Here is a 72089-nt window from a genome sequence, read left to right as displayed (position 1 = left end):
AAAAAAGGAAGGTCGAACTTCAAACGATCAGTTTGATCAATTCCTCCATGAAAATTTAGAGTTCTTGGTGTCGTTGGAAAGCTTTAAGAGTCTAAGGTGACACTACCAGAAGAAGTCCTTATCGGATTACAGCCGGAGAAGGAGAAAAAGGACCAGAGGTTCTGTTCTCGAGTGAATTTAGGCCATCGTTAAAGAATTGAGCTCTAGGTCAAAGCACGAGAAGTCTGAAGCTAAAATTTTGAGGTAAGCTTTCGGAGAAAATTCTTAACAAGTTTGTGAAGGAAATTTCTTTAGATGAGCTCTAGAATTAGAGTTATTAATTCCGTAAGATGAATCTGAAATTTCAAGAACAAGCAGGTAGTTGCTTGAGTTGAATAAGTTGACAACTCGAGGAGAAACGCTTGGACAGACCAAGGGCTGAGCTTTTTCATGCGTTAGACCTGCTGTGTAGGCCGAGGAGAGCTGGCAGTGGAGTCTTGGATGCATAAGCGGCCTTGAGGATGACCATAAGCAGTTGTAAGAACACTTAAAGAGAAAAGTGTTGGTTGCATAAGTGGTGTTGCATTTGAGAAGAGCAGTTGAAAGTTTTGCATGAGCCAAATCTCAAAGAAATTCTTAAGTGTCTAAACCTACAGCAAGGTGTGTTGTTGTGAAAGTCTTCCATAGGAAGGCTAAACGCAAAGCTAACTTAAGGGTTAGTCTCAAAAGGGTGACTTATGCTAGTAGCTAATATATTCTTTTGTGTCCACAGGATTGACACCAGTGATAGAGGCATATTGATGCGTGTTATTATGCGATGAAATAATGGTAAGGAATGCGATGGTGGAAGATGCATTGTGCAAGCAAGTTTTCTTAGAAAGACCCAAGTATAAATCCTACTGAGTTGCCTAGTAAGCTCAGGGTCGAACACTGGGACTAAGGAAACCAGTATGCGAGGACAATTTTAGATCACTTTGCAGTAACAAATAAATCAAAGTGTTGGTTGGTTTGTTGTTTAAGGTATAAAGTGTATATGACGAATTTGAGGAAAGAGTAATTATGCGACAGATACAATGAGTATGCGGAGGAATGGGTTGAGAAGGTCTTTAGCTAGCGTTTCCCGGGAATGCGTTCAAGCTATGCGATCATGCTACACTCATGCGAAAGCAATTCATTTTGCAATGCAAATGCGATGGCTCCTAATTTTAGGACGCATGTGATGAATGCGATAATGTTTATAGAGCTTATTCCTAAGTCTCTATTTCTTGCCTATGCGATGATGCAAAATGCACACAAGGACAAGGTGACCGCATACAATCAAATCCTATCTCTAGGGTGCATGCGATGCGTTAATAGCAAACAGAACTTATTTCTAAGTTTCTATCTCTTGATTATGCATTTCTAATCTGGTTCTCCCGAGCCTAGATTCTAATCTGACTTTTTCAAGCCTAGATTCTATCCTTAGATTACCCTCCTGAGTATCTCTAATGGATGAATGATGCATACATAATACAAGATGACCGCATAAAATGAAGATCCCATGTTATGCTAGCTAAGTGCTTCTCAACCCATTCGATAGATTTAGCTACTCGTGCGTAATGTAAAGAGAGTGGACAGATATAAAGATGCAATTTCCATTTTATAAATAGGTTCTGAGTACAAAATGACAACGGAAATAAGGGTAGAAAGCCTAGTAGCAATATCTTGCTTCCCAAGGCTATTACACTGTGTTATCTCTATTTTGCCTAAAAGATGTTCTTGCTTCCGCAAGATTTGGCCCTCTCTCTGGTCTCGACGCTTTCCGGCACTCTTTCGAGTTCACCGGGACGATCTCTTGGTGTAATCTCCCTTCACTCGCTTCCGCCTTCTAAGTAAAAGAAAAACTGTGAACAAGGCTAACTTCTATCTATATGGTGAACTCTATGAATTGAGCAAACTCCTTCAATGAAGGTGGCCTTCGGTATTTATAGAGCTTCAGGGTGAAAAACTTTTTCTCTCTTATGATTACACTGATGGGTTGGCATTAATTCTCTGTCTGATGTACCGAATAATTGTCACCGAAAAGTTGAGTGTACTTGCTGTAGTATGTCATCAACGGCTTGTCAACTTAATTCGAAATCGACCGTCATCAGCTTTCTGTCTCATCGTGATTTATTAAGCTTTCACCCAGATGCGCCCACCTTGATGCGTTGACTCTATGCGGCTACCTTCTTGAGTAAATTTTCGAGCGCAAATGATCGCATAACCTTGCGGCCGCAATCTCTTAAAGCACTCAAACGTTAATTTCTTCGGATCGCATTTCTGCCTTACGTCAACAGATTTTCCTGCATAAAATACATAAGTTAGCTGTTTTAATGTGATGGGCACATGCTATCGCAATGTTGTGAACTTAATGCTTTTAAACGCAATATTGTATATTTTTACTATCGCAATCCTACATTGTTTTATAACTTTGCACTGTAATAACGTGCATTTTTGCCCGTTATCACACCCCCAAATTTAAAACAATGCTTGTCCTCAAACATAAACTAAAGATTTTCTTTAGAAGTCGATCGCCTTCTCTTTCCTAGATTTCTCAAGGATGACTTATTCAAATCCTATGCACCAAAATCTCCTTAATTTTTATCCCATCTCTTAAAATATTTCTAAAATTTAGGGACCGCAAGTTTAACCTTCAAGAAGACTTTACTTGATTTCAGGGCATTGCATGATTTATTTCATAAAAAAAAAAAACTTTTCCAACTGGGGTGATTTCAAATGATTTTTATCCTTGCGTATTTTAGACATATATTATTATTATTTTTATGACCTTGCGCTGATCCAAGTGCCTAGCCTTCGTTTTGGCTTGCCCCTATAGGTGTCATGCAGACATCCAACTATGAGCAAGGCGCTTTTTCTTAGTCTCAACTCATACCCATTTGGTAGCTGAGTTGCGATCATTCATTTATGCATTGATCACGATTCCTACCTTCGTTTTGGCTTGCCCCCACGGGTTTCATGCGAACATCCAACTACGAGTAGGATCTGATCACAACGTTCTTTTTTTTTTTGTAGAGCCTAAAAAAATAGCAAGGTTGAAAATGAATACCGCACCCCCAAATTTAAATTCAACAATGTCCCCATTGCTGAAAGATTGAAAGAAGTCATGCGATGCTCTTAGAAAGTTTCGTAAAAAGTCAGTTTGAAAGAAAGCTAGTAGATCACTAACTTCTAGAAATATTTGATGAGTTGACTGTCCTAAAATTAAGTTGACTCTAGTATATACGAAAAAAATAGAGGCATGCATTTCATCATTGAAATCATAATTGGCAAGGAGAAATAATGCGGTGACTTACTAAATTAATCAATGTTAAATGATTGCGCCGACTAAAGAGGATGTGATGATAAGATTTTTAAAGTTAAAATGCGATGTGATAGTGCAAAATTTGGAATAGACAAAGTCAAGGAGAGATACAACCCCCAAATTTGCATTGTCACCCACATTATTTGTGAACGCATCCTTCTTTGCGGCAAACTGCTCTGTTTGATTACGGTGGCAGAATAAGCTAGTTGCGTCTTTCGTGTAGTGCCTCCACAATCGTTCACCACAATCGTTGCAAAGAAAACATTGAAAAGGTCAAATAAAAACGGAGTTAGCAAAATCGTTTACCACGGTCGCTCTTTTTTTTTATATAAAGACAAATATACGATAACAGATAAAAGCAAGGTAACGAAAGTTCATGAAGCATGGATAGGAAGAAGGATATTCCAAAAGGATTCCATGTAAGACCCTAATTCTAAATCCAGGGTAGTGGGTTACTAAGAAAAGGAAAAGTCCTAGGTAGTAAAATGTATTGGAGCAAGACAAAATTGTGAATGCATTAGTGCTAAGTTTCTTGAGGTTGTATGGAAATGGAGAGGATAAAAAGGTGGCTAAGTAAAATAAATATTTTGACTATGGACAGCGCATGTGAGGGCCTAAGTTACGCTAAACGCAAGGGATGTGTGGATGGCTGGCCCTAAGGATGCGATGGGGCTGACTTTATGTTGCGTTGATCGTTGGACGCAAGAGATGTGTGGGCAACGTGTTAGCAATTGACACAAGGGGCGTGTACGGACGCAAAGGCACGCAGGCATGCGAGGGTGTATGAGGCAAGCTAGAACGCGGGGCAAGGCAGCATGCGTCGATGCCCAGCGTCTATGCCAAGCGCCTATGCGTCGACGCCAACGCCTATGCATCGGTGTGACCATGGTAAGTCGATGCGGCCAAGCGCTTATACGTCAATACGACCTAAGGCGTGCGGCGAAGGGCTTGCGGCGCCATTGGTCGAAGGCATGCGTCTATGATGCATGACAAAGCTATGGCATATGACAAGGCTATGCGTCGATGGCATGGATCTATTGCTTGACATTGGATGGCCAAGAATATGCGATGGTTATGGCCACACTATGCGATAGTTAGTAGATGTGTGGACGCATGGACAAGAGGAAGGCTAATCGATGGAGGCTATGGATACGATGTTTTGAATCATAACTCAAAGGTTGCATTGATAAGAACCTCAAGAGAAGGTGGCACTATCCAAAAGATGTGTCCATAGGAATACTAAATTATATGGATAAACATCCTTAGGCACTAAGTAAATGAGGTGGTGGAAGGATGTTTCAATGACTCTTATCACTTTAAGTAGGAGGTGGAAGAAGGAGGTTACATGCAAAATAAGTAATTTTGCTGGCAAATTAAGGTTAATACAACTCATAGCATTGCTGGAAGGGGTTTAGTGTTGAAAGTCTTAAAAAGAGACATTTGTAGGTTGAGTTGTCACAAGGGGGTGAACTCAGGGTAGCTATAAATAGAGGGGTTGGGCGAAAATAGTTCATTCGTGCCATTTCCAAAATCTCAGTGTTAAGAGTCTATTTAAAGTATTAAGTTTAGGTACTGAGGCTGCTAAAATAATTAGGGTTCGAAGGAGTCAAAGTTGCATTGATGAACTTGGAGGCTCGCACAGACGCATAAGCTCGCCCAGCCAACGCATCCATCACAACACAACGTGCGCCTCGCACCAACCAATGCGTCGACCATGGCACTGCACCCATCCGTACAACACAGCGCGCGCCAGCCCAACACTGCGGCCAATCGTGCGACGCAGCACGCGTGCTACCTGCACAAGGCTGGACGTCTCAACTGCCTGTCAACATCCTTGCGCGCATCATGGTTAAAATAACCTCTTAAGGTCTTATTTTGAGGTTTTGATTAAATTTTGAGTAGGGTAAGCTGGTGCTTTTAAAGGTATTTGACCATTTTCGCATTATTTAGTGATATAATAGTATTAATTGGAAATTTTCATTGAAATGGAGGAAATCTCAAGGAAATACTCTCAAAGTAAGTGCCAGTAAGAAATCTTGTAAAAGGTGAGTGGTTATTAAGATTTATGCATTACTGTATGAAAAAATAGGTATGTACAGGATGCATGATTGTAATGTTATTATGCTTGCCATGATATTGTCTGTATAATTACCATGGAAACTAAGATTATGCCCGAAATATATAGTTAGCATGCTTAAAAGGGTACTTGGCGGGAAAACATAGTCGGCTTCGGTCGGCGGAAAATGATAGTCGGGGACGACCGACGGGAAATATAGTCAAGTTACCTAAGCATAGCTAGCGGGAAATAGTTTTTGATGTGCACATTGGCGGGAAAACGGGATATAGGAAAGTTTCCATGAAAAGTTAATATTATTGTTATTATATTCATAATATGAACATGCCAAGTATAGAATGTGGTTGGAGGAAAATGATTGATTAGGATTACATGTGAGCATGCATAAGTTATAATGAAATTGTTGATTATGTGATTGATTTCTCAAAAAGATGTTTTTGTAATTAAAGCTATTGTTATTTTAAAAGGCACCACTCACTAGGCATATTAGCTCACACTTTTCCAAATGTTTTTCTTTTATTCCCCCCCCCCCCCCTTCCAGTTGTGAAGCGGAGCGTTTAGGGAAGAGTCTTTCAACCACCAAACACCAAGACTTAGTAATCTTTCAAGGCACTACTCGGATTGTGTAATAGAAGAGTATAGGAAAATTTGACTACATGTATAAAATTTGTGTGGTTATTGTAGACATGTTAAGGTTTCTAATAGATAAAAGGTTAATGTCAATTTAAAAATATCGTTTTAAAGTTATATTGATATGTCTTCATGCTCTCTTATGAGTCTTGGGTTAAGGCTAGGGAGGGGGTGTGACATTGTGTCCCTGATGAGTTTGAGTTGCATAGTTACGCAGGGACTGCTCATTTCAACCTGGGTTTTTTACTTCCAAGGCGGCTTTCTCTTCTTTTCTTGGTCTTCTGGGATCTTGATTGCTTTAATCCGGAGCTTCTCCCCATTGACGTTCATTACAATCTCCCCCTTGTGCACATCAATTTGAGCGCGACCAGTTGAGAGGAATGGTTGTCCCAAAATGATGGGCGCATCTTCGTTCGCTTTATAGTCCAGAATGATGAAGTCTTCCGGCAAGAGGAATTTGTCAATTGAGATTGCGACATCTTTCAACTCTCCCTTGGGATGTATTCGGGATCTGTCCACAAGAAGAAGAGTCTTCGTTGTGGGCGTTAGTTTGCCCATATTCAATTTTTTGAAAATGGATAGCGACATTAAGTTTATAATCGCCCCAAGATCGCATAGTGCTTGACCAATATAGACCCCTCTAATTGAGCAGCGTATCGTAAGTGGGTTGCACATTTATAGTGGAACCATAGTATTTTGTGTTACTGCCACTGTAGCGATCTCTCCTTCATCATTCTGTTTCTTTTTCAATCATTGCGGAATGGTGGTAGTTGTACTTCTTCTATCTCGTGATTTCGGGCTCTTCTGAATCATATGTCAACGGTTCCTCAGTTGTCACCGCTTTCGAGTTGGCCGTGATGGATTCTTCTCCTACTTCCACTGTCGTTTGTTCGCTTAACAAGGAGACTGCTTGGCATTGTTCCTTTCCTGTACCCTGATGACGGGAAATTAGAAGTCAATTTTACTCGACAACTAAAATCCCTTGGACGCGGTATGCGAAGCATGTTCTTAAGATATGCGTTGATAGTCATGGGTCGATGGTCATGCGTTGGAATGAATATGCGTTAATAAATGTATGCGATGACCATGCGTCTTGTCATAAGTTTTCTTGCGTTCACACCAAGTATAACACGAACGCAAGTTTCTCGGGTAATCCGAGGTTGAATACAGGGACTTGTAGCAGAATGAATGCAGTGATGTGCATGGGCGGTTAAATAAAAGAATGTTGGAGGGGTTGCTACGTTAATCCTACTCCTACTCCTATCTAACAGACAACGCAATGAGAATATGCATGAGAGGTAGAGATATGACAACACTTGACATGAAATAAATGAATGGAAAAATAGATAAAACGCGAAGATGCTTTCGTTGCAACCCTGGAGAATGACCGCAAGGACAACCTTAGTCAACACAAACCATGCAATCATGCTACATGCATGTGAACCTAACTCTAAGACGTATGTGGTGTATCTGCGATATTGCCGAGAAGCTATGCCTACCTAGACCTTCATAACCAGCTCACTAGCTTTCGCCGCATGAGCGTGGCTGCCGCATAACCCCTTGTCCTACTTCCTGGATGCATGCAAATCCAATCTGTAGGGTGCATACGCTATGTGAAGCAAACAGAGCTTATCTTTAAGATCCACATTCTTGCCCATGCATTCCAATCTGCTCTCTCGAGTCTTAGATTTGGGTTTTAGACTACTCTCTCAAGTATGCCTAAATGATGAATGATGCACTCATAGAACAAGGTAATCGCATAAACTTGGCTAACCTAAGCTTATTCCTATCTCTAGTGAACAATGCATACATTGCTTAATGAGACCAACCACTTACCCTTTTGAGCAGTTGGTTATTGCTGACTTTACTCATGGATAAACAATGCGTTAGCCTATAGACAGATGTTGCCGCAGCTTCACACTAAGCAAATAAGATTACTCGCACACTCATGCAATGCACACCTCTCAATAGGTTGCTACATTCTTCATATCCCTAATCCACATGACTAAGTATGCAATACCCAAGCAATCCCACTAAGTGTTGCAATGAAAGTAAAGATGCTAAGCAAAGAAGATGGAGATGGAGTCAAAGGAAATAGAGAAATGCATTGAAAAACAAATTGTATTAATTTCATAATCACAAAATGTCATACAATATAATATAAGAAAAGAAAGGAAATGAAATGACCGTCTGGAAACAAAGTCTTGCTTCCAGCGGATGTGCGTCAAGGCTGCCGGTGGTGCCATGGATGGGTGGAGGAGCTGACTCTATCGAGATCGAGCTCGGTCGAAGGCTCCAGTCGTCACTTGGAATGGATGAAGGAGGTGAAGAACTCTCAGAGTCTTCTCACACATTTTGTCTGGATCACAAGGATCCGCCCTAGGCGAACCTCAGGCGAAAACCATGGATTCCTTGAATTTCTGCTCATCAGCTTCTATTTATAAAGCTTGGTTTGTCGACGGCATTAATTGGACTGCTCTGAGTCTGACATTCAACGCGTTAGTCCTTTCTGAACTGCCACTAACGGCATGGTCGGTGAAATGTCAACATCATCTTTTGGTTTTTATCGAGGTAGATACGTTGATGTGTTCATTCCACCAACCTTGCATTGATCCCATTAGTATGCGTTGGCGCATAGCCGAAATCATTTAATGATCGCATTCACTTAATACCGTAACTCTACACGATGACCGCAATCACTAGGCGAGCGCAACTTCCATGCGATGGACGCATACGGCTGATTACCGCAACATCCATGCATTGATCGATGCGTTCGGCCTTGCGATGGAGTGTTTCTCCACATGCAATCGTCTATGCAGTGATCCAATTTTCGCGTTTGCATCCATTTCCTATTTTAGCTACAAAAATAAAACATTGAACGCATAATAACGCAAAATAACGGTTTAGCTGAGATTTAACATGCTGATCAATGCAAGCTCATTTTCTCGTGAATTCCTAACATGATTGACGCATATTCTGCCTAACAACCTTCATAATTCTAAGTAAAAGGTCTAAGATGACATGCATTTCTGCATGTCATCACACCCCTAAACTTAAAATCATGCTTGTCCTCAAGCATGCGTTATACTCAAGAAATTCTAACTCACCTTCATGCTTTCCTTTGCAACGACCAGCTTCTCAGAATATAATTTACGCACCTTTGACCATCATTGCAATGCTCTCCTCCACTTTAGCTGCTTCTTCAAAAAGATATTTTCTAAGTTTATATCCAGCAAGCCTTTGCTCAAAAAACTTTTTATTCATTTACCGCAATTTTGTGTTTAGCTTTTAAGAATGCGTTCGTCAAAATAATTCAACAATTTGCGATGGCTTATTCAAATGCGGCGTTGAACCTGGTTATGCCCTTCGTTTTGGTTTACCTCCACATGAGTCATGTGGACATCCAACTTCGGTCACGTTCCATATTCAACTCAACTCTTGTCTCATTTGATTTGGCTTGCGCCGGACAGAGGAGTTGTGCTAATGCGCTGATCCTGGCGACTTGCCTTCGTTTTGGCTTCCCCCACGTGTGTCATGTGAACATCAAACTTCGAGCAAATGCCTTTCATAGCTTAACTCTTATCAACATGAGTTTCCCCATTGCGTTGACAGTGGAGTTATTATTCTCAAAAGCTCGCTTCACTTTTGTTTTTTTTTCAAATGATCGCAATGCAATGAATGAAATTCTTCGAGACCACTGCCACCGCTAAACTTAAAGGTTGGCAGCGTTCTCACTGAAAAGCTAAAAACAAAATTACAAGAATGCGATAATAAATGTTTAAACAAAGGTTTGCACAAAATAAAACTTAATACTTTCAAAATTTGAAGAAGCTAATAAAAGTAAAGAATGCCTTGCGTTGATTTGTTAGAAGATGCGGTGAACTATACGTACCATCGTAGAAACATCGCAAAACAAAGCAATCGGGAAAGAAAGAATTTCAAAAGGATAAGACATACGAGATAACAGGAAAAGACCTTAGGCAGAACAACGCAAGCAATCATGCGTTGGAATTCACGCGATCGAAGCCGTGCATTGGAGGATGAAAGGAATTCTTCCATTTGTTTTACGAATCGAGGAGACTTATTGTTACACCTGCAAGAGCAAACGTACCACAACAAAGAAGCAGCCATATATCCAAAATAACAATGAAAATAAAATAAATAACCTATACTAAGAAAGCAAAGTAAAGATAGAATAGAAGACGTCCCTAGAAAAATAAGAGTGTTGTCACTGCAAGGAGTCTTCCATGCAAGAGATAGTTTTCAACTGCTTGGGTCAAGTTACCCTGACCATTGGAACTTCTGGCAATTGTTGGGCGCATGCGACCGTTATGCGTTTAGAACTGCCTTCAGCTCTTTTGCGACTGATTTCCCTTCTACCTTGAGGTCAACATTGGCTTTCAGCATATCGCCTACACTTCAATATTGTTTGCAACCTGGTCGCACAAGCTGCAATACTCCCAATATAAAAAGTTTACTTGCAGACACACAAAACTTAACAAACATTTAGCTGCCAAGTTCCTAGCAACAGTGCCAAAAACATGATGACGGGAAATTAGAAGTCAATTTTACTCGACAACTAAAATCCCTTGGACGCTGTATGTGATGCATGTTCTTAAGATATGCATTGATAGTCATGCGTCGATGGTCATGCGTTGGAATGAATATGCGTTAATAAATGTATGCGATGACCATGCATCCTGTCACAAGTTTTCTTGCGCTCACGCCAAGTATAACGCAAACGCAAGTTTCTCGGGTAATCTGAGGTTGAACACAAGGACTTGTAGCAGAATGAATGCAGTGATGTGCATGCGATGGTTAAATAAAAGAATGTTGGAGGGGTTGCTACATTAATCCTACTCCTACTCCTATCTAACAGACAATGCAATGAGAATATGCGTGAGAAGTAGAGATACAACAACACTTGACATGAAATAAATGAATGGAAAAATAGATAAAATGCGGAGATGCTTTCGTTGCAACCTTTGAGAATGACCGCAAAGACAACCTTAGTCAACGCAAACCATGCAATCATGCTACACACATGTGAACCTAACTCTAGAACGTATGCGGTGTATCTGCGATATTGTCGAGAAGCCTATGCCTGCATAGACCTCCATAACCAACTCACTAGCTCTCGCTGCATGCGCGTGGCTGCTGCATAACCCCTTGTCCTACTTCCTGGACGCATGCAAATCCAATTTGTAGGGTGCATACGCTGTGTGAAGGAAACTGAGCTTATCTCTAAGATCCCCATTCTTGCCCATGCGTTCGAATCCGCTCTCTCGAGTCTTAGATTTGGGTTTTAGACTACTCTCTCAAGTATGCCTAAATGATGAATGATGTGCTCATAGAATAAGGTAATCGCATGAACTTCGCTGACTTAAACTTATTCCTATCTCTAGTGAATAATGCATACATTGCTTAATGCAACCAAACACTAACCCTCTGGGGCAGTTGGTTATTGCTGACATTACTCATGGACAAGCAATGTGTTAGCCTATAGATAGGCGTTGCCGCAGCTTCACACTAAGCAAATAAGGTTACTCACATACTCACGCAACGCACACCTCTCGGTAGGTTGTTACATGCTTCATATTCCTAATCCACATGACTAAGTATGCAATACCCAAGCAATCCCACTAAGTGTTGCAATGAAAATAAAGATGCTAAGCAAAGAAGATGGAGATGAAGTCGAAGGAAATAGAGAAATGCATTGAAAAACAAATTATATTAATTCCTTAATCACAAAATGTTATACATTACAATATAAGAAAAGAAAGGAAATGAAATGATCGGCTGGAAGCAAAGTCTTGCTTCCAGCGAATGTGCGTCAAGGCTACCGATCGTGCCATGGATGGGCGGAGGAGTTCTTTCGAGATCTAGCTCTGGTCGAAGGCTCCGATCATCACTCGAAATGGATGAAGGAGATGAAGAACTCTCAGCGCCTTCTCACGCATTTTGTCTGGATCACAAGGATCCACCCTAGGTAAACCTCAGGCGAAAACCTTGGATTTCTTGAATTTCTACTCATCGGCTTCTATTTATAGAGCTTGTGTCGCCAACAGAATTAATTGGTATGCTCTGAGTCTGACGTTCGATGCGTTAGTCCTTTCTGAACCTCTGCCACTAATGGCATAGTAGGTGAAATGTCAGCATCATCTTTTGGTTTTTATCGAGGTAGATGCGTTGATGCGATCATTCCACCAACCTTGCGTTGATCCCATTAGTATGCGTTGTCACATAGCTGTAATCATTTAATGACCACATTCGCTTAATACTGCAACTCTACACGATGACCGCAATCACTAGGCGAGCGCAACTCCCTTGCGATGGACGCATAAGGCTGATTACCGCAACATCCATGCATTGATCAATGCGTTCGACCTTGTGATGGAGTGTTTCTCCGCATGTAGTCGTCTATGCGGTGGTTCGGTTTCCACATTTGCATCCATTTCCTGTTTTAACTACAAAAATAAAACATTGAACGCATAATAACACAAAATAACGGGTTAGCTTAGATTCAACATGTTGATCGACGCAAGCTCATTTTCTCGTAAATTTCTAACATGATTGACGCATATTCTACCTAACAACCTTCATAATTCTAAGTAAAAGGCCTAAGATGACATTCATTTTTTTATGTCATCACACCCCAAAACTTAAAATCATGCTTGTCCTCAAGCATGCGTTATACTCAAGAAATTCTAACTCACCTTCATGCTTTCCTTTGCGACGACCAGCTTCTCATAATATAATTTACACACACCTTTGACCATCAGCGCAATGCTCTCCTCCACTTTGGCTGCTTCTTCAAAAAGATCTTTTCTATGTTTATATTCGGCAAGCCTTTGCTCAAAAACTTTTTATTCATTCACCGCAATTTTGTGTTTAGATTTTGAGAATGCGTTCGTCAATATAATTCAACAATTTGCAATGGCTTATTCAAATGTGGCGTTGAACCTGGTTACGCCCTTCGTTTTGGTTTACCCCCACGTGTGTTATATGGGCATCCACTTCGGTTGCGTTCCATATTCAACTCAACTTTTGTCTTGTTTGATTTTGCTTGTGCCGGACAGAGGAGTTGTGCTAATGCGCTGATCCTGGCGACTTGCCTTCGTTTTTGCTTGCCCCCACGTGTATCATACGAACATCCAACTTCGAGCAAATGCCTTTCACAGCTTAACTCTTATCAACATGAGTTTCCCCATTGCGTTGACAGTGGAGTTATTATTCTCAAAAGCTTGCTTCACTTTTTTTTTTTTCAAATGATCGCAATGCAATGAACGCAATTCTCTGAGACCGCTACCACCCCCAAACTTAGAGGTTGGCAGCATTCTCACCGCAAAGCTAAAAAAAAATTACAAAAATGCGATAATAAATGTTTGAACAAAGGTTTGCACAAAATAAAACTTAAGACTTTCAAATTTTGAAGAAGCTAATAAAAGTAAAGGATGCCTTGCGTAAAAGGCCTAACAACCTTCCTAATTCTAAGTTAAAAGGCCTAAGATGACATGCATTTTTGCATGTCATCATACCCCTAGAGCATCAAGGGAGCTCATTTGAGCTCGACAATGCTTCTTGCGGTCTATTTGTGAGTTCGACCGCGATCTATTCTAGCTGAATTTCAAGATTTCGGATGGACATTGCTTGATTCTGGAGCACTGATTCATTCTTCTCAATATACTGCTTTAGCAAGCTCTCTAGGGATGAAGATTGTGGTACTTGCGGACTGCTGGCTTTGTTATGCGTTTGACCGTTTGCTCGCGGGAAAAATCCTGATGGCCCTTCTTTTTGCGCCACTGGTTGAAAATTGTGTTGTTGATTTTTTCACGCGAAGTTAGAGTGGTTTCTCCACCCGGGGTTGTACGTATCAGAGAAAGGGTTATTCTTTATGAAGCATACTGACTGCGGATTCCTTAGGCATTCTTCCATCGTATGTGATTCTCCATAGATGACACAACTCGTGGTTATTTGAGCAATTACATTGACCTGCCCTTTTTGCGTTCCCGTGCTATTAATTGTAATGCCTTGTATCAAGTTCATCATCTCAGTCATTTGGTTCTGAAGGGATGCGATGGCCCCGTTGTTCGTGTCACTGTCTTTAATTCTTAATCTTTGATCGTTTTCTTGCCAATCCTCATGATTTTTGGAAATGCGATCAAGTATATTTTTCGCCTCATCATATGTTTTATCCAGCAGACCTCCAGATGCTGCCGCATTGGCAGCCGTCTACGATACGGGGTTTAGTCCGTGGTAGAAAATCTCAATCTGTAAGCAATCTGGTAAGTCGTTACGCGGGCAATCTCTTACCAGCCTCTTAAACCTCGCCCAGGCATCACTAAGCGATTCATCAATTTCCTGTTCAAAATTCGTAATTAACATCCTCCTTCTTGCTTTCTCTGTTAGAGGGAAGTATTTCTTCATGAACTTTTCCACTACTTTTTCCCATGATGTTATCTCCCCTGGTTCGAGAGAATAAGCTCATTTCCTTGCTTGGTTGCATAAGGAAAATGGGAACAACGTTAGTCGAACCTCCTCGATAGAGATATTTGGGAACACAAAAGTGTTGCAGATTTCAATAAAACTCCGGAGATGGATGTGCAGATCCTCGCCACGCCTTCCACCAAACTGTCCGGCCGTTTAAATCATCTACAACATAATCGATTTCATTTCAAACCTCAATCCGTCCAAAGCTGGCCTCATGATTCCTGGGGAGAAATCATATAGTTTGGGCGATGCATAGTCTCGAACGGGTCTATTGCGGTCATTCACCAGAAGAATGGGGTTGGCCATTATATTATTTGCGTTTGCAGCCCTCTCTTTCGGTTGTTCCTCCATTCTTGGAGTTATGTCTTCTTATTGTTGGCAGTTGGTTCTCAATCTTCGTCGAAACGTTCTTTCAATCACGGGTCGTAATTCGCCAGAGATTGAAAGCTGCAAAGAAAATCAGAAAAATTATCGTTAACACAATGTATCGCCGAAGTCCCCAGCAACGGCGCCAAAAACTTGATGCATGTTGTTATGCGATTAAATAATGGTAAGGAAATGCAATGATGGAAGATGCGTTGTGTAAGCAAGTTTTCTCAGCAAGACCCAAGTATAAATCCTACTAAGTTGCCTGGTAAGCCTAGGGTCGAACACAGGGACTAACAAAAACAGTATGTGATGGTAATTTTAGATCACTTTGCAGTAACAAATAAATCAAAGTGTTGGTTGGTTTGTTGTTTAAGGTATAAGGTGTATGCGGTGGATTTGAGGAAAGAGTAATTATGCGACAGATACAATGAGTATGTGGAGGAACGGGTTGAGAAGGTCTTTTGCTAGCGTTTCCCGGAATGCGTTCAAGCTATGCGATCATGCTACACTCATGCGACAGCAATTCATTTTCCAATGCAAATGTGATGGCTCCTAATTTTAGGACGCATGCGATGAATGCGATAATGTCTATAGAGCTTATTCCTAAGTCTCTACTTCTTGCCTATGCGATGATGCAAGATGCACACAAGGACAAGGTGACCGCATATAATCAAATCCTATCTCTAGGGTGCATGCGATGCGTTAATAGCAAACAGAACTTATTTCTAAGCTTCTATCTCTTGATTATGCATTTCTAATCTGACTCTCCCGAGCCTAGATTCTAATCTGACTTTTTCAAGCTTAGATTATATCCTTACACTACCCTCCCGAGTATCTCTAATGGACGAATGATGCATACATAATACAAGATGACCGCATAAAGTGAAGATCCCAGGTTATGCTAGCTAAGTGCTTCTCAACCCATTCGACAGATTTAGCTACTCATGCGTAATGTAAAGAGAGTGGACAGATATAAAGATGCAACTTCCATTTTATAAATAGGTTCATAGTACAAACTGACAATGGAAATAAGGGTAGAGAGCCTGGTAGCAATATCTTTCTTCCCAAGGCTTTTACACTGCGTTATCTCTAATTTGCCCAAAAGATGTTCTTTCTTCCACAAGAGTTGGCCCTCTCTCTGGTCTCGATGCTTCCCAGCACTCTTCCGAGTTCATCGGGACGATCTCTCAGTATAATCTCCCTTCACTCGCTTTTTCCTTCTAAGTAAAAGAAAAACTATGAACAAGGCTAACTTCTACCTATATGGTGAACTCTGTGAATTGAGCAAACTTCTTCAATGAAGGTGGCCTTCGGTATTTATAGAGCTTCAGGGTGAAAAGCTTTTTCTCTCTTATGATTGCACTGATGGATGACATTAATTCTCTGTCTGATGCGCCGAATAATTGTCACCGAAAAGTTGAGTGTACTTTCTACAGTATGTCGTTAACGACTTGTCAATTTAATTCGGAATCGACCGTCATCAGCTTTCTGTCCCATCATGATTTATTAAGCTTTCACCCAGATGCGCCCACCTTGATGCGTCGGCTCTATGCAGCCACCTTCTTGAGTTGATATTCGAGCGCAAATGATCGCATAGCCTTGCGGTTGCAATCTCTTAATGCACTCGAAAGTTAATTTCTTCTGATCGCATTTTCGCCTTGCGTCAATGCATTTTCCTGCATAAAATACATAAGTTAGTTGTTTTAATGCGATTGACGCATGCGATCGCAATGTTGTGAACTTAATTCTTTTGGACGCAATATTGTATATTTTTACCATCGCAATCCTACATTGTTTTATAACTTTGCACTATAATAACGTGCATTTTTGCCCGTTTTCACATATCGACCCTTGAGGAATAGTTCTAAAAGTTGTTAGTGACTAAATATTTACAAGTTTTAAAGAAACCATGTTTTAAAGAAAGATTATTCTCATGCTAGCTAGTTTTACAAAGTAATTTCTAAGAAAACCATGAGTTATGTGTTATATGCATACTATGTAAGAAAGTTTATTGAAAAACTATTTATATGTGTTTAATTACACCAAGCATGCATTAGTATCTTTAAAGACATGTTTTCTATGTGTTATGCTTTATATGCTTTAAAGAGAAAGTCATTGTATGACTAGTTTTACTCGAAACTCGATACCAAGGGACATTTGAGAAGGTATCCGAGCAGCTCGATACTGAGGGACATTTTGAGAAGGTATTTGAGCAAAATACCTACGGTATGACGGTACTTAGTTATGGCCATGTGCACGTAGGTAGTTTAAAGTCAGAGATTGAGCAAAAGGGTTCTCTCTTGACTAAGCAATTGACATTGGGATTAAACCACAGCAAGGTTATTCTCAACTAAGGAACAGTTTAATGTTTTATGATGAAAACGGCTTTATATACTTTATGCTTGGAAAATGTTTATATTGCAGTACAAGGTTACTGTAGACATTTATATTTCAGTTTGATCTCTTTATTGAGATTTTTGCATGAGAATCAGTTTTCTTTCTTAAGTCACTCACTGGGCTAGCAAGTTCACCCCGTATTCAAATGTTTTCCTTTCCCCCAGGTAGCGGTCAAATCCTCAAAACGTAGCTCTACATTTACTCTGCCACTCAAGGACAAAGTTATTGTAACCCGTCTATTAGGTGCTTACTATAAATATTGTACACATGTTACAGTTGTTCAAATAGGGACTAAGTTTTGGGAATCGAGACTTGTGAAACTAGTAATGTAATCTCTCTAGATATTTTGTGTGTAAACTTAATGTCTTTAGCCATAGAGGCATCAACTGTGTATAAGATTGCATGTTGGTATCAGAGTTATTTCTGCTAGAATTTTTAAGCAGTAAGTGTCAGCAAAAAGGTTGATAGCTGCTGCAATCATGTCCTTTCCTAAACTCATAGAGTAGTCTGGGAAAGAGTGTAACACCACGTCTCTAGTAACTCCCCTACGTGGGGAGTTACATTTTTACTTAAGTAAAATTAAATAAAACCATTTATTTAATTTAACTAAATAAATAAAAACCAATAACCATCTAAATCATATTTAAATGGTTCCTTCTCACATAACTTATACTTTTAATGTGCACCTAATGTGCATTAATTTTAACCTATAGTTTTCATTATGAATCTTATTCATATTAAATTGATATTTGAACTCCTTTTAAATATTTCGTTCTCTCATTTATTAATTTTGAATCATATCCAAAATTAATAATAAAGTCAAAAATTAAACTTTATATTAAAATGCATCAACATACATTAAAAAATCTCAATTTTGAATTTGAACATTTCAAATTCAATTTAATGACAAATTATCTCAATACCCTTTAAAAGTTAGGAAGGGGACCTAATGGGCCTATAGATCAGAAACTTCAACGATGTGGGATTAATTGGCTAAACTCATTAACCAAATTAATCAATATTCGTTAACTGTAGGTACACTCCACTAAAGACCCACAGCTGCACTCTTCTCGCTACAGATATGTTTCTGTGTCCACGGATATAGACCAATAATAGCAAGTTAGTCCTTCACGAGTGTTCGTAACACCAACTAGATCAAATTATCATTTTACCTCTGGATTACCTCTACATCCTTATGTATCAGTGCTCCTCTAATGAACAACCTGTTTATGGTCCAACCATTAAACAAAAACCCTCTCGGGCTAGTGAGAGGGTAGGGCTCTTTGTTCAAGTCCCAGAGACATCATTTAAGGGAACACTCATCTACTTACCCTGAAGTCAGGAATGAGTGAAATCCATCTTGTATGATTATGTTCCCAACTACCTACTCAATCTTATCCCCAAAATGGTAGGCATATTGAGTCGGCGAACTTGCCACTCTCACCCATACGAATCGAAGGACAATCCCTCAGATAAGACTAAGTTGTCTAGGTCATCCTATTGAATAGAAACATAACTAGTCAACGGAGTTACATCTAGTGGTTACTATTTCGCTGTCTAATCTTATGCAAACTCATTGCCCAAGATACCTCCACTCGCATGTCTTCTACATGAACACGTTGGATCACTGCATTTGTATCAAATACAAAGTGTGTCATATCCATAATGTTACCAAGGTACCTTATCCATATACTATAGACCCTTTAGGATGTTGAACATTGATCCCTATATGTCTCTACATACAGTTCAAGACTCATAAGACAGCCTAGAATATTAGTTTATTGGATTTTAGGGTTAATAAGACAAAATTAAACAAAACATCAATAATACTTATTGAGAAAAACATTAATTATTTGTTAATGACGGTCATTTAATTACATTCATTATCTATGAGTTTTAGGACATAAAATCCAACATGCTCAACTTGGAGTGATGCAATCACCCTTTCTTCAACACTGGGCAAAATGACAACCTTTCGCTTCTCTTGTTGAGAATGTTCTAAAGAAGTTTGAGCTTGTTGGGATTGCTACTTCGTTGGCTGCTTTAGCTGATTTTTGACTTGATGCATTGGTAATCTGATAAGGCAACGGAGAGAATGACTTGTGAGTATTCTTCGCACCTTCACTTCTTCTTCTTCTTCAAACCAACCTTACGTTGTGCACAGTCGCATAATCAGTGAAGGGAAGAACAGCTGCCCCTTGGTTTCGAGAATGAAGTCCATATCTACCTTGCGATAATGCGGTCAACGTTGATTGGAATCAACCGCATTATGCAGTAAATTGCCATCACGTGTTCACTCAAAATTGAGTGGTCGTGCGTCGTAGGGAGCAGCTTTCTTTTGATGAAGTAAAGCCACACGTTTGTCTCAGGTGTTAGGTAATGTGGTGATAGCATCTTCATTCCTTAGCAGATATGGTCCATTTGGTCCTTGGTAGGGAGACCACTCTCAGCACGTCTTTTTCCTCTTCTTCCATTGGATTGTCAATAATTTTGTTTCCCTCAGCGTCAGGGATATCTTCCAAATTGTATAAGTCATTTATTTTCCTCACCTCAAATCTAATTGTCGCATCGATAAAATTTGCTCTGTATTTGTTTGAATATGGCATCCCATCATAGAACACATGAACCATCGTTGGTTTGACCATTCTGTCTCCTTCACAAAAGTCTCTCCACTTCATCGCATCAACAACTTCTGTGATAAAGGTGGGCAGTGGTGCGTTCTCCGAGAAAAATCTCATCTCAAGTAAGATTAGTGGCCTCTTTTTTGGTGCTCTTTCCTTCTCATCAACTATGGTCGTTTTTCCCTTATCTTCTCTTTTTAATGGCACTTTTTCGGCATCGCTTTTTTCTTTGTGGCTCTTACCACCTCCTTCTCTGGCTATTTCTTCTTGTCAGTCGCCTTTTTCTTTTGTTCTTCTTCCTCCCTCAATATTTGTTTTCCCCTTGAATCTTTTTCACATTGTGCTTAATGCGTTAAGCCTTCTCTCGACGAGCTCTCTTGTCTTCATCGCTTTCTTCCCTCATTTCTTTTTCAACCTTAAGTGTGGCACACTCCATACTATCTATCGATTCGCCTGACCTTGCTTGCAGTTAGGCCTCAGCTTTCTCAATATCCTCATCACATATTTCGTGATGAAGTCCCATCGTGGCAATAAGGATCTTGGCTTCCTTCTTCAGCTCCTGAAAGCCCTCTTTCACTCTCTTAGCCTTAGTGGCGAATTTTGTGGCCAACCACTTTGCGGAAGAGGAAAGCAGTCTTATCTCTTCTTCCTCCCTTCTCCCTCTACCTTCCTTGGCGTTCTTTCATTAAAGCAACTCTTCCTCTTCATCCAGTAAATCAATGCAGTGAGCTGTCGTGGCAATAAGGATCATGGCTTTCTTCTTCAGCTTCTAAAAGCCCTATTTCATTCTTGAGCCTTAATGGTGAATTTTGGGGCCAACCGCTTTACAGAAGAGGCAAGCAAGCTTATCTCTTCTTCCTCTGTTCTCTCTGCCTTCCTTGGCGTTCTTTCTTTAAAGCGGATTTTTCTCTTCATCCAGTAAATCAATATAGTGAGCTGCAACCTTCCTCTCATCATTTTGTGTCTTGTTCTCTTTCTTTTACTCGAATACAGCAAACATCTTTCCGAGGGGCCATTCCTTGGCACTGATAGGACTAGGCGTATTAGATGTTATCACCTCAGGGCCACTTACCGCATGGCCTAACCCATGTGGCGAGACTTCTAATCCAGCCTCTACTTTGCTAGGCTGGTTGACAATGTCTCCATCATTGAAAGACTCGAACCATTTCAAATTTCTAAGAATTTCTCCGTATACTTCTCGTTCATCTCTTATCCTTGCTTTATTGGTGTTAGAAGTCTGCAATTCAACACGCTCTTGTAGAGATGAAGAACGTGATAATATGGGTTCTAGTCAGACTGTGGAGGCAGGCCTGATGAGGTTAAGGTTGAAAAGTGGAGGAGCCACCACATTTGGTGGTGGAGCATACACTGGCGCAGGGGTGATTGGGAAAGTTATGGATCGAAGGCTTGTGGATGGTGCTACCACTTCATAAGAAGAAGAGAAGGTGGCAGCGGGGGTGGAAGAGGTGACGTTTTGGTGGATCATTGGTATAGAAAGAAAATGTGGTTAAACTGGAGCTTGGTAAAGAAAAAAGGGATGGTGACATTGACGACCAAGGGTTCGCCGAAAATCGCAAGAGTTTGGAAAGAAAAAAAGGGGAAATGAGGTTTAAATAGGCGCCGGAGGGAAGAGGAAATGATCGGACGATCGATTCAAGAAGTGATGTCATCATGATGCACATGTATTAAATGAATGTTCAATATGAAGGAATGTCAGATCGTGCTAATGATGGCATATTTTCAGCGATCCTAATGGCTGTATTTTGACGTTCTATGTTCCTTCTCCTGCGATGAGTTTAACTGGAATGCACTAAGTTGAGATTTCAGTGCATTCTGAATTCATCGCAACACTCAACGCGTCTAAACCCTTAACTAAATTCAAACAAATCCAATCTCGTAAAGCAAACATTGTTCACAAAAGTTCAAGAAAACAATCAATAAATAAATAAGCGAAATAAAAGAAAAGCATAAAAGGATACAAAAAATGATATGATGTGTCCCTGAAAAGATAACACCGCTCTCAATGCAGGGATTCTCCAATCATCATTATTCGAGTTTTTCCAGATCAATGGAGGCTTTTTCACGATCAAAATCACCTCCAAAATATGGCTTGATCCTTTGGCCATTAACTTTAAATGCATCAAACCCATCTTCATGTGTTAGCTCTATCACTCCATGAGGGTAGATCTCTTTAATAACAAAGTGTCCTGACCAGTGTGATTTTAATTTCCCTGGAAATAGATGGAGACGTGAGTTAAATAATAAGACTTTTTGACTAACTTCAAAATTTTTTAAGTAATGTGTTGGTCATGCCAACGCTTCATGCACTCTTTATAAATTTTGGTATTCTCATACGCCTGTAATCTCTAGCTCGTGCAACTACAACTTTCTTGCTTCTTCTGATGCTTCCATATTAAAGTTGAGTTTATAAGTGGCCCAGAATGCCTTATGTTCAAACTTCAAAGGCAAATGGAAAGCTTTACTAAAGACGAGTGCATATGAGGACATTCCAATAAGCATTTTATACGTCATGTGGTAAGCCCATAATAACTCGTCCAAATTTTGTGCCCAATCCCTACGCGTCAAATTAACAACCTTCTCGAGCATGGATTTTATCTCCTTGTTGGACACCTCAGTTTGTCCATTTGTTTGAGGATGGTAAGCTGTCGCAATTTTGTGATGAACATTGTATTTAATCAGAAGCTTGCTAATGATGCGATTTATGAAATGAGTACCCTCGTAGCTTATGATGGCACGTGGGATGCAAAATCGAGAGAGAATATTTTTCTACGGGAATTTCAAGACTGTTTCCACATAGTTTTTGTTGCATGAAATTGCTTCGACCCATTTTGAAACATAATCAACAGCTACCAAAATGTAGCTATGGCCATTAAAAAGCGAGAATGAGACCATGAAGTTAATTTCCAAGACATTAAACAATTCAACTTCTAGGATAATATTTAGTGGCATCTCTTTTCTTCCAGAAATATTCCTAGTGCGTTGACAGCTGTCGCATTTCATAATGTAATCTTTGGCATCTTTGAAGAGTGTGGGCCAATAGTACCCACCCTGAAGTACTTTTGTTGTTGTGTGTTAACCTACAAAATGGCCATTAAATGGTGACTCATGTCATTGACATAAAATGTTATAAAAGGTAGTTTCTGGAATGCATTACCTTAGAATATGATCTGGGCCTCTTTTATAAAGATGTGGCTCATCCCAATAGTAAAATTTGCATTCATGCATAAGCTTCTTCTTTTGTTGCAAAATGTAATCATTTGGGAATTGCTTGTAGACCAAAAAATTGACAATATCTACATACCAAGGCAAGAACTCATCAACTTTTAATATTGTTTCATCTGGAAAACATGTGTTTACCTCTGGCTAGCAGCAATCAACATTCTCAAGCCGCAATAGATGATCTGCAACTTTATTTTCTAATCATTTTCGATCAATGATTTCAGTATCAAATTCTTGCAGTTGTAACACCCATATGATCAAATGCAACTTCGCGTCCTTCTTGGTCATAAGATACTTGATTGCTGAGTGGTCTGTATAAATAATCACCTTCGATCCCAACAAGTACGATATGAACTTCTCCACAGCGAACACCACAGCAAGCAACTCTTTTTGTATTGTCATATAATTCTCATGTGCACTGTCGAGGGTTTTGCTAGCATATGCGATTGGATGAAGAACTTTGTTTTTTCATTGGGCCAAGGCTACACCCATAACATAATCGCTCGCATCGAACATTAATTTGAATGGCTTTGACTAGTAGGAGCGATCAAAATAGGCACTGTGACTAGTACTTGCTTCAATGTCTCAAATGCTTTTAAATAGTTATGATCGAATTCGAAAGGTCTATTGACTTCCAGTAGCAAATTCAAAGGTCTTGCAATTTTAGAGAAATACTTAACAAATTTGCGGTAGAATCCAACATGTCTGAGGAAGCTTCAAAGTGGTTTCACATTTGTAGGCAATGGTAGCTTCTCTACGGCTTCCATTTTAGCTTTTTCAACCTCCAATCCAAGCTTCGATACCTTATTCCCAAGCACAATTCTTTCTGTAACCATGAAATCGCATTTTTCCCAATTCAAAACTAGAATAGTATCTTTGCATCTTTTTAAAATTTTCTCGAGATTAGCTTGACATACTTCATATATCTTGCCATATACTGAAAAATCATCCATAAAAATTTCAACCGAGTCTTCAAGGTAGTCTGAGAAGATGGCATCATACACATCTGGAAAGTGCTTGGTGCATTGCATAGCTCAAATGCCATGCGCTGGAAAATGAATGTCCCATATGGGCAAGTGAAGGTTGTCTTTTCTTGATCCTTGGAAGCAATCATGATTTGATTGTATCCTGCATAGCCATCTAGGAAATAAAAGAAATCATTCCCGGTTAATCTGTCCAACATCTTATCAATAAATGGTAAAGGAAAGTGATCCTTCTTAGTCATTGTGTTAAGCTTCTTGTAGTCCATACATATTCTCCAACCAGTGACCACGCACGTCAGAATGAGCTCATTGTTTTGGTTGGTAACTACGGCCATACTGCCTTTCTTGGGGATGCACTGCGCGGGGTCGACCCATTTGCTATTTGAAACAGGATAACTCCAGCATCCAACCATTTAATAATTTCTTTCTTGACAACTTCCTTCATCGCAGGATTGAGCCTACACTGGTGTTCAATAGAATCGTCCTTTCCATCCTCAAGCCTTATTTTGTGCATCCAATATTTTGTGCATGCAATAGGATGGGCTGATTGCCCTGATATCTGTTACAGTCCAACTTATCGCCTTAATGTATTTTTTAAAGACCTTCATAATAGCATCTTCCTTTTCTTCTAAGAGTGTTGCTGAAATAATTACCAGTAAGATATCGTCCTCACTAAAGAATGCATATTTCAGGTGAGCAAGGAGTGCTTTCAACTTTAGAACTAGCGATTGCTTGAGTGAGGGCTTGATTTTGCCTTCTCGATTTTCTAAGTCCAAAGATTCAAAATTCCTTTGCATTTATTTTACCGCATAACATAATTCAAATATTGCGTTCACCTCATCCTTCAATTCTATTGCTTCTTCAACTTCGAAATCCAACCTATAAGGCCAATCCTCTTCCAATTCAACTGTTTAGCATGCGTTGATCTCATCAAGAGATTCCATCACCTTAAAAATGTTAAACTTCATCTTCTGGCCATTAACTTGCATGATGATTTCATCTTTGTACACATCAATTTGGGCTCTTCCTATGGATAGGAATGGTCTTCCCAAAATGATAGGTACATGTTTATCAGCTTCATAGTCTAATATAATGAAATCAATTGGCAAGATGAATTTATTCACCTTTACAGGCACATCTTCTAATTTTCCTTCTGGATGCACCAAGGAATGGTCTACCAATTGCAAAATAACTATTGTGGGTACACATTCTCCCATTCTCAGTTGTTTAAAGATTGATCATGGCATGAGATTGATGCTAGCTTCAAGGTCACATAGGGCTTGCTCTATGTAAACTCTTCCAATGGAACAGGGAATGTGAAACTCCCTGGATTGCGCATTTTTTGTGGAATACTTTCTTGTATAATGTGCTGCAATCTTGTGTCAGTGCAACAGTCTTATAATCTCTCATCTTCCTTTTCTTTGAGATGATATCTTTTAAGAATTGGCATAAGATGGCATTTGTTCTAGAGCTATGATGAGTGGAATGTTAATATGCAACTACTTTAACACTCAGAGGAAACGTTGAAATTGGTTTTCATCATTCTTCCCCCTCAACCTTTATGGGTACGGAGAGAGTTACATCTCATTTGACGCCTTTGAAGTAGAAGCTATCGCAGATGAGTCTTTGCATTCTTTTTGTTTTTCATGCGATGGTATATGTGTTTTCTACATTGCTTGTTTATCAGTCTTTTCATCAAAAGAATGTGTCTGCACTTCATTAGTAAGCTTGATTAAGTTTTCCTTCTTATCTTCCTTCATTATGCGACCACTTCTCAGTGTCACTACATGGCATTATTCTTTGCCTGAACTTCCTACATTGTGAGGAACTTCAGTATTGCTTGGTAGTGAGCCTTGTGGTCTGGTTTTCAATTCTCCAACGATCTGCCCCATTTGGAGTTCAAGATTTCGAATGCATGACGCGTGACTTTGTAGAACCACCTCATTTTTCTGTATATATTCTTTTAATATCTTTTCCAAAGGTGAAGTTGCTAATGTTACAATGAGCTTGATATCTGTTGGTGTCCATGTTGTCCTTGATGGAACCCAAATGGTCCATCTCTAGGGGCATTATGATGGTTGGCGTGTGCTTGTTGATTTCCACCCCAAGCAAAATTTGGATGGTTTTGCCAACCAAAGTTGTAGGTATTTGAAAACGTGTTATTTTGACAAAGTAGACAGATTGTGGGTTGCACGAGCATTCCTCAAATGAATAGCTTCTTTGCAGAGAACACAATTCTTGTTAGCCATCTGAGTAACCGCATTCACTTGCCTATTTCTGATGCCAGTTTTTATCATTGTCATTGCCTACAGCAAACTGGTTATTGCATTCACCTGCATTAGTAGTGATGTGATGACATTGTTACTTTGTCCATTTCTTCCTCTCTCGTTCGATCTTGAGCCATATTTGTTCTCCTTCCAGTCCTCATGATTTTTTGAAATACAATCAATGATGTTTTTGGCTTCAACATACGTTTTATCCAATAAACTACCTGTTGTGACAGAATTTACGGTAGTTTGGGATGCTGAATTCGGGCCATAATAAAAAATCTTCATTTGTAAACAATCAGGGAATCCATAATCTCTTACTAGCCTTTTGAATCTCGCCCATGCGACGCTTAATGTTTCATGTTCTTCCTTTTGAAAATTTGTTATTGCCCTTCTGCTTCTTGCGCTTTCTGTAGGTGGAAAATATTTCTTCATAGATTTTTCTATGACTTGTTCCCATGATGTGATTTCACTAGGTTCAAGTGAATAAGCCCACTTTTTGGCGTTGTCGCATAGTGAAAATGGGAATAAGATTAGCCTAACTTCTTCAGGAGTACTGTTGGGGAATACGAATGTGTTGTAGATTTCGATGAAACTTCTCAAGTGAGCATGAGGGTCTTCGCCGCGTCTCCCTCCAAATTGTCCAACTGTCTGAATCATCTAAAGCATGAGGTTTCATTTCAAACCTGGAACCATCTAGTGTTGGACGCATAATTCCAGGTGAGAAATCATATAGAATTGGCAAAGTATAGTCCCTGAAAGGTCTGTTGCGATCATTAGCTAGAAGAATGGGGTTGACAAGAGTATTTGCATCATCATTGATTACTACATTTTGCTTTTCTGGATTGTTTTGTTTATCTGTCATTCTCTGAGCCTTGTTCCTTTGTCTCTTTCCCTATTTGCTCTTCTTCTTCTATGAAAGGTCCTCTCGATCTCTGGGTCACATGCTAGCTTAGGTGTTGATCCTTCACTTATAAAACACTTAGAAACTATAATATTAGTGAAACTTAGTTACCACAATCCCTAGTAACGACGTCAAAAACTTGATGTGTTCTTGTTATATGATGGATTAATTACTATGTGATACCTTACAAACGCATTGTTTTACCTAGTTAGACCCAAGTATAAATCCAACTAGAATCCTGGTGAGTCCAGAGTCGAACTCGAGGATTGCATTCTATTGATGCATTAACAATGATTGCTTCGATCTTTACCCGAGTTTTTTTTTGTTAAGTATGCAATGAGTTTATTAATATTCTATTGCTAAAATAAATAATGGTGGATGCGATGGAAATTAGAATCGTAAGCAAAACAGCATATGCAGAGAGATTTCGTTTTCCAATGAATAAAAGCAGGGTTAAGAAAAATATTCACTAACAACTCCTAAGTAATTGCATAAATCATGTGTTCAAATAAATTATTCAAAAGTCAAAACCTACACTTCTCAGCAGCCACCATATCCTATTTTTAGGATGCATGAGATGAGTGTTTGATACAAAAGATATCTCTTTATTCCTAAAAGTAATCTCTTCTCGTTTTATGAGGTCTAAATCTTTTGTTCTTTCAAGCATATAGATTCATTCTATTTAGAACAATCTTTCGACTTATTCGAATAGTTTATAAAGCATACAGAAAGTAAGTTGAACACATGATTAAGCTTTACTTAGTTCATGTTAGTTGCAATATTTCTCAACCCATTAAGAAATTAGTTGCTCATGGTAAAAGGTGAAAAGATGGATAAACAAAATACTATATATACATTCATAATGATAAAATAAGTTTCTCAACGTTATACACAATATAAATGACAATTGACAACAATAGTAGAAAAAGAGAGAGAGACGAACTTGGTCATATTAAGGATTTAAGACTTCTTCCATTGCAGCGACAGAAGAATCAATGATGGTTCCTTCTTCAATGGTCGCAGGTTCTTTGCTTGCATCAGTCCTTCTTATGACGAACTTGGTCAGACAGATTTTTTCACCACTGAGGTGATCTTCCAAACAATCTCCTAAGAATAGGCCAAGCAATATTTTGCCATAAGAGAAAATTTGTTCTGTCCATGTTGATGGATGTTACCTGGTTGAGCAATTGATCGAGCAGAGGCCTAGTCTTTTCCACTGTCGAAGTTTGGGAAGACTGATGAATGATTTCCATTAGCCATTGGTTTGGCTCTGATACCAGAGTATGAAATAGAGAATTGATAAAGACGAAGACGGATTGTGAGGAATTCCTCTTTCGTATATTCTCTACTTCTATATTCTACTATATTAAATGATGCACTGTACAATTACATCTGTATACAAAAGGATGAAACAAGTTTGTTACAAGATGTTGACGTGTAAACACACCATTGGTGCATCGATAATAAAATGAGGGAAGAGTAATTAAGGAAGAAATTCTAGACTTTTCTTTCCACATCACAAAACAGGTCAGATTCAATTGGAGCTGAGTTATGGATTGACTGTCGTATCATCATCTTTAGGGTGCTCAATCCAATTCTGTTTGGAAATTACACTAATAGCATTACCGTTATCGTTATTATTATTACTACAGCGTAAGAATTATGAATTTGTCACATTTATTGTTATCGTTACAGTTTGACCCTAAATGGTAACGATAACGATAGTAATAAATATGACATATTCATAATTCTAAGTAAACGTGATCAAATGCAATCCAATTATATTTGTAGTTGTGATGCATTACTAACGAACTTTTAAATTAGGCGTTTCAATGATATTGTTAAAACCATTTTTTTAAAAACCCAAACTAATCTACATATAGCATATATGAGTATGTACCTCCTTCGCTTCCAATGGACGTTGCCCCACCGTTAACAACTGCTGCCACTAACCACCAGCAGCTGTCGCCGACCACCAAAATTTGCCTTAGTGGAACTCCGTTGTCACAACAAATCACTGCCGCTTCGCCATCAATGACCTCTCCGACAACCATCAACCAGTATAAATTCGAAGTAAATAATTCGACATTTGTAGAAGCATTTTGTGTAGATCAAACCAAACCATATGTATAAAAACTCTTTTGACCAAATTTACCGAACAGATGAGAGTTTTATTTCTAAACAACTTTTATAAAAAGTATTTTAAGAAATTACGTTACAAAAAAATACTTTTTTTCCCAGCCACATCATGAGTTAATTTTACCAATTGCAGGAACTACCATAAAGAGGACATTTTATAGACTCTTGCATAATTGAATGAGACCGTGAATGACGGATAAATTGTAAAAATCACATAACCAATACGAGTGTAGCTCAACTGGCATACTGTTCATACTATCATCAACTTTGTGGTTTGAGGTTCGATTCTCCCACCTCATACTTTAATTACAATATCTTTAAAAACAAAATTGTAAAAATCGCATTGAATTATGGTGGTTAGTTGTGGTTACACCATCAAACTTTCAATTTTAACATATAGAAGCGATAATTGAACCTTCAAGCTTACAATAATTTTAGAAATTTGAGTCCCAAATGATAAAAGTTAAACCCTCAAACTTATACAATTTTTACAAGTTCTACAATTTCGTAAGTTTGAAGGTTCGATTTTAATACTTAAATAAGTTTGAGGACTCAACTTTTACAGTGGAAAATTTGACAGTATAACTACAACTCCCACCATAGTTTAGGAACAAATTTACCCATGAATGGAAATGAATTATAGTTTTATAACATATTTTGAGGGAAAGAAAGATACTTGATAAGATAAATAATAAAACTATTATGAATCGATTCTGTAGAAGACCTTGTAGTGTATGAAATTAGTAGTTCTATCATATTTAGGAATTTTTAGATTTCAAGTACAATCCCTAAACAAAACTTGAATCTGCCACTACCCCATCCAATTCGGGTTGTCCTATTCTTTCCGTTAGGATATATATGAGTTATTCTAAAATGATTAAAATTACTTTTGTCATTTTCAAGATTACATTAAAAAATAATAATTTTCATCCTTCGAAATCAATTTTAATATTATAAAAAAAAATGCATTTAAAAGTATAAAATTTAGAAAAAATCTTATAAATAAAAAAATTCTAAAAATATTTACACTTTATAGCAAAAAATTCAAAAAGTGTTCGTACTTTTAGAACTTTTTGTTATAAAGTTTAAATATTTTTATATTTAAAAAAATCCCATTAAATTACTTTTGAGTGAATGTGTAAAATAAATTAGAAAATGACAAACACATGCACTTTTTTTTACAATATATCATGGGAAAGAATTGAATCTCGAATAATATATTTGTAATAGATAGCTTCGTTCTCGAGTAGCACTCACTCAAGCCACTAGCCGCCACATAGATAATGGAAGTAAGCCCAAATATCACTTGATGACCAGATATAGCATTTCTTCACTCGAGTATTCAAGTTAAGAGACTTTGAATATAACAGAGAGTAAGGACCCGTTTAGACACAACTGACAGTAAAGACCAGTTTGGCCAAAGTGAGATAAAGCGAAACAACAGCCTGTAAAAGATCTACCAAGATACATCCTGGCTCATCTGTCTATAGATGATGACACTAAATATTGGCTAAAAATAACATTGCATAATTGGATGCCTAAAAATGTTTCAAACATCCTTAATTTTTACATGAGCTGTATGATTCATGATAGTCATTTGACATCTCTTAACCAATTAGTTTAACCATGAATTCACCTAGTGGATAGTACTTATTCGGTAAAGTGCTTTCTTTGTTGATATTAAACACAGTATTCAATGGAAAACAAAGTCACTCAAACCAACCTTCCCGTCAAGCAGTTAATTACTAAAACTAAACTGGTTGTCTGCATACCATTCAAGAGTTAACATTTCAAATTAAACGTTCATCACCTCCAAAGCTAGAATCACAATTCTATTGCACCCTAAAATAAATAAGTTATCACCTACTTTATAATATTTATAAAAAAAAATACATGTATTGAATTGAAGTTTCTGACTTCTGAACTTCAATACCAAGGTGGAAAACGCCTAATAAATAGAATAGTTGAATAGTTAACGCCAAAAGTACCGAAAATTGGCAGGTAATTCTCCTCCACATTCCATTATCAATCGAGATCGATCTGGAAGCTGCATCAAAGACAATAGTGGCCTAATCAATAGATTAAAGACGTACATACATACCAAGTCAACTAAACGCATGCTAGATGCAAGCAGCATCTAATCGCATCGCCCTGCATTCCATGTCTACATAGGAATGGAACAAAAGCATACAATTACAAAAGCAGTATTAGCTCCTCACTTCCCCACTCGTCTATATACCAAAGCAGAGCAATAACTTGATTTTAGACTATGAACAAGGATTTTTATCCTACTCTCATTTGGCCTACCAAGGACAATACAATTCCTCACTGCAGAATAATTATTTTGGCAGTACTTCAGATAATGCCTCCGGATCCATGAATCTCCCTATCCCATGTGTACAAATGATAGAATCCAAACGCCGTATAACTGCCATTTCCATTGTTGATCCTGGCGCGGGTGAGGAAGCCAAGGATAACACATGTTTAAATAACCCTGGAAAATCCATATCAGGGGGACATACCATGGGCCTACTCTTTGTGACAATCATCTAAATAACTCTGGGAAAGACCACATTATGAATCTTGCAAAAAAGTCAGATTCTAAAAACTCGATATGAGCTGCCCGTCCAATGATTGTGTTCAAATTCTTGCCATAAGCAGAGGTGTCAAAGTTCACATCACAACGCATGAACACTCTCTGTTCAGAGGAAGGGGCTCGTATTTGGTCCAGACAATCGTTCAGCATATCAAGGAATAACTTTCCTTTCCTTGAGTTGTCTATTGAAGCTGCCTGGCACAATTCAATCCGGGCAGAATGATAGGGGACATAGCCATCCTGAGATATATGCAATGAATCAATACACGATCAAAAGAGCTAATACATAACTGAACTATAGAAATCTGAGTTCAACCCATTAACTAGAAATCTAGGAGAACAATAATAAATCTGGACTGATGTTTTTACGGGAAGCCCCCTTTGATCACCCAATGGTAAAGAGATGCACAAAAGGTGTTGAATGAGTAGACATGAATAAACGAATAAATCAAGGTTTAAATTTTTTTTTGTCGCTGTACTATCAACTTTTATCCATTTTAGACAAGTGTTCATTTTGGTCCTTATGTTACAAATCGACTATTTTGGTTTCGGTTTGTAAAATTTTAACACAAATTCTATATACAAAGAATATTTTAATACAAATATAATGATAATATTTAAAATAAATATTATAATTCTATAGATAGGATTTTCCATTCTTGTAAATATTTTGTGATATTTTCGTTTTCTATGCTTTGTACACTTGTATATGTTCATATCTTTGGTGAATGAATAGAGTATTCTGATTCTTTATCAAACCTAAGAGCTTACATGGTATCAAAGCAATCTAAACAAACTTAGGGTTCTGTGAACCTTAGATTTTGAGAATTTAGAACCCGTTTGTGATACGTTTAAGGTTTTGTGGAGAGGTGAGTTTACACTTTTGCTCACAGTCGCCGTCTTTGGCTCGTTCGCCGCCGTCAGCCGCCGCCGCCGCCGGAAGAGGGTTAAGGAAAAAAAAAGGCTATTTTTTCGACACCACCCAGTCCATTGAGGAGCCCAGTTGCCGATCTAAAAAACCCCAAAATCCGGATCCCATCTGACCAGCACGTGGGGCTCATGCGCCGCTTGTTCCAACTTGTCGTCCATCCACGCACCGGCGCGTGTAGGCGCATGCGCCATCGATTTTGGTTCATCTTCTGTGGGTTTCCTCAGTGTTGTTGACTCTTCTTGGTGGTGTGTTTGTTTGGATATATAGATATACTCATTGCTTGTAAAGACATCTCTTCGGTCTATTTTTTTTAGGTAATGGCTGATAAGAAACCAGTAATGTCTGAGATTGTTCCTATGGTGTCAAAAGTAACTGAACACGAGTTGAATGGATCCAACTACTATTCATGGAGATCAAATCCAGGAGGTGGTGTTTGCTATTATTGTCATAAACCTGACCATACGAAACGTGAATGCCGAAGATTGCTGAATAAGGGTCAGAAGATGCCATCACCCTCTGCACATGTCGCCTCTACTCTTGATAATCTTGACAAGTCCATTACGATTTCTGCAGAGGAGTTTGCTAAATTTCAGCAGTATCAAGAGTCATTGAGAGCATCATCTTCTACTCCCATTACGACCATCACAGAGACAGGTAACATTTCTAAATGTCTTCTTTCCTCCACGTCAAAATGGGTCATTGACTCTGGCGCTACAGACCATATGACAGGTAACCCCAGTTTATTCTCTAACTTTTGTACATATACCTCTTCACCTAATGTCACTATAGCTGATGGAACCTCCACTCCTGTTTTAGGATCAAGAACTGTCCATCTCACTGAATCAATTTCTTTGTCATCAGTTTTAAATTTACCACATTTCTCGTTTAATTTGATTTCGGTCAGTAAACTCACTCGTGATCTTCATTGTTGTGTCTCCTTTTTTCCTGATTATTGCTTATTTCAGGATCTTACGACGAAACAGACTATTGGTAAAGGGCGGGAATTTGGAGGTCTTTACATCTTCGAACCACAAACACCTACGGCCATCACATGCTCTAGCGTGTCGTCTCCCTTTGAAGAGCATTGTCGTTTGGGTCATCTATCTATCTCTGTGTTAAGCGTCTTCGTCCACAACTTCAACATGTCTTCTTTAGATTGTGAGTCATGTCAGTTTGCTAAATTTCATCGTTTGAGTTCGTATCCTCGAGTCAATAAACGAGCTAGTGCTCCTTTTGAATTAGTCTATTCTGATGTTTGGGGTCTATGTCCTGTTGAGTCCAAAGGAGGGTTTAGGTATTTTGTTACATTTGTCGATGACTATTCTCGTGTTACGTGGTTATATTTAATGAAAAGTCGTTCTGAGTTACTTTCTCATTTTCGTAAGTTCCACGCTGAAATTCAAACTCAGTTTAGTGATGCTCTTAAAATCCTACGGAGTGATAATGCTAAGGAATATTTCTCTCATACACTCAAGTCTTATTTAGATGCCCATGGCATTCTTCATCAATCTTCTTGTGTCGATACTCCATCTCAAAATGGGGTTGCAGAATGAAAGAATCGTCATCTCCTTGAGATAGCCAGAGCTTTGATGTTTCAGATGCATGTTCCAAAAATTTTTTGGGCCAATGCTGTTTCCACAGCTTGTTTCTTCTTAATAAATCGCATGCCCTCTTCCATTCTTAAGGGTGAGATACCTTTACGTACTTTATGCCCCAAGCAACATTTGTTTCCCATTCCACCCAAAATATTTGGTTGTACCTGCTTTGTTCGGGATGTTCGGCCTCAACATACCAAGCTGGATCCAAAGTCTTTAAAATGTATTTTTCTTGGTTATTCCCATGTCCAAAAGGGGTATCGGTGTTATTGTCCTAGTCTAAATAAATATTTCGTCTCTCCTGATATCACATTTTTTTAACATACCCCATTTTTTTCATCACCATCTTTCTCTTCGAATAAGAGTCAGGGGAGTAAGGAATTAGAGGATGATTTCCTTGTCTACATAGTTATTCCTCCTTCCAATCCTCTTCCTTATTCATCTCTACCTGTGGCTAACTCTACTCTTCCATGCACCGTTAAGGTCTATACTCGACGACAACCTCCTTCAGTTCCATGCCCTGTACCAGAGTCTTCTTCGTCATTGGATCCAGAAACAAGTGATGACCTTCCTATTGCTCTTCGTAAAGGTAAATGTACATGTGCTCATCCTATTTCTTCTTTTGTTTCATATAACCATTTGTCGCCTTCCACATGTTCATTCATTGCATCCTTAGAGTCTATATCCATCCCGAAAACTGTTCATGAGGCTTTGTCTCATCCTGGTTGGTGTGCCGCAATGGTGGAGATGACTGCCTTAGATGATAATTGTACTTGGGATTTAGTTTCTCTCCCTACAGGAAAGAAGACTATCGATTGCAAATGGGTGTTTGCAGTTAAAGTCAATCCTGATGGTTCTGTTGCTCGATTAAAAACGCACCTTGTAGCAAAAGGCTACGCACAAACTTATGGCGTTGACTATGCTGATACTTTTTCTCCCATAGCAAAAATGGCATCTATGAGGTTGTTTATTTACATTAGCTTCAATCAATCATTGGCCTTTACATCAGCTTGATATTAAAAATGCATTTCTTCATGGTGATCTTCAAGAAGAGGTGTATATGGAGCAACCACCAGGGTTTGTTGCTCAGGGGGAGAATGGAACGATGTGTCACCTTCGTAAATCCTTGTATGGATTAAAGCAAAGCCCACGAGCTTGGTTTGGTAAATTTAGTCGGGTGATTGAAAGCTTTGGAATGCGGAAGAGCATGAAAAATCATTCAGTCTTTTTTAAGAGATCTGAAAGTGGTGTCATCTTGTTAATCGTATATGTGGATGATATTGTGATTACTAGCGATGATGCTTTAGGTATCCAGTCTCTAAAGACCTAATTCCATACAAAAGATTTGTGCATGTTGAAATACTTCTTAGGAATTGAGGTAATAAGAAGCAAGAAAGGAATTTTATTATCACAGAGAAAATATGTACTTGACTTGTTGACTGAAACAGGAAAGCTAGGGGCTAAGCCATGTAGTACCCCAATGATGACAAACTTACAGCTCACAAAAGATGGAGAATTGCTAAAAGATCCTGAAAGATATAGGAGGTTAGTGGGAAAACTTAATTACCTTACAGTGACTCGACCCAGCATAGCCTATTCAGTAAGTATTGTGAGTCAGTACATGTCATGCCCTACAGTTGATCATTGAGCTGCATTGGAACATATTCTTTGTTATTTGAAGGCTGCTCCCGGGCGTGGTTTATTATATAAGAATCATGGTCATACTAATATTGAATGTTTCTCAGATGTCGATTGGGTAGGATCTAAAGAAGACAGAAGATCAACCTCAAGGTATTGTGTTTTTGTTGGTGGTAATTTGATTTCTTGGAAGAGTAAGAAGCAAAATGTGGTGTCACGTTCAAGTGCAGAATCAGAATATAGAGCAATGGCACAATTTGTGTGAATATTTGGATATATGAACTTCTTGTTGAGTTGGGATTTGAAATTACCACACCGACAAAGTTGTGGTGTGATAATCAAATAGCACTTCATATTGCGTCTAATCCAGTATTTCATGAAAGGACTAAACATATTGAAGTTGATTGCCATTTTGTACGTGAGAAAATTCAACAAGGTTTGGTATCTACAGGATATGTGAAGACTAAAGAACAATTAGGAGATATCTTCACGAAAGCATTGGATGGAAGATGTATAGATTATCTATGTAACAAGTTGGGCATGATTAACATATATGCTCCAACTTGAGGGGGAGTGTTATAATTCTATAGTTAGGGTTTTCCATTCTTGTAAATATTTTGTGATATTTTCCTTTTCTATGTTTTGTACACTTGTATATATTCATATCTTTGGTGAATGAATACAGTATTCTGATTCTTTCTCAAACCTAAGAGTTTTACAATAAATAAATTATTGTGTAGCACTATGCTTCAATTATGATGGAAAAAATTGTATGAAAGTGAATATAGTGAGACTCTTTAAAAGTAAAGGGACCAAAATAAGCTTTTGAAAGTTCAATAATATATGAAAATCAGCAGAAAGTACAAAATCCCAAAATGGGCATCTTAGAAGAACAAAGTACATAGACTAAAATAGAATTTAAATCATAAATCAATTATTATCTATAACAATTGTTTGTTTATGTTCTTGTTCAAATGGATGTATCCAGGTGCCAATTTTCCCTGTATTTTAGACTTTATACTTTAGCTACAGTAGGTTAAAGTCTTTATTTGGGTTTTTACCCGCCTGCCATATCTATAAATATGGAGGTCCAATGTACATTTGACAATTTTTGTCAATTAAAGTAAAGTTCCCCTCACATGAGTTCATCAGAATGACTTCGAAAAGTAGCACTATTCAAATAAACGGATGAAAGTAAGCTTAAAAAAATAAATAATACAGTAAACTGATTTGCATTTAAAATACATGTAACCACTATTATAGCAATTCTTTCCAGTTTTAAATAAGTAAACCTAGGATCAAAAGTATCGGCCAGGATTTTAACACGCCAGTTTAGTTTTCAAATAATACATTCGTGTTCAGAAGAAAAACATAAACTTCTACATTTTTTATACCCTCATGTCATCCTACTAAGCACACAACTCTTAGCAACAAATAAACAGCTTCCCTAGAGTAGAGGGAAATTGACTCATAGCACATCAACAAAAAAAAAAATATGTAACAGGGACGTCTGAACTAGAAGATACCTGTGGTGATGAAAACAGGATTATGTGCTTGAAATTGTTCAACGTCTTTTGCTGAAAAATAAAATAAAATAAAAATAAAAATATGAATAGTAACCAATAGATTTCTGGAACTTCTAACCAGGACTGACTATAATAGCAGAAGCAATTTTATTTGAATTTACAATCATCATCTATGTATGTTATTCATTGGCATGCCAGCTCATCATAATGTTTTCTTATTGCAAACCAGAAGTTCAAAGTACAACACTGTTCCTCTTACTACTTGAAGATTAGAAGCTCTGATCAACGTTAAATATCCCCCTCAGCAAAAGTTCAACATAAGTCGGAAGTTCCAAAGATTGTTCATATAGGAAGAATAAAAATTTAACAGAGAAATGGAACTTAACCCCAAGCAATTACTTCCAAGAAGGGAAAAAAAAAAAAAAAAAAAAGGACAATTCAATAGCAAGTCAAAAGACTAGGATCATGATTTGACACTGGAGTTGGAAATCCCATGTAATCTAACCGCTGCTTTAGCTAATACTTCAACCACTGTACAAGTGGTGAAAGGTTGGCCCAACGTGAGGAAATGGCCATATCATATTTGTCCAATCAGTACACCACGAAGGTGTCTTTCCTTTCTGATTCTGAGGCCACTTGAAACATGTGGATATGTCTTCCCAGGGTAATTCCAAATATGGAGGGGTTGGGGTAATCCCACGAGCAACGGAGGTAGTATATGCTTCATTGATGCACCTTGCAAGCTACCACTGGTGCTCCCCGCTCCTCGCTAACCAACTCAAGACTCTTCTTGCCCAGTTAACAAAAGAACTTTCTGGTATGGTCTGCACTGTTGCACTGCAAATGCTATTGCCATCAACTCCTATCCATAAACTGATTACTGCCAGGATAGGCTGGAAAGAACTTGGCCATCACCCGGTTGATTTGGGCAGACACTAGGACCCCAAGTCGTCTCGCCTCTCGTAAATCAACAAAAAGTTGTGATGTGGTGATATTTTAGGGTTGACCTAGTAGAAAAGGATTGTTTTCTTAGGAGTAAAGAAAATGTAAAAAATGAGGAAGGTGATATCCTGTTCCACTCTAAAATCTATAGCAAAAGCTACTTTCTTCCAATAAACCCCTCGCCCTTTGCATTTATTTCCCATCCAACTCTTCTCAAACTACGTATCAAAATTTTTTTTAGTTATTTCTCTTCTGCTCAATCCTTTTCTGATGTTTTTCGTAAACAATACTCAGAATCTGATTTCAGATTCTTAAAGTGATGAAGTCCTTTCTAAAGCCCCAAACTCCCAAATTGAACACCCCAAACAAACTTCCGACCACTATCCTATCCTACACCCTCATCGAAGGATGACCATTGAAGGGGAAAAATAGTCGAGAAAAAGCATAGTATAGCAAGTTACACTCGGTGTTGTCGACCCTAATGAGAGTTGCAAGGAGAGAAACCAATGTGAAATAGAACCTCTGTAGAAAGAAGCATTCATATGAAACATGCCAAGTCTAGTCTAGTCTAGTTACACAAACAAACATTAATTTCAGAATAAAAGGAAAAATAAATAAAGGAATGCGAACCTCTTCCTTCCAAAAAAGCAAGCAGGAGAGAGAAAATATTAAGAAAAATCATTACCTTACACAGCCTGTAGAAAAACGTATTTTGTAGATCCGGATCATCAGTAAAAGTCAGCTGATGAATACACTGAGTACCCTTGAGCTTCTTCAAAAGCCACAGGCCAGAGTTAAATAACGAGTTTGAGCTGTAAAGATAACCCAAGTGTGGACCAGATATTGAAACATAAGTATAAAGATGACGATGATATGGCTCCATGATGCTTTCTGCAAATTGCAAACAAAATCTAACATATGATGAACTTAAACTATCATTAACTAAATAATTATCATAATATAGTCTAAGCTTATATCATAAAAAAAGAATGATACCACCTACCTGATAATGCAGTTCGTATAATGACATTTCCAATGGAGTGTCCGACAAAACTAATCTTAATATCCTGTAAACTCCCATATCTTGAAGCTTTATCCATCTTCTTTTTAACAAAAGAAATTACCTCTTGTGCCAGCCTCAGTCCCATTTCTCTGAAGTCTCCAGAAGTTTTCTCTTCATTTACTTCGGACATAAGAAATTCAATTTTGGGATCTATTAAAAGCCATTGATTCCGAACAAGCCGTAGATCAAGATGGTGACCCTACAAAAAATTCATCAATTAAATGATGAAAAACAACATACCAAACTATGCTCATAATATACAATACAAATGGAATTTGTGTTCAAGATGTAGGAGGTTTGTTTGGTCATACTCTATTGAATGAGTTCATTTTATTCCTTGTTTGCTTCATTTTTCTTTTTAAAACAAGAGGACAAGTTTTCTTTTTGGAGGGGTAGAATGATAAAGGAAGAATAGGGTCAATTGGGTAATATTCTAGGTTAATTCCCCTTTGGGTAATGCTCAAAGTACATGAGAGGAAACAAAAAAAAAACTTCAAGCATGCCAATACAATGCTAGAACCAAATTACATCATAAAGACTAAAACTCTGGAGACAGTAAAATAATCCAATTAAACACATAACTCAAGAGAAACCCAAATTTCAGAAGACTTTAAATTCAAACAAGCCCAAAACAAATAGAAGAAAAGCTTCCACCGCAATATCTCGCAAATGTTGAACTTGAGGTTAACGATGAGCTCACTAAGCATGATGCAATCTTTGAGAACAATTAAGAACTCCAAATATCATCACCCAAATTGAATACTCTTCTAGGATAGCTTGATTTCCACAAGGCTTTAAACAACTTAGTATCCATGGATATGGAGCCAATTTCTTTGGAAGTGATTTCACCAAAAACTGCCCAGAATTTTCCAAACTCCAAACTCTTCTGCCTAGAAAATCAACCTCTATGAAAAAAGGCATTATTCTCACCTCCCAACTTTAGCCAATTAAGTTTGCACTTCTGAATATAATTTCTTTCTTCAACAAGGTTTAATTCCGACAGCTCACCTTTCACTGTAGCCCTTATAACAACTTCAATGGCTGAAATTTCATTGTTTCCGCCTTTGCATCTAAGAAACACTCTCAGCTAATAAGCTTTTTCTTCTTACTGCTCTTTTCAAATTCAGTGGACCATTTCTTCAAAGCTTCTTTAAATTCCTCAGCTTGGAAAAATCACAAAACCTGTCCAACCTTGCAGATAGAATTTGCAATAAAAGCTTCTATCCGAGCAAGACAAACTTTTGAAGTAGCCAACTGATGCAAAACCAAAAAGGAGATGGTCCCCATATCACAGCCTCTGCTTCTAATAACAAACGGAAGTGGTCTGAGGTGGTTCTATGCTGTTTTGACACCCTAGTATTAGCAAATAAGTCATCCCAATCCTTGGAAGTGAAAAATCTGTCGAAGAGATAGTGTGAAGAACCAATACCCCTTTAGTAACTCTTCCAACTGCAAAACGCTCATAAGCCCATCTTGTAATGTTGAAGACACCACCCACACACCAAGGTTCTGAAATAAACTAAAATAAAGATCATGACTCTGGCCACAAAAATCTCCTTTTTTTAATAGTCCTTTGGGCCATAGACATTTGTAATCCATAATGATTTCTTGGATTGAATGAAGACATTGATGTATATAGCCCCCTTTTAATACATCTTTAACTTCAGTTTTCCTTTCACCCCATAATATTATCAATATTCCAGATTCACCATACGCCTCCGCAAAAGACCAATCAATATCTCTAGAACTCCACAATAATTTGATGAAGACCATGACAAAAACTTCTCTTTTTGTTTCTTGCAGAAGAATCAAATCTGAATTCTAACATTTGAATAAAAAAATTTTGAAACAATCCTCTTAGGGATGTCCCCTAATCCTCTTGTATTCCAAGAGACAACCTTCAATGAAGTAAACTTATCCAAGCTGAATTCCACAAAATTCAACAAACAACCTAAGGTTAGATGGAATTTGTGATGGAGACAAAGGAGAAAGACTTGCTTGTTTAAGTTTCAATGCTGAATTCTCTGTTGAGCTGTGAAATAGATCAATCATTCCTTCTCTTTATGTTAGGCAGGCCTATAGCCCTGTTAAGGTTTATGGATGAGGTACCAACCTTATGCTTATACTTATAGACCGTTTTGGTTATATACTCAAACTTGATCCACTTTTATGTCTCTACATGAAGTTCAAATATTCATGTTATAGCTAGGGATTCGTTAGTTTATTGGATTTAGGTTACAAGTGCAATTTATATGTTCAATAACAACTTTATTGGATAAACCTCAATAACAACTTTATTGTAAATAGAAAATATTTAAAGATTACAAATTATGAGTTTTAGAACATACATCCCAACACCCTTAGCTTCATCAAACTGATCTTCACCTTGAGTTTCTGGAATGGACGATGGAAGCACAAACTCATCACTACTTACACTTGCTGTTGAGTCATCATCAGATTTTATATGAGAAGGGTGGCTTTTTGGAGAAGAAATACAAGGGGTACATCTTCTGAATTGAACATTAGAATTTGAAATTTTTAGAATTGATTTAGTAAATTTTGGTGGCCGCTTCTCCAGCTTTGTGGAACCCAATTTAACACAATCAAATCCAAGAACTTGAGCCTTAATACAACCGGCTTCTATTGCATCATAATTAATCTTACAAATCTTGGAGAAATTTGGGGATTTTTGTCAAGTGGTGAAATGGAAGAAATTCCCCTTTTATCCCCACTTATAATGAACTCTATAAATACAAGTCTTCCCCCTCTAGTATGATACACATTATCATTCTAATAAAAGATTCACAAGCTTGATTCTTGAAGGACTACTCCTCGAGGCTACTTAGACCACATCAGACTTCTATAATAATCTCTCCCAAGTCCTAGCACCTTCAAAGTATAACAATTAATTGTTAGGCCCAATCATCCATCAATATGGCAGAAAGGGCAGGAAGGGTATTTCACAGGGGCCAAGTTAGTTAGTGAACGAAGGAGGGGACCACTGAGAGAGAACAGAACCGTGTGATAAAGGGATGGGGTATAAAGCTGTATTAAGGTATTGAGTTGGTTTTTATACTTTGAGTAAGTGTAGAGTGATCTTTAGAGGAAGAAAGATTACCAATCCTCTAGAATCGGCTGGGTGTTTGTGTTTCCTTAGGGCCTTTCTTCTTGAATATCATTAGCAAGTAAAGACATACGGTATGTCACATAACATTAAATATAACATAATACAATTTTGTTTTCTGTCAAAAAGGGGGGGAACTACCTTCCTCATTGCTTTTTAATCAAAAAGGGGAGGAAAGGATGAATGACATCAATCAGATCTTCCTGTATTGATCTTTTGCAAAAAAGGGATAGAGCACCTTTGAGATTTCTGCCTGCCTTGCAAATCGGATTGATGATTGGATGGTTGAAATGCTCAATGGTTGGAAGCTGAGAAGGAAAGCTTGAACTTTTTGGGGGGTTTGCTAAGACCTATGGGGATGTTGGTTAGAGAGAAACAAATGGATGGCTGAGATGCTCCATGGTTGGAAGCTGAAAGGGAAAGCTAGAATTCTTTTGGCGGTTTACTATGAGAGCCCTTACTATGGGGTTGCTGATTAGAAAAAAACAAAAGGCTTTTTGAAGATAAGTAAACTGATTTCGAAATCTTTTGTGATAAGGTACAGCTTTATGCTTCTTGGTGGTATCATACCTACACAGCAGATTCTATTGTAATAATCCAATTCGTTGATCTTTAAAAACTGGAAGAATATTTTATCACTAGCCCTCCTTGGGAGGGGGATCTCTCTTCCCTGCCCCAAGGTTGTACCTCCTTTTGCTTCTTTATACACATCTGATGTAGGGGAATTGGTGTTTACGGCTGTACTTCATCTTTGATTCTTATCAAAAATAAATAAATAAATAAAGTTGAATACAATTTGACAATTCAACACAAACTACCCAAATTTTCAAACAGAAACAGTGTCATGAATTAAGTATTGTAAAAACTTCATCAAACTATCAGGGGTTGGAGATGCTAGATTAGAGGAAGAGCCTGAGAAACTAAGAAAGAGGTGCGTTCAATAAAGATCATAAATCTGAAGGACAATACTTGCCTGAAATCCATGCACAAAGACAACTATCTTCAAAATTCGACCACTCCCTTCAGGTACAGAGCCAGACAACTTGTCCACGGCTTCAGAGCTTGGCCCACTGTCCTTCCCAATAGCATCTATCATGTCAAAATGCCTCAAGTATGAATTTTCACTAATTGAACGTCGAGGAGCATTCATGACACGCTCAATGATTACAATAGGGATTCGTGAAGGATCTCTAAATATATGCAGATCTTGGATACATCTATTATTTATCTGCAATGGAGCACGCTAACTCATTCACAAGAATACTACATTTTGATAACATAAAAGAAACAAAGCATCAAATGGCATAGCTAACACTCACCCTCATTTGTAAAATACTTCGACGATGAAGCTCAGCTCTCATAGCTGCAGTTTGGGCAGGCTGATATATAAAATGAAAAGCCAATAATAATCAATGAAAAGTTTACCATTGTTTCACAAAAAACAAAAAAATAAAACAAGTCAAGAATGGGAGATCAAAGAAGGTTTAAATGAAGTGAAACTTTTGGCATAGTTAATTATCGTCAACTTTTAGTGCAATCATGAAAGAATACTTTATAACCACTCACATCATCTGCCAACTTCCACAAACTTGAAACTCTTTTATGAACATTGCTTCTACGGGTGGCAAGGTTTGAAGGTTCCTCGCTTCCACTATTAATGTAGTGATGGGGCATCTCAACTTTAGAATAAACCATCCATATTGACCATTCAGCTCGCCTGTCCTTTGCCCATCCATCCCGTAGATATTCTAGAATCTTTGTTTTGTGAGCCCTGTGATACGTCGATACCAGTGATTCAGTGTAGAAAAACATGCATGTCAAAACCACACGTCAGAGAGAGACGAAAGAAAACTATGTGACGGGATTTCCATATACTGTATGTAACTACAACTTCCCTATAGTAATACAGGTGTCAGTGTCACAATTCAGTGGCTGGATTGTCTCAAGTGTCTGGCATTTCAAATAATGATCCAAGGGTAACCCTAAATATAGGTCTACTTCAGATATTCAAGAGGTTGAGAGGGAGGACCCTCTGCTGCAACCCATTTGATGTGGACAAGTCAGCATAATGACTTTATTTTTATATGAAAACTTATAATAATAATAAGCCAGAAATAAATGACTTGAAATTGTAAGAATTTTTAACACATGCACGTGCACAAGTAAAAACCACTCTCTCACTCGTGTTAGGCCAGGTGAGAGAAGGCACTTGACAGTGGAGGATCAAGCAGAGCCAAGTTTGCTTCATGACTAACAGAAACCTCTTCTATTATTGATAATTAGAGAGAGTTTACAAGGGCATGGGAGAATTTGAGAGCTCCCTACCTTTCCCCACACCTTACTAACTAACATAGGCAAGTTTTTGGAGGGTCCACGAATTCAAATCTTATTAGAATAATAGGGACCCCTGGCCCTAGTTTAAAGGCTACACGCACCTTTTAGTCATTGGCAACAGTAACTAGCCGATGACAGCAGTAAAACTAAAAGATAAATAAATTACAGTAAAAAAACTCCGCCTGTGGTAAATTTTGAACCCATAAATAGCTTCAAAAGGTGACTTCATTGTAGGCCAGTTGCGCATGTGCAGTGGTAAAGCTGAACCCATTCACGTGCTTTCTCCCCACAAAAACAAAGAATTAAATTGCCAACTGTGTAACTAGTCACTCCAGTTTGCCCATCGGTTTGGGATGACTAGTGGAAATATTACAAAGGGTTCACTAGAAATGACTCAGAATTTTCTATTTTTATAAAAACAACACAAGGGCATACAAAAAAAAGAAAAGAAAAGAAATCAAGTCCAACTAAAGAAAGGGACTCCAGCTATACAAAAGAGTGCTTATAGGATAATTATAAAAGGTCTTCAAAATCAAAACCGAAAACATAAAATATAACTAGGAACCAAACATCACTCGGATCCCTCTCCGACCCTTTAAACACTCAGTCATTCCACTCCCCCAAAGATCCCATAAAATAGTGCATGCCCCAACAAGCCATACGAAAAGAATCTTCTCTCTAAAGGGAAAATGGAGGCATTCTCCAATTAAAAATGGAGGGGAAAAAATAGGGATACCACCCAGGACAGAACAGATCAAGGTAAGCCTACCAGCTTTAGAGAAAAAAATTCTAAGAAGCTAATCTTTTCCTTACTTTATCTACCACAAAGTTCCAAAAAGATAAAGATTGGGTTTACTACCGAGAAGACAACCAAGGTAAGAACAAGGTTAGGAAGAAAACCGGACTTCACAACCCACCAGATCTGCCCACCTCCTGTGCTTCTCATCATCAGAATGAAGCTCCATAACTTGGCATTTACTCCTATTAATCTTCAACCCAAACATACCTTTGAAAAACGTCAAAATCTGATTCAAAATTAATAATAAATCCTCATTTTCGGAGCCAAAAAAGAGAGTATTGTCGAAAAATTGAAGATGGGAAAGAGCCACCCTCACCTTTTCTACCTCAAAGGTCTCAAGGATTTTACTATCGACACATTTAGACAAAATATTGCTTAGGGCATCCACCACAAGAAGGAACAAAAAGTAGGACAAAGGGTCTTCCTGTCTAAGACCGCTCATGTCCAAAACTTTACCATTAAGGCTCCCTTTAATGAGGACATTTCTCGTACAGCTCCACATCCACATCCTCTGCTTATATTTGAAGCCCTACTTATCCAAAACCTAATACAGAAATCCCAATCCACATAATTGTAAGCTTTTCCAAAATCAATTTAAAAATCAATCCTTTCTTTTTCATTCTATAATCCTCGATTGCTTCATTAGCAATAAGGGTTTGATCCAGAATCTGTCTCCATGCAATAAAAGCCTCTTGCAACTCAAAAATCGCCAACGGGAGAACTCCTTTTAGGCAACTGACCAAGACTTTGGTGAGAATTTTATAAATATAGGTGATAACACTGATAGGCTTGAAATCTTTAACCTTGTTAGCATTCTCCTTTTTTGGAATGTGACATAAAAAAGTTCTAGAAATAGAAATATTCAAGATGCCCCTCTCAAAAAAATTCTTTAAAAACATTTTCGAAGTCCTCCTTTATCTTTGGGAGCGTAAATGCTATCAAAGGACTGAAGTTCTTTGGTCAAATCTAGAAAGGTTTCAACGTTGAATTTTTTGTTGAAGGTGAGAAGATCTACTTTCATTTTGTAGTCGAAATTCTGTGAAAAAAATCTTCGAAAACATCCAAGTCCCTCTTCTCGCATCCAACTATATACAATCAACAAACTCCCCGAAATTTCCACGATATGCTTTCAGAGTAAGCTAAGTACATACTGGGTCCCTAGTCTTTTAAATTCTCCAATTCCATCCCTAATGTATTGAAGTTTTTTTCAGTTAAATCCTAATTGTCACAAACGTTAAAACTAATTAACAAAATGATAGTGCAATTTGAAAATGCACTTTACTACCAAGTTAAAAGTACTCCATGTTTTAATTTGATGAAATGGGCATAATACTCCCCCATAGAATTTTACTAATTCATTTCACATCACTTGGTATATAGTACCTCTCATGAAACCAAAATTGTTGTCAAACTTGTCATAGACCCATTATAAGTGTTGACAAACTAAGGATTGAACTAATGAAAATTACTATTTTCAAATTCATACATAAATTACTATTTTCAAACTGGCATATAAAGTTACTATTTTTAAATTCATATAACATCATCCTATAAATATTTAGTCAATATAAGGACTTGATTAGGAAAGCAAAAGTCAATATATAAGGGGGTAAACTTAAAATTTTAAAAGACTAGGGACCGACTTGGGAAAAGAGTCAAACATTAGGGACTAAAAAATATATTTAGCATTTTGAATATGACAGTGATTTTGGCAATTATCACGAGTGGTTCAATTTTGCATTGTACCAATAAATAACGCAAGTACCCAATTGATTTGAGATATATATTGACTTCACATCCAAATTTCAAATTAAGGTTATCAACAATAGTAACAATATGAAGTAAAAGCGGTACCTATGGAACTTCAAAAAGCTGCTCCATAAATATAAGAGTTGATCACCCAGTGAGTGGAAGCGGTGTGACATATGACTTCCTGCTCTTGATTGGTGCAATCGGTTACCACCATTAGTCCTCTGGTAAAAGAAACGAATGGGGAAAGAAAAAGAATTACAAAACAAAATTTACTTTGTGAGGAGAGAGAGAAAGAGAAACAAATTCAATCGTATGCTGCCTGAAATAAAGCATGGACCTCAAGGCCGTTTTGTGGCTTGCCTTGTCTTGAGACTTCACCCTTTACTTCATCCATTTTCGAAGGCATCAAAACATCAACATACTTTGTATCATCCATTCGAGATATAAAATCAGTAAAATCAACGGTTTGGTCAATAGCTTTGCTAAGATTTTGAAACTCCTCAAGTAGAATATCACGGGCAGTCAATAATGCTTTAATAAGTGTGACCTCTTTCTCGTCCCGTGATACCCCTACCTGGAACAATACCCAACCCAACAGTCAGCATCTGAAGATGATTTTTTTATAACCAGACAAAAACAACATTTTGAATATGAAGAGAATGTAAGCATGTCATTATAGTTTATATATATATAAGTAAATAGGAGCCTTCTTGTCCTTTGTTGTAATTTTATTAAAAATTCCTGTAGACCCATGTGCTATATATATTTAACTCTGGTGTATAGAATTGAGTTATTCTCCTATATTTGGTCTCACATTAATATGGTATCAGAAGACTAGGTCTATTCCTAAGGCAATTAGGATTTTGTGAGCAATTTGGGTAATGGAAACCTACTTTAGAGTGCTAATTTTTTGTCACGTGTGGCAGGAAGCCACCACCTTGTATCCCACACACTGGTGTGTGAAAGCGTACGAGCAACCAGAATATTCTCTAGACACCGTAGTTTTTCTTTTCTTGGTATTTTCAACCTGTTGATGTGATTATTTTGGTCAAAATGGGCTCAAGTTTGAAGTTGTTTCAAAAAAGAATTAGTTTCATTCAAACTCTAATCAGATCTTATTTTCCAAAGCTTGTTTGGTCATTTGGTTCTGATTTAGTGCATTTAGATTAAATTCCGCGTTTCTCCCTTCTTCACTAAATTATGGTCGAACAAAAGCCCATGGTGATATTTGATATGGTTCACTCAAGGACCCAATCCATCCATGATCTATCTGGGAACCCATTTCATAATTCTGCAGAAGAGTTTACTAAATTTGAACGGTACCATAAATTATTGGAGGAATTATTATTAGCATCATCCACGCTTGCCCCTATAAGGCTATAACCACTGTTGGATCTTTTTTATAAGAAACCTCAAAATATTCATTAAGAAAAAGAACAAAAAGATAGTCTAAGAGTCGAGGTAGGGAAATCATTAAGATAAATTATTGGATGACATTGGTCCTGTCCTTTTGGGTTGGAGTACTTTTCATAGTTGGTGTTGGACTTCATTTTTTCTGGGGAATGGAAACACCGGAGAATTTTTTAAAAAGGTATGGAACATCATTTAAGATGAGGTGCTTAGGGTATTCCATGACATTTTTGAAAGCGGCATTTTGAACCTTTGTTTCAATGAAACAAACATTTGCCTTATCCCCAAAGAAGCTCGTGTTACCAAGTTGCTGATTTCAGACCAATAAGTTTGATCAACTATTTTGAATAAACTTTTATAGCCAAAGTCCTAACAAGGAGGCTTAAGAAGATTCTTCATCAAACTATTAGTTTGCAGCCAATTGGCCTTCATTGCAGGTAGGCAAATTTTTTACCAATTCTGATCGCCAAATGCCAATGAGCTACTTGATGAATTTATTAACAAGGAGGGTTGGGTCTTCAAAATTGATTTTGAGAAGGCTTCTGATATGGTTGACTGGGATTTTCCCCTTGGCGTGCTTATTCCAATATTCTGGGCATTTTGAATACGCATTACAGTAAAGTGACCATGTCTCTCCCTAGACATTCCTCTCTCTCCTCCCCTACCCAACCAACTGGGCCCTCCCTCACACATCATGTTCCCTGAACACTGTTCCGTTCTCCGATGGCCGGAAAACAAACGTCCATATCCTTCAACCGCAAAACCTTCTCCATTGCCACAGACCACCGAACCAACAGCCTCACAAATCGAATTACAGAACAGCAACAAGACCGAACTTTCTCCTTCAACCTACAGCCTAAAAATCTTCATTGGCTCTCTTCTACCCTGAAACAGCTCACTGAATCCCCCTTTAACCAGAAATTTTTTAAGGAAGACTGCTCAGATGGCCATGTTTTCTGGGTCGAGAAGCTATCAAACAGATGAGGACACTTTGCAGAGATTACAAAATTGAAAAGCAATGGGGGCTGTAACAAACTAATCATCCCAGCTGGGGAGAATAGAAGAGGTTGGAAACTATTTATAGACTTACTCTCAAATGGAAGTTCAACAGAAACAAAGACTTTGGAGAGCATTTATCCTGCCAAATCAACTGCTACCAACCAACCATTAACTGCACCAACTTACAAATTGATCATAATGGAGAACATTAATGACCACCACCAGAAAGGGAAGACGACAAAGGCACAGCCATATCAAGCTTCACCGTATGAATTTGCAACATTACACATGAAGGCTGTTGTTCTCCTATTCAGAAGCTCATTCCATAATGATTGGTTCGACATTCAAGAGGCTCTCAGAGAAAATCTAAGTGGGAAATGCAACATTAGCCCCCTCCAAATCGATAGAGCCATCTGAATTGTGATAATAGCGAACAAGCAAACAACTGACCCAGGTACATGGGTGGCAAACCATCGGAGGATTCAGGGTAAAGTTTGCTGCTTGGGACGATGCCCTCTTAACTGAGAAGAAAATCCCATCATACGGTGGTTGGATCAAAGTGAAACATCTTCCGGTCGATCTTTGGTCCATCGAAATCTTCGAATTCAATGGTGTGAGTTGTGGCGGCCTCTACGATATTGCCAAAAAACCCCTCACTCGCCTTGATATGATGGAAGCTCGCTTGAAAGTGAAAGAGAATCAATCGGGTTTCCTCCCAACCAACATACATCTTTCCTCCTCATCGTCGAAGACGCTGTCTATTGAGATCGACCCTTTTTTACAGCTAGATAATCATGTGGGGTTCATTGTCGAAGTCCATGGATACCGTTCCAAGAAACACACGTGTGACACATAGTGTTGCCAAGGAAGGTGGCTTTGAGTATCCCAAAGCTCTGCGCCCTGGAATTTCTGACCAACCTCACCTGCAAGAACAGCCTCACCCACAGACTTACGCTGAATTACCATCATCCTCTCTTAATCAAGAACCCTACTCCCATTTACCTGCTGGACAGAAAACACACCCACCCCCCAGCCCATCCATGCTCCCCACATCAAACCTTAACCAACATCCAATCCAAACCCAAACCCAAAACCCACCTCACATCCGATTCCCAATAACCCCGTCTTACCTATACAAACCAATCCTTCCAACTCAACCACTCACCCGCCTATTAAAACCACTTTAAGCCCAACAATGCCACACTTTTTAAAACCCAATCACCAATCCAATCAAAGGCACTCGAAACACGACTGGGAAGATGACCATAGAACAACATTCCGAATTGGAGGAACAAATTTCCAGCCCATACCCCAAATCGATATCAACCCGACAAGACCTCTCTTCTCCTTTACAAGCCATCCCCCTGAATTTTATGAAGATGCCACAAAAGTTCCATACCACGGGAGGAAAAGATCTTTTGCTACCCATATCTGACAAAAACGCTAATATTGTGAGCTCTATAAATAGGTCATAGTCCTCTGCTTCACTCGAGTGTTCAAACATTAGCACCGTGGCTTCTAAAAAACGGCCTCTGTATCACGGCTAATCCTAGCAAATCAAGAAAAAGTGGTAAATCGAATTCGAAAGCTGCAAGACTCCAAAGGGAGTTAAAAAACCTAGCATCCTCCATCAACTACAACAGGGAGTCCTTGCACCTTGTATTAGAGGGGTCATCTATTCATGAATGATTATCCTCTCCTGCAATGTCTGTGGCCTCTTCTCGAGGAAGAAAAGAGCATCAATCAAAAGCCTTATCAACAACACCAATGCCAACTTTGTTATTCTACAAGAAACCAAGAGAGCTGATATTGATCAGAGACCTATCAAAACCATATGGAGTCTCGTGACATTGCTTGGGCATCCTTGGATGTGGTGAACAAGGCTGGCAACATCCTTATTATGTGGAATGACCCATCTATCAACGTTGACGATGTCATTATCAGTAACCACTCCCTTTCCATTCAGATTTCCCTTTTTCGTTGATAGGAGTTTATGGGCCATCAAAGGCCAAAGACAGGAGACGCTTGTGGAAAGAGCTATATGACCTTTCCTTACTATGCACTAAACATTGGATCATTGGTGGAGAGTTCAATGTATCAAGATGGTCTTTTGAAAAGTCGAGTGGCAAGCCTAGAACTGCCAGTATGGATCTCTTCAACAAGTTTATCGATGATTGCTCTCTCATTGGCCCCCTATCAAATGGAACATATACTTGGTCCAATTTCAAAACTCCTCCAATGATGACTCTTATCGATCGGTTTCTCATATCCAAATCTTGTATCAATAAATTTACTAGTGGTATTGTTAAGCGGCTCCCCAAACCAACTTCATATCACTACCCAATTCACTTGTCCCTCGGATTGCAAAAATGGGGCCTTAGCTACTTCAAATTTGAAAACACATGGATGGAGCACCACACCTTTACCAATCTGCTATCAAACTGGTGGCAACAAAACTATCAACGGATGGGTTGGCCATGGTTTCATTATGAAATTGAAGAACCTCAAACAGATCCTGAAGACTCGGAACAGAGATGTTTTTGGTTGCTCCCATACCAAAAAGGCAGACCTGATTAACGAATTGAATAGAATTGATGACTATGAAGAAGCACACGGCCTAGACCAAGCAACCCAACACCGAAGGACATCTATCAAAGATGAACTCATTGACCTTTCCTTCACTGAGGAAATAAGCTACGACAGAAATATAAGCTTAAATCGACCCAAGATGGCAATGATAGCAGCTGACTATTTCATAGATATATGTCTTATAGAATAAGAAAAAACACAATTGTTGAGATCCTTTCGAAGCATGGACAGAGTCTACTTGATGACAGTGAGATTGAGGCTGAGTTCCTTGATTTCTATAGGGATCTATACCCTAAGAAGCATGGAAATAGGAACCTCCCACCTATTGACAATTGGGACCCTATCCCACTTAAGCAATCGGCTGCCTTGGAAGCCCCCTTCACTGAGTTGGAAATTTGGCACGTCGTTTCAGATCTGGGGAACAACAAACCCCGCGACCCAGATGGGTACACAACAGAGTTCTTTAAATAGCATTGGAACATCCTTAAGGATGACATCAAAAGGGTGTTCCAAGACTTTTTTGAGAAAGCTATTATCAACGCCAATCTCAATGAGACATACATATGTTTAAATGCAAAAAAGCTTGACACTAAAAGAGTTGGGGATTATCGGTAGCCTCACAACATGCCTATACAAAATCATTGCTAGGGCTTTATCAGAAAGGCTCAAGAAAGTCCTACCCGATAATACTACCGAGAATCAATTTGCTTTTGTGGCTAGCCATCAGATTATAGATGTTTCCTTGATTGCAAATGAATTGTTTGATCTCCGCAATAAAAACAAAGTCCAAGGTCTGGTGATAAAGCTGGATGTTGAGAAAGCATTTGACATAGTTGATTGGGAGTTCCTTAACAATATCATTGCTGCAAAAAGAATTGGTATCGCTTGGAGAAAATGGATTATGGGTTGTATCTCTTCTATAAATTACTCTATCATGTTGAATGGCAGATCTAGAGGGAAAATCAAGGCTTCCCATGGCCTCCGTCAAGGGGACCCCCTCGCCCCATTCTTATTCACATTGGTGGTCGATTGCCTCAATCGTATGCTCACCATTGGCATGACAACAGGCTACACAGAAGGTTTCTCGGTCAAAAATTCAGATATAAACAAACATCAATCATCTGCAATTTGTTGATGGATACCATTCTCTTTACAACCCATGATGATGCCAAATTGGCAAATTTGTTCAACATTATTGGATTCTTTGAACAAGCCTCTGGCCTTCGTATCAACCATGCCTAATCCGAGATTATGGGCATCCACCAAGATCATGCCTCAATCAACTCTCTAGCAGCTACATATGGCTGTAAGGTTGGATGTTGGCCATCTACATACCTTGGTCTTCCATTAGGGGGGACGCCATCCTCTATTGCATTTTAGGATCCCATCATTGAACGTCTCAAAAACTGGAATGGCACATATGTCTTAGAGGGTGGCAGGCTTACTTTGATCCAAGCCACTCTCAACAACCTCCCCACATATTACGCCCACATATTACCTTTCTCTTTTCAAGATCTCATCCACGGCAAGCGAGCGGATTGAAAAATTATATAGGCAGTTCCTGTGGAATGGCCACAAGGAAAATAGAGTAATCAATTCAATTAGATGGGATATTGTACAACTTCCCATATCAGAAGGGGGCCTTGCTGTGACTAGTCTGAAAAAACGAAACGACGGCCTATTACCCAAATGGATTTGGAGATACCATATCGAAAGAGATGCTCTTTGGAGAAAAGTCATCGATGCTAAATACGGATAGCCTCTACAGCTCCAAAATAGGCTTCTCAAAAACTTCAAAAGGCCATGGACTTGCATCATCAAGATGAGTCATCTCATCCTTGATACTATTGTACATGTGATTGGCAATGGATCCAATACTCGCTTTTAGACAGACACATGGGTGGGCACCCGTCCCCTTAAGAATGCATTCTCGAGATTATATGCCCTCTCCAAGCACAACGAGGCCTATATTGCACACTGTTGGAACCATGAACACAAAGCATGGAACTTGGGATTGAGACGTCACTTAAATGAGGCCGAGATTGATGAATGGGCTACTACATCCTCCTTACTTCTGCCTCCGGTTAACTCCACTGTGAACGACACTTGGAGATGGAATCTTGATAAAACCGGTAAATTTTCGATAAAATAGATCACTCAACATATTGCATCAAAAGGTCTTAATCAGAACATACCTTTCTACAAGAATATTTGGAAAGGTCCCATCCCAAAAAAAGTTTGTTTCTTCCTTTGGGAGGTCAGTCATGGAAGCATAAACACCGCAGATGTTCTTATAAAGAAGGCTCCTTCGGTCACACCTCAGCTCCTACTTGGTGTGTTCTTTGCCAACAATGTTGCGAATCTATTATGCATCTATTGATATTTTGTGATTTCGCTCAATCTTTTTGGAAAAGAATTCTCCGGTGCTTCAACTATCAAATGGTCTTTCCTAAAGACCCTTTCACCTTATTGAATTCATTGTTTATTGGCCATCCATTCAAAGCAAAAAGGAAAATTTTGTGGACCTTCATCATCAAAGCTTTCCTATGGTTCATTTGGAACGAGCGAAATGATAGGATCTTTGAAGAAAAAGTTTCGAATTTCTCACAATTCTTTGATCATCTCTTGTACACTTCTCTCACTTGGTGTAAATTTACTCCACACTTTTGTAATTATAATCTTACATCTCTTATTATGCAATGGACTACAATTACGTAACCATCCACAGCCTTTGTGTCCTTTTGTAATTTCATAACATCAATGAAACTATGCTGAATGTTTCCTATCAAAAAAAAAAAACATGCGTATTCGAAAAGACTTTGAAACTCACTTTTCCCGACATCTCTTTTTCCATTTTGTTTAATAGAAGCCCGAGGGGTCAAATTCATGCTAATTGGGGGATTAGGCAAGAAATTCCAGAATCTTCCATGAGATGTCTTTTGGGATTTGGTTATGCTTTTTTGCGTCTTTTGGGATTTGGTTATGCTTTTTTGCTTCTACTTGGCCTCTCTCTCGCTCTCTCACTGTGTTTCTCTTGTAGGTATAGCCTAATTTATGCTCTCTCTCTCTCTCTCTCTCTCTCTCTCTCTCTCTCTCTTTCTCTCTTGTAGGTGTAGCCTAATTTAGATTTACACCAATTGGACCCCTTTGTTGTAATTAGTTGGTGTCTGGGATAACTCATCTCTCCCCCATACTTCTCCCTTTTGATAATGGAAGTTATGTTTCATCTAAAAGATAAATAAATAAATCTTTTTTTATCTCGTAGAAACTTTTCATTGAATAAATATAAATAGACTTAACGCTCAAAGATACAAACTCAACAAGGGAGTAAATCTTTCAATCTAGTTGGTCTTTTATGCCCTTCTGTATTTCATTTTTATCAATGGAAGTTCCTATGCCAAAAATTTCTCAACAGAAAAAGTAATAAGAATTTATTATGTGAATAAAGATATATGTTAGTCTTGTAAAATTATTTTGTATAACAAGACAAAAGCATATAGTGATTGCAACACTAAAATGACGATTTCCGTCAAGAGAATTCAGGATTTCTAATAGTAACAACGACCATCTTTCTTGCTATTCTGGGAAAATCTGGAGCTTACACACTAAAGGCAGTAAAACACATACGGTAATGCAAATAAGGAGGTTAATGACCATATAACTACAAGGAACGCCATTCACCTCCAAGCAGAAATTTAATGAAGAACGTGTGTTGTGATCATGAAAAATAATAGAAGCTAACAGAAACAAAATTTACAAAAGTAGAATCGATGCCATGTACACTTCAACAAAATCACATTGACCTTCAGGCAAGGGTAAGGACCCAAAAAATAATAACTGTTGAAAAATCAGTTGTATACCTGATTTTGTGGATCAAAAAGTCTAGCAGCAAGATTTTCCTTGCGTGGATCACTAGAATAGATGATTAGACTGGGTTAGTTGACTTATTCAATAGTTGAAACCCACCTTATATAATAGTGAGACCCCATACCACACAAAAATATAAAACAACAGAACAGCACATACACCAATACAAGCCCTAAAGAGGTGACAAGAATGACACACCATTTCTACATATAGTTCATAAATGTCAAGATCATATCACAAACCTGGATCTTTTTCCCGGAGGATAAGAGCGTAGTAAGCAAATGTGAACGCTTACATCAACAAGCACAGCGTGGAATGCATCAAAATGTACTGGACAATACGAATGTAATCCTAGTAAAGCTTTAGGAGGAATCCGAAATTCATGTACTGCAGCAGGAGAAGCATCCAAAGAGGCCTGCAATTCTGGTCTGTATGGTGCACATCAATCATTACAGGTATCCGAATTTTTATTATAGAATTACAGTAATGCAAGATTACAAAAATGGCTTTGTGATTTGACCTCAACTAGTTGAGCAAGCGCCAAATCATGCATTTATGTCAACTCACCCAGCCTCCAATGTTGGAGCATACATAAGCTCAAACTTCAAAATAACGGCAGAAGCAGATGGAGCCTGCAAAATGTTTGGTCCATATCAAATATGTTCTCTTCTAACCACAAAAGAAAAGAGATATATATCTGAAAAGATATAGCATCGAATTTATTACATGTTCGTTGCTATTTCTCATAAAAAAATTGTTTTAACCTAAGAAGCAGTAACACTTTAGTTTGGCTAGTGTGTCTGTATCCGTGTCCAACATGTGTCGGACATTTGGACACTCAAACACTTAGTTGGACACCTATCAAACACTTGTTAGTGTTAGACACTAGTTGTACAAAGTCAAAATAAGTCCAACATTTATTAGACATTTTTTATATGAATATCAACTTTCATTGTGGAAAAAAATGAAAGAATACAAAGGCATACAAAAACATAAGCCCCCCAAAAACAACCCCCTAGAAAGGGCTTCCAACTAAGCAAAATGTTCCCTATAGAAAAATTACAAAAAGGCGTTAAAACTAAAGCCCAAGGCGACACATGAAACCTCACTAAGGACAAAATCTCACTAGGGTCCTTTTCCACACCTCTAAATACCCTCTTGTCCTTTCTCCCCAAACACCCCACAACACAACACACACCCCACAAACCACAACAAACAGCCCTTCTTCTCCTGAAAGGAGGATGGAGAAGGAATTCCCCAATCGTCGCACCAATATCTCTCTGGCCGGTTATCTAGACATCAAACACTTGCAGAGAGCAAACCCATATAGAAAACCCTAGAGAAGGTGATCTAGGTTTTCCTCCGCTTTCCGACAGAGAATACAACAAAAATGATCCATTAACGAGTATCCCTTCTTAACAATCTCATCCATGGTGTTCACACGGCCAAGCAAAACCTGCCAAGTAAAGAACTAATTTTCTTTGATATCTTAATCCTCCAAACCACATCAAAAACTGACTCGCGAGTGGAGAGAGATCCAACAACCTAAATAATGATTTACAAGAAAAGCCCTCAAAAGGATTAGACTTCCAGACACAAATACCCTTTCTCCCCTCCCTAAAGTTGCACTCATCCAAAACGAAAGAAGAGAGACAACCTCCATCGTCTCCCTATCGGATAAATGACGACAGAAACCAAAAGAAAAGGACACTACACTCCCCGACCACACCAGAAAGTCAAAGATCGAATGATTTTTTAAGGAAGAATAGTGATAAAGACGAGGGAACACAGAACAAAGAGGACTAAAACTATCTCCAACCCACTGGTCTTCCCAAAAGTAAGTATCTCGATCGTCCCCCACTGTGCAACGGACGAAAATGGAGAATGAGGGGAGCTCTAATACAATGACTTTCCAATAGTTCCGGTGTGTGCCTTTTTAACCCCCTTCACCATCCAGACAAAGGGATGAGTTTCATATTTACTACCAATAACTCTATGCCACAAGGATTCAAGCTCAAGGGCAAAACACCACAGCCACTTAATCAACAGAGCTTTGTTCTAAAGTCTTAAATTCCCAATCTCCAACCCCCCTTGGTGCACAAGGTGCCCCACAACCTCCCAGATAACTAGATGAGAACCTTTGCCTTCATCCACGCCTTCCCACAAAAAGTCTCTCATGTATTTCTCAATATTTTTGCAGACTCAGCTCGGGGTCATAAATAGGGGAAGATAGTAAACAGAGATGCCACTCAGCACACATCTGATCAAAGTGAGTTTCCCCGCCTTGGAGAAGTAACCTTTCTTCCAAGAGTCAAGCCCTTTCCGGATTTTCTCAGAAATGGGATCCCAAAAGGACAAAGCTCTCGGGTTACCACCCAAAGGGAGATCAAGATAACGAGAAGGAAAAGTCCCAACCTCGCAACCAACCTCTCTAGCCCACCTATTAGACATGCATCGAACATTTGTTAAGTATACTAAATCAACACATTTTGACAAAAAAAAAATAATGAATTTTATGAGCTAAATACATCAAAATAACTTTTTAAGCATATAATGCATAAATTTGTTAGACTTTGAATTTCCTTCTCATATAAAAATTATATATTTTAATAAATGTGTCTCTATCATGTATGTATCCTAGATCTTTAAAAGATGATGTGTCACCATGTCCATGACGTGTCGTAACCGTATCTAGTATTTGTATCCTTATTTCTTACGTTACAACAATTTCCAACAGATGAATCCAAGCAAATTCTTATACAAAAGTATACTATTCAACTTACTGGTCTCTGGGAAAATTTTAACTTAGAAATTTAGTCTAAAACCGATGCCAATTAGATATGGGAAAACCAAAGTTAGTGAGAAGACTACTAGTTGCCAAGGGAAGGGCAAGATATGCTTCCTAACTACCGAGTTTTCCCTTACCATTAATTAGATATATCAAGTGTTACAACAAAAAAAAAGGACTTCAAATATGGTTATTTCTCGGGAAGAAGATTGACCAAGATAGATCGCATTATTAGAAGGATGGAATACACTATGAGGGAAGGGGTGTATAGAGAAATTCTTACCTCATACTTCACAAGGGGGAAATTGAATGAGATCATAATGGACAGAAGTATATCCTGCCTTGCATACTTGATCTTGAAAGGCTGTGTAGAGAAACTGTTGTCTGTATCATCAATCTTCCATACTCCATAACTATTACCAGATCCCAGATCCGGTGCTGCATCACAAGCAAATTTGATAAGTTATTTAGTACAAATAAGACATTGCTAGAAAAGCACAATCATAAAAGGTCTGTACTACATAGTCAAAGGTCTCAAACCAGTGCTCAATGAGCTAGGTTAATTTAATTTGTCCACTTATTCCATGATCACTCAATTGAGATTACTGCTCTGCTACCAACCACAACACAGTCTCCCATGGATTATTAATTTTAAAAAATGCAAACATCCCCCAAAATAACAAATTATCTTTTAAATTTCAAGAAATATGCACTCTTGGGCATGACAATCATTGCACGGCAATGCTGTGTGGCCAACCAGAAGTGCCAATAAAGCACCATCCCAATGATTTAACTGGAAAGTGTTCTTTTTTTTTTAGGGAAAAAAAAATCTTAGAACATAATAGAAGGCAAGTTAGAGTGTTCCAGGATTTCCCTTTAAGAGGATCTTGAACTTTTGCATAAATAAGAACTGTACGAGTCTCATTCTAAAGAAGGTGGAAGAGACTCAGCCAATTAGTCTAGTGTACAACTGAAATAAGACAGTTTAAATCACACATTTGATGTTGAAACTATTAGATTGGCTCTATTTTAGTCCCTAAGCTTTATCGGTCTTGAGCTTTTCTAAAACAAAAGGTATGCAAGTAAGCTCGTTCGCAGAAATTTATAGTCCAATCAATTAAGAAGTTAGCGAAAATACCTTCATACTGAACAACTCTAGCTGGTGTTCCAACGGAAGTATACTCGCTGTCTTCCCATCTCATGGTAAGTTTAATTTGGTACCATCTAAATGGAGAAATGGTCGATAATAAGCGGCTGCTACTTAAACGTAGCCAACGATAAGTAGAAAAGTCATTAAGAATGGAAATGCACAAACCCTTGCTGGAAAAGGTCGAGATTGTGAAACCTATGAATGTAAATAGCAATTTCCTGTAGAGTGTCCAACATAGCCACCGGCTTAACTTTGGCCAGACGTGGCTTTGCATCAGGTGGCCTCTTCACCGATCGCACTTGATAATTTAGACCAATGAACCACCCTAGATTATGAAACATGCGTGGCTCGCCAATGCAACGTTCGTATACCTCTTCATCAAGTGCTATATGTGATCAAATCCAACCCCCCCACATTGTCCTAGCTTCCAGTCACTCCGCCAATAACAATAAATCCTCTGCTCACTTCACAACCCTCTCTTCAGAATTAAAATGTGGGATAAGTTGTAGCTGCGAGCTTCGGAACAATCACCGATTTTCCGAATTCGAGTTCAGTCAAAGCTATGGGATCATCAACAACCAAATAAAGATGTAGACGGGAATCGAGACTCTAGTTTATTAGGCGAAAAAGCTTCAGATCCTCGGATCTATCGCCAGATCGCACAGATATCAAAGATTGAGTGAGATGATATGCGCCGAGGATGCTCGAAAGCCTCCGCGGTCTTCCGTCGGTGGGCGGCGGTTAGAAAGGGGGAGGAGGCGGTGGTGGAGGCGGTGGTGGAGGCGGCGGAAGGGCGGAGGGAAAAGTGAAGAGGAGGACGATGAGATCCGAATAAGGAAGAGGAATGTCGGTCAAAGTGGGGGGGAAATGGTTAGAAGTGAAAACGACGCCGCGGAGAGAAATTGGATTGGCCAGCAGCTGGGCCGCATTGAGCCTGAGCCTGAGCCCCAGCCCGAGCCTGAGCCCGAGGACGCTCTCATTATTGTTTTGTTTCAATTATTTTTTTGTTTGGAGTGAGAATTTTGTCATCGTTGGTGGGCCATTTGTCTCGCGATAACAGCGCTTCGTCCGTGACTCCAGCCGCAAATCTTGAAAACGGCAGATTTGTTTCTAAATGTTAGAATTCCCATGTTTCAACGTCTTTTATTTTAAATACTATATATGTTATTCCAAGAAAATTATTTTAGATTACAGAACCGTTCATCCATCAATATGATCCCAGATATTTTGTATATGTCTAACTAACGGAATGTTTATATTATCAATTTTGAGCATTTTCATTAAGAAATATATATTTCGATTTTGAGGTTAGATATTTATTTTCTCGACTTCATATATTTTCGACAAAAAATTATTTGCATTAGGCTAACCATAAAAGCTTTCATTAGAGGATGTACGGAAAAGTTTTTAGTGCTATTTTCAGAATATGAAAAGCTTTCGGACATTTTCGATTGAATTCAAATGGTTTGTTTGCCTCCAACAATGTATGGAAAAGTTATAAAGTTTGAAAAAATCTTTTATCGGTAAATTCCTATATGACCAAGAAAACTTTTAGGAGGTGGGAAGTGTGGAGTTGGGAAGTCCACTCCTTGATTGGCCCAAAGAGTTCGTGAGTCCCACTATTAACAAACATCAATTTTATGTCGTATGAGACTTTACACCATGGGTTCTCGAAGTTCACAACTCCCTAGACTTCACAACTTCACTCCCTACCCTAAACATCTCTCAATCTCTTTTAGTTGCGATTCCATCTTCTCAATTATCTCAATCTTAACTCAATATACTTTTATCCCTTTCTCATAAATCCTGTGTCCTAAAATTACAATATCTTTCTTCTCCATGAAGTGATATTTTTTCCAATTCAAAATTAAATTTGTCTTTTCACATGTTCTCAAGATGTTCCAAGATTTTTTAGCACATCTTCAACAAATTTTCAAAGACTCGGAAGTCGTCCAACACTTCCACGATAGATTCGACCATGTCTAAATACCTACAAAGTCCATCCAATTGTCTTTTTGTATTGCTTCAACAATTAATTTTATTGGGGTTGGTGTCCTAAATCTCATGGTTATCGTAGTTTGTAAATTTTATATATGAATTGTTTATTTAATAAAACAAGGTATTATTTTATTCGACATTTAGATTGCATTAACTCAATCTGATAAACTAAGATCTAAGGTTATTCTATGTAACTTAAACATGTTTGTGTTGACATACAATAGATGTTTAAGTAATGACCGAAATGGTCTATAGTAAACCATATGCCTACCATTTTGGGGATAAGACCGAGTGGGTAGTTGGGAACATAATCATACAATATGGATTTCACTTCTTCTTGACTTTAGGGCAAATAGATGAGTGTGTTCCTTAAGTGGTGTCTCCGGGACTTGAACAAAGGGCCCCCTACCCTCTCGATGGCCTGAGAGAGGTTTCTGTTTAATGGTTGGACCATAAATAGGTTGTTCATTAGAGGAGCACCGATACTTAAGGATGTAGAGATAATCGAGGGGTAAAATGGTAATTTAACCCAACTAGTGTTATGAACACTTGTGAAGGACTAACTTGTTGTTATTAGTCTATATCCGTGGACACATAAACATATATGTAGTGAAAAGAGTACATTGTGGGTCTTTAGTGGAGTGTACCCACAGTTAACGAATATTGATTAATCGGGTTAATGAGTTTAGCCAATTAATCTCACATCGTTGGAGTTTATGATTTGCAAGTCCATTAGGTCCCTTCCTATGAAACCCGGATCTCTATTTTTCTACTTAAGTAAGTGATTAAGGGGTTAATTAGGAGAAAGTTAAATCCTATGTTGTGTAAATAATTTAATAATTTTACAAATTTCATAATAACTGTAATAATTGTCACCTTCTGTGGATCAACAATTAGTAAGAGTGAATGTAAACTATAATGGGTAGGTATTATAGTTACGATAACCATATTTGAACCTAGAGTACGAGTAGAGAGGACCCTAAAAGGATAAAAATAAGAGAAAACCTTGAAGACTTAAATTCTGAATAGTAAAGAAACGATTGAAGAACTGAGGAAAATATAGAAAACTATTTAGGAAAATTCGTGTGGAAGTTGCACGGAGATAAACCATATTCACAGTAGCTAACGAGATTGGAAAGAATGAGAGTAGAGAGAGCGACACCAGCGAGAGATGGGTGAGAGCGAGAGTGGCTGAGCGAGAGACTGAATCTACTAATGAAGATGTTATTCAACATTTCTTCAATAAAGTTGTTATTGAATCTACTAATTACATTCATAAAGTCTAAATTCAATAAACTAAGATCCATGGCTATTATATGAATATTTAAACTTTATGTAGAGACATAAAAATGAATCAAGTTCGAGTAAATAGCCAAAACGGTCTATAGTACATGATTAAGGCTGGGTATCTTATTCTGGTAACACTATTGGACGTGGCCTACTCTGTAGCCATTACAAGTTGTTGTAAAGATACTACAAATGAAGTGATCCAGATTCGTTCATGTATGAGGAGTGAGGGCGTTCTATGCAATGAGTTTGTATAAGATTGGACCAAGAAATAAGTCACTTTTACTTTATAACGTTGTTTACTATTTAAGACTGATTATTTCGCTTAGATGACCTAGGTAACTCGATTTTAATTTTGAACTAACTATGAACTCCTGTTTATTCGGGATTATCCTTATATTTGCATGGGTGAGGGTTGGCTCAACAGCGCCGGCTCAATAAGTCTCCCATTTCAGGGGTAAGATCTGGTAGATAGTTGGGGACATAGGGTGCAAGATGGAATTCATGCCTACCCGATTTAGGGATAGGAGAAAGGTTGAACAAGGGGTCCCACCCCTTCACTGGCCCGAGGATTAGATCATAAACCAATTGTTCATTAGAGGATCAGTTGGAACTTAAGGAACAAGACGTAATATTGGGGGTAAAACAACATATTGACTCAGCCATTATTACGAACAACCTGTGAAGGGTCGATTTACTGGTTATGGTTATATCATGTGGACACAAATATATCTACAGTGAGGAGAGTGCAGCTATCGAGCTATAGTGGTATGACTTGATAGTTAATGAGTACTAATTAATTCAGTCTAAAAAGTTTAGCAAATTAACCTTAATTGTTGGAGCTCATGATCTGTAGGTCCATAAGGTCTCTCTATTAGCTCGTAAAACATGAACACCTTGAATTATTAAATTGAGTGAATTTGAAATGATATCAATCTGAATTGTTCAAATTGAAATTAGGGTTTTAAGTTTGAATCAGTTCAAAATCAAATTAGGGTTTCGTTAATTATATTCGATATAATTAACATCTAACTTGTTGAAATTAAACGAAATTGGAGAGTTTATAATGTTTAAATATTGATTTAAATATTAATTACACGAATAAGATTTATGTTGGAAATTAAATGTGTGATTAGTTTGATATTTGATAAAAATCAATTAATTATATAAATATGTATAATTAATTAAGAATCAAATTAATTTCAATTTTAAAATTCAATGTGAGAAATTGAATATTGAAATATTGAATTTGATTAATTATGAATTAATCAAATTGAATTTAATTAATTTAGAATTAATTAGATTGTTGGAAATAAAAGAAATTGGAAATTTGAGAAAGTGCTTAAGATATGAGTATGTTTATCTAATGCAACATAAGTATGGAGCTTTTGAAAAGTTCAAAGAATATAAGACTGAGGTTGAAAATTTATTAGGTAAAACCATTAAAACACTTTGATCAGATCGAGGTAGAGAGTATATGGATTTAAGATTCCAGGACTATATGATAGAACATGGAATCACATATCATCTCGGCACCTGGTACACCTCGGCAAAATGGTGTATCAAAAAGGAGAAATAGAATGTCATTAGACATGGTTCGAAGTCTATGATGAGTTATGCTCATTTACCTTATTCGTTCTGTGATTATGTAGTAACCATTGCAGTTTATATTTTGAACTATGTTCCATCCAAACGTGTTTTTAAACATCTCTAGAATTATGGAATGGTCGTAAGAGTAGTTAATACCACTTAATAATTTGGGGTTGCCCTGCACATGTGCTCGAGGCAAATCCTAAGAAATTGGGACCTCGTTCAAAATTGTGCCTATTTGTAGGGAAAGAGGGATGGTTAATTTTATGATCATAAAGAGAATAAGGTATTTGTGTCGAAAAATGCTACTTTTTTGGAAGAGAATCACATCAGGGAGCATAAACTCCATAGTAAGATTGTGTTGAATGAACTTTCCAATGAAACCACTGACACTTTAACAAGAGTTGATATTGATTCATCTAGTCACACACTTCTACCTCAACAGTTGAGGGAGCCTGAACGTAAAGGGAGGGTTCCAAACTTACCTGCTCATTATATGGGTTTAATAGAAACCCTGACCATCATATCAGATGACAAAGTTGAGGATCCATTGTCTTATAATTAGACAATGGATGATGTGGACAAAGATGAATAAGTTAAGGCTATGAATCTTGAAATGGAGTCTATATACTTCAACTCAGTTCGGGATCTTGTAGATCAATTTGATGGGGTAAAACCTATAGGTTGCAAATGGATCTATAAGAGAAAAATAGGCGTAGATTGAAAGGTACAGACCTTTCAGGCTGGACTAGTGGCAAAAGGGTTATACCAAGGTTGAGGGAGTAGACTATGAGGAAACTTTCTCACCTATTGCCATGCTTAAGTCCATCTGGATTCTCCTGTCTATTGCCACATATTATGACTATGAGATTTGGCAAATGGACGTCAATACTGCTTTTCTAGATGGTAATCTTAAGGAGACCATCTATATGCATCAACTAGAAGAGTTCATTAAACAAGGTCAAGAGCAAATGGTTTGCATGCTTAATCGATCCATTTATGGATTGAAACAGACGTCTGGTCTTAGAATATAAGATTTGATACTATAATAAAATCTTATGGTTTTGATCACCTTGTGTCTACAAGAAATCAACGATTTAGTAGCTTTCTTATTGTTGTATGTGGACGATATCATACTCACTGGAAATTATGTAGGTCTACTAATAGCTGTTAAACAGCGGTTAGCCGTCCAATTCCAAATAAAAGATTTGGGAGAGACGCAGTTTGTTCTAGGGATCCAAATCATCAGGAGTTGTACAAAATGCTAGTCTTGTCTCGGACATCGAATATTGACAGCATGTTTGTTAGATATTCGATGCACAATTCCAAGAAGGGTTGATTACCTTTCAAGCATTGAATTTTTATTTATAAGGAATAGTGTCCTAAGACTTCTCAAGAGATTTAGGAAATGAGATGGATACCCTATGCATCGATTATTGGCAGCCTTATGTATGCAATGTTATGTAATAGAGCTGAAATTTGTTATGCAGTGGGGATTGTTAGTAGATATCAGTCCATTCCAGGATTAGATCACTGGACATCAGCTAAAACCATCCTCAAATATCTTCAGATAATGGAGGATTATATGCTTGTGTATGAAGCTAAGAATTTGATCTTTACAGGATACATTGACTCTGATTTTCAGACTGATAGGGCTTCAAGGAAATCCACATCAGGATCAGTCTCACCATTAACGAAGGAGATGTGGTCTAGAGAAGCACCAAGTAAGGTTGCATTGCTGATTCTACCATAGAGGCAAAGCTTGTAAAGTTGCCTATGAGGCTGTACGGCTCAAGAAACTTTTGTTAGATCTAGAAGTTGTTCCTGACATGTCAAATCCCATCACCCTTTTGATAATAGTGGTGTTCTGGCTAATTCTAGAGAGCATAGAAGCCACAAGAATGGGATGCACATTGAGCACAAATATCATCTCATCTGGGAGATTATGCATCGAGGGGACGTGATCGTTATGAAGATCACTTCGGAGCACAATGTTACTAATTCATTTACAAAGGCTCTCACAACTAAGTGTTTGAAGATTACCTGGAGAGTCTAGGTCTACAGACATGTCTAATCTAATCTAGGGCAAGTGGGAGACGTTACTGAGTGAGTAGTGTATGCCCTAGTTTATTGTTTTGTGTGTTCTACTTTATTTTTACTTTGAATTTGTACACCTCACTAACTTTAAAACAAGTAGGAAATTGTTGGTGTTGATGCTCTAAATCTCGTGGGTGTTCGTTCTTAATCGTGTGTCGCCAACAACTTATAAGGTTGATGATGTATGCACTTTGCAATAATAATAATATGCGATACTACGTTCTAAAATGATGTATGCGGTGATGCTTAGATGCGTTCGTGTAGTGTACGTGTGTCACAAGTTTTCTTGCGCTGGAACCAAGTATAATTCCAACGCAAGTTTCTCATAGTGATCTGAGGTCGAACACGGGGATTGCGGTGATTAATGTGATATATTCGACTAGGAAAACAAAATAATAATGAATTGGGTTTGAAAAAGTAAAATGCGGTGCAAAGTAAAATGCGATAATAAAATAACATGCAACGATAAATAAAGTGCGATAATAAATTGCAGTGATAAAATAAGATGCGGTAATGAAGTAGAATGCGGTAATAAATAAAGTATGGTAATAAATGAAATGCTGTGATAAATAAATAAATAAACAGATTGAGGACTGGCTGTGAAGATGTGCAAAAGTATCTGATGAATGCAGTGGCAAGTCTTGTGAGATGCATCAGAAAGAGAATGGGTTGAAGGAAAGGACATCGCAAGTTCGTCAATCTTGTTGAAGATGCAACTAAAGTTCTGATTTCCCTTGGCTTACACCTTTCAGTGATCGGCCGCGTTCCCATATGTCTATGGTGAAACAGGGATGAACGTGGTGAACGTAAGGTTGTTTCCATCTCTGGAAATACTTCTCGCTTTAGTTAATGCATTCTTCCAACCTTCTTTCGAGAGGTGGAATAACATCTTCACTTCTGTTCTCACAGGTGAAGATGTCGTTGAGCATGCTTTAGCTAAACTCAGCCGATTTCTTCAACAAAGATTAACTTACTTGTTTAATCCTTCCCCTTTTCCCTGAGGGATTAGTTACACATGGTGAAGGAAATGGATGATGAATGTATGGTGAAGAACAAAGAGATGACGATGAATATGATGATGATATTAAAATCTAAAGATAAGCGTTTGTTACAGATAATGAATGAAAGATTAGAGATGAACATAGTTGATGGATAGAAAGTAAAAACAGATAAGGAAAACGTGTCGATGTCTTGACACATATCCCGATTGGAGATGATTTGCTTGTCGGCGTGTGGGAAGAACGTGGTGGAGAACTTCCTTCTTAGACTTGTTTTCCAGGTAGAAGTGATCTTTGCATAGAGCTTCTCTTCGGGAATGAGAATGAATTTCTTGCTTCAGAGACTTCCCTTTCGGTCTTGTCTCGTCTTTTTCCCCAGATTTTCTCTAAGTTGTCTCTTCAAACCTGCCTCCTTTCTTTGAATTTGATGTATTATTTATAGACCTTGGCACCTCCTGTGTCAGTGGTCCCGCTTTGAAAAGATGATTTTTCTGCAATGGCTTGGTGGATACGTCCGCTCTGCTCCACATTTAATTTGTTAGATCGTACAACAGAAAAGTTGTACAATTTCAGAAGTCCTTACTAATGCGTCGCTCTTTTCATCTTCGATCGATCACTGCATGCAGTGCAATTGCGTTGATCTTGTTATCGATTTCCGCATGCGGTGCAAATGCATTGATTGTTTACGTCCATGCTCGATCGTCGCATGCGCTGCTTGCGTTGTTCTTTTTTGTTATCGATTAACCACCGCATGCAGTGCGAATGAGTTGTTCCTTTTGTACTCGAGCGATAGTCGCATGCGATGACCTATTTCCTACAAAACAAAGACTTTGACGTTTTATTTTGCCATCGCAATAGGGTTAGCGGGTGCACTTACGACACTTTACAACTTTTGCATTTCTAAGCCAATTTGTATACGGCCGATGCAACTTTTTCCTTCTTTTTGCCCCATAATCTAAATAAAACGGTATAAATAACTTGTATTTCTATAAGATATCAGTGGGTTTCGTAGTTTTTAAATGATTTGCACACAAATTATTTATTTAATATAATTAAGTGTTATTTTATTTGACATTTAGTTTGCATTAACCCAAAACTAATAAACTAAAATCCTAGGTTATTTATTGTAGCTTAGACATGTATGTGGTGACATGCAATTGGATCATGTTTAAGTAATAACCTGAATGGTTTGTAGTAGATGGATAAGACTAGGTACTTTATCCTAGTGACACTATACATACAACCCAGTTTGTAATTGTTACAATTGTTATAAAATGTTACAGATGATCTGATCCCGATCATTCATATGGAGATATGTGAGTGGGAGTATTCTATACAAAGAGTTAATGATTAGTCTCGGGGGTATAACGATTTTTATGACCCAGCCGAGATTACGAACAACCTGTGAAGGATTAGCTTATTAATCATGGTTATATCATATGGACACAAATATATCTATAGTGAGGGGAGTGCAACTACGGGACTATATTGGAATAACCCATGAGTTAACGAATGTTGATTAGCTCCATCTAAAGAGTTTAGCCAGCTAATCTCGGATCGTTGGAGCCCATGATCTATAGGTCCATTACGTTCTCCTACTAGCTCATATGGAATAAACTTAGAACAATATGATAGAATAATTCGAATTAGGTGAAGAGAGAGAAACCGACAAGTATATGTGATATAGTGGTCGGTTTTTCAGTTTAGAGATACAGCTTTAATATTTAAATGTGATTTAAATATCAAGAATATGAATACGTTTATCTTTGGAAGCTCGGAAATAATGGAAATGGTCAAAGATGTAAAAAGTCAAATAGTTGACTTTTTGACTTTGAAAAAGTCAAACTTTGACTGACTTTATATTTAAATGTGATTTGAATTTCAAGAAAATGAATGCGGATTCATACTCGGGAGGACAAAATAGTCAACAGGAAAAAATCATAAAAAGTCAAAATGTTGACTTTTTGGTCAAAGTTTGACTTTGACAAAATGACTATTTTGCCCTTTGACTAAATTTAGTGGAAAAATCCAAACTTTTGTTGGATAATTCCACTAACAAGATAGTGGACTAAGTGTTGGCTTATAGTGGAGACATCAAGTCCACTTAGATAGTAGATTTTGAGGTGTTGGGTTTTTATGAATTTGTTTCATGCAATTTTGCATGACTTTTTTCTATAAATTTGGGCTTTCAATTTGGATAAAAGACTTTTGGACATTTTGCCAAAATTGATTTCTAAATTTGGGCTGGAAAAAATCACCATTTTTTGAGAAAAATTCAAAACCCAAACCCAACCCAAAAATCCATCTTCTATTTTCCATCTCTTTCTCTCTCTCAAGTTCTTCATCCATCGGGTCCCACAACTCGGTTATGAGTCCAGAGAATAGTAGGTCAGCTCTAGTGGTTGTCCGGTTCGTGTTTGAGCGGAGATAGAAGAGTTTAGGGAGCTTCAAAGGTAATATTTCAAAAAAAAAACCCTAATTAATTAATTTAGGGTTGTATGTTTAGTTTGTGCAATTAGAGTAAAATTGTTCCTCATTTCCACTACGCATGCCTATTTTTCCAACATGTGGTATCAGAGCATGTTTTATTTTTATTCAATTGCATGTGGTGGGTTTTAATTTATTAGATAAAATTGAGATTGGAAACTAAAATGGTTTTTAGGTTTTGACAATTAAATAAAGTTTTTTTTTGTAGTATTAATTTATAATTACTCGCATGTTTATGAGCATTAATGTGTGGCAAAGGGTCTGTAAATTTGCTAGAGTTATTAGAGTTGAAATTAGGCTGTAATTGCTCGGTTTCGGGAAAGAGGACAACTTCAAATTTGGAGAAAAATGGCTCACAGACCCGAAATAGCTACCAAACCCGAGAGAGTGCTCCCAGACCTAACCCGAGCAGTGCTCCAACTCAGTTTCTCGCACGCGTGCCTAGCTTCGTACGCCTGCCACGCCTGGATCTAACTCGCGCGCTCCGCCTACTCCAGCCGACCCATGCTTCAGCGTCCATTGACCGTCCCTATAGGTTCAACCTGGTTTTTGGAGTTTTTGGGCCGGTTCGAGAGTTTTTTGGCCGGTTCAAGTTGATTCAAAAGTGTTTGAAGCTGGTTCGAGAGCGGTTTTTTTTGTACTACTCCAAATTATTATTGTAATTAAGAGCCCAAACCAATCCATTTTAAGGTGTTTAATTAATTATGCATGTTGATGTATGTTTTAATTAAATTTTTGAATCTTGTTGTGCATATAGTATGCCATATAGATTTAAAATCCCACCATAGGTTAATATGTACATGCATTTGATATATGTTATAATTGTTATAATGTATATAGTATGCATGTTAAGTTTTTTTTAATATAAAGTGTTATATTAAAGCATGATCATTAAGTATGAATGTATATTATAGATGTTTGATTCTAGGGTTATAATGGTTATAATTTTTATAAAATAACCTACACTTTAAAATCTATAACAAAGGTAAAAGTTGCATGCTCACCTAGGATTAAATTGATGCAATTTCAATTGGCTTTTCTAAAGAGTTAGAATAGGTAGATTACTTGTTAAATAAAGAGTTATTTACTTACC

The 72089-nt window shown here is 38.0% G+C and overlaps 1 protein-coding gene across 1 annotated transcript; it reads right to left on the bottom strand.

The window, feature by feature from the left end:
- Positions 1-31421: 31421 nt before the first annotated feature.
- On the bottom strand, positions 31422-61554 carry LOC120069363 (uncharacterized). Its single transcript, XM_090312872.1, has 15 exons — positions 60705-61554; positions 60528-60613; positions 59673-59827; positions 57169-57233; positions 56844-57029; positions 56595-56646; positions 48074-48310; positions 47839-47957; positions 44418-44622; positions 44171-44230; positions 43825-44079; positions 39668-39926; positions 39350-39555; positions 37723-37773; positions 31422-32272 (listed from the first exon to the last, which is right to left on the bottom strand). The coding sequence occupies exons 1-15, from the start codon at positions 60878-60880 to the stop codon at positions 31982-31984; spliced, it is 2403 nt and encodes an 800-aa protein (XP_090168998.1). The 5' UTR covers positions 60881-61554; the 3' UTR covers positions 31422-31981.
- Between the last annotated feature and the right edge of the window lie 10535 nt (positions 61555-72089).

This window comes from Benincasa hispida, chromosome 4 (assembly GCF_027475165.1).
Source record: "Benincasa hispida cultivar pf3 chromosome 4, pf3_genome.v1.1, whole genome shotgun sequence".
NCBI classification, from domain to species: Eukaryota; Viridiplantae; Streptophyta; class Magnoliopsida; order Cucurbitales; family Cucurbitaceae; genus Benincasa; species Benincasa hispida.
This window is presented reverse-complemented; position numbering and strand designations above follow the sequence as displayed.

Coding starts and splice junctions, on each gene's coding strand:
- LOC120069363 (XM_090312872.1), bottom strand. CDS start 60,880: ATGTTTCATAATCTAGGGTGGTTCATTGGTCTAAATTATCAAGTGCGA. Junction 56,647..56,843: donor CCTCCGGGAAAAAGATCCAG/GTTTGTGATATG, acceptor CATCTATTCTAG/TGATCCACGCAAGGAAAATC. Junction 47,958..48,073: donor AGCCACAAAACGGCCTTGAG/GTCCATGCTTTA, acceptor TTCTTTTACCAG/AGGACTAATGGTGGTAACCG.